Source organism: Mercenaria mercenaria, chromosome 14 (genome assembly GCF_021730395.1).
Source record: "Mercenaria mercenaria strain notata chromosome 14, MADL_Memer_1, whole genome shotgun sequence".
In the NCBI taxonomy this organism is placed as follows: Eukaryota; Metazoa; Mollusca; class Bivalvia; order Venerida; family Veneridae; genus Mercenaria; species Mercenaria mercenaria.
The window spans coordinates 7472683-7533653 of NC_069374.1; the positions used below are offsets into that span (position 1 = coordinate 7472683).

At 34.2% G+C, this 60971-nt stretch overlaps 1 protein-coding gene and 1 long non-coding RNA gene across 4 annotated transcripts; both read right to left on the reverse strand.

The window, feature by feature from the left end:
* Positions 1 to 8067: 8067 nt before the first annotated feature.
* Positions 8068 to 15980, reverse strand: LOC128548348 (uncharacterized). Its single transcript, XR_008366960.1, has 4 exons — positions 15326 to 15980; positions 11290 to 11383; positions 10291 to 10382; positions 8068 to 9563 (listed from the first exon to the last, which is right to left on the reverse strand). It is a non-coding gene; the product is annotated as an uncharacterized LOC128548348 (long non-coding RNA).
* Positions 15981 to 19710: 3730 nt separating this feature from the next.
* LOC123526293 (uncharacterized) lies at positions 19711 to 34057 on the reverse strand. Of its 3 annotated transcripts, XM_045305386.2 has the most exons (3): positions 33619 to 34057; positions 26753 to 27647; positions 19711 to 20261 (listed from the first exon to the last, which is right to left on the reverse strand). In XM_045305386.2, the coding sequence occupies exons 2-3, from the start codon at positions 27628 to 27630 to the stop codon at positions 20231 to 20233; spliced, it is 909 nt and encodes a 302-aa protein (XP_045161321.2). In that variant the 5' UTR covers positions 27631 to 27647; positions 33619 to 34057; the 3' UTR covers positions 19711 to 20230. The 3 variants fall into 3 exon arrangements, with proteins under 3 accessions (XP_045161321.2, XP_045161320.2, XP_045161319.2); XM_045305385.2 differs by lacking the exon at positions 19711 to 20261 and having other exon boundaries at positions 26639 to 27647; positions 33793 to 34056; XM_045305384.2 differs by lacking the exon at positions 19711 to 20261 and having other exon boundaries at positions 26639 to 27647; positions 33619 to 34056.
* Positions 34058 to 60971: the final 26914 nt, after the last annotated feature.

Below are 60971 nucleotides of genomic sequence, written 5' to 3' on the forward strand. Positions count from 1 at the left end.
TATACTGTGGTGAACTAACGTATGGGCTATACTGTGGTGAACTAACGTATGGGCTATACTGTGATGAACTAACGTATGGGCTATACTGTGATGAACTAACGTATGGGCTATACTGTGGTGAACTAAAATGATTAGGTATTTGTGCTTGTTTTTACGAGATTTGACCATAATCAAAGAGATTCGCACACATAAAGATTTGAGATATTCTTTGGAATTAATTAAGATGTCAAACATTTCAATATCATATCTTATCCCAACAAAGGTAGTAACATTGCTGTTTCTATAATTTTACTCGTAGGTTGCCATTTAAACATAAAATGATTTTCGTTTAGTATGCGGAGTCCAAGCTTTACTCTATATCATCCGGATAAATGACGCTACGTCTGATTAACCTTTGTCCATGTGCAGAATCATTTTAAATGGAATCCATGCAAAAGATTATTTGATATTTCAAATGACGCTACAAATTCTATTTTAAGAGGGACACATTTATTTTTGAATATAATTTTTCTTTTGTACACAGCGTACATTTGTTTATTATTTGATGGATATCCTGAAAGCACTATATAAAATTATCATTATTGAACAGTTTCTATTAAATTTCTTACAAAATATAAACTAGGTAATTTTCACAGTTGATTCACGTCTTATTAAATACGTGAAATTGTATCACCAACTTTTATCGACACGGATTACCTTGACTTAATTCTTGCCAAAAATGAGATACATACGGTATGGCAGAAATTTTAATGACATTTCCTTTTATCAAAATAGCTGTATGGTGAAGAATATAATTATGTTTAATGAAGTATTATTGACATTAGAACTTGTCACTGGCGAATTTGTAAATTTTAGTATGAAAGAAGCGCAGACTTTCTTATTAAACAGCATGAACATTTTAACACATAGCTTATACAGGTATAGAATAGGATTCGTCAGGAAGCGGAGATTGTATTGGGATAAATGTAATTAGCCTATAAACTTCATTAGAAGACGAAAAGAAACATAGAAAATAACTTTAAACGGTAAAATGATGTCGCTGGACTGGCATTTGCCGATGACAAATAAAAAATGTCAATATCAAAGATCACAGAGACGGGAACAAAATGTTATTTGTGCATGCTGTTAAGATACTCACTAAGTCTTTCTTTGTCAAGGCCAATGTTTCCTTCAGCCAAATATGTTTCTTAAAGTCTACATTATACCTTCTGCCATGAGACATTAGATGATGTTTCACAACCCAGGAAGACAGTTTGGTTGATCGCTCAGGGGAATAAACTTTTGTTATCCAATCATCCGCCCACCAGTTGTCAAGATATGGAGGGTAATAAAAATCGAAAATTTCTAAATGAGAACGATGAACCATATCGTGTGTTAATATTCCAGTGTTTCCTTCATGACACGTTGGTCCAACAATACCTATATTTGGAGAAGTGTAGTTTTGCAGAATTGATATCCCTTCCATGTCCATTTCTGAGTTTCCATGGAACTGTCATCGTTTATGCGAACAAAGTAATCCATGCCATCTTCATAAGCTTCTCGTGCTATTGCATTAACTGTTTTTGTAAATGTTCTACCACGGGTCACAACAGTTTTAACTTTATCAAACATTGTTTCCAATTGATATTTAACAGTTTCTAAATAATCACCTTTATCTATTTCAACATACATAATATATGTATATTGCTCTTCCAATTTTCTACAAGCGGATTTTTAATCTTACGGGTTGACGACGGAACTAAAATGCCAATTTTTATTTCTCTTTTAAGTATTTTTTCAGTACTATTGTATACATTATTCTTACTGGCATTAAAGGATTTGAATAAAGAATATTTGTGTAATTTGCCGGTGGCGTTTGTTGATAAAAGTCAATCCTCTCCTTTCATAGATGAAATACTTAAATCTGTTAATTTTTCAATCGTCTTTGCAAATTCTGGCAATATGTATTTGATGTGCGACATAGAATAGTGATAAGAACGTGTAAATTATTACTATCCAGATTCCTTTAGTTTTCAAAGCCTGAATGAAAGAACACATTGTTTTGTCTTCACACACTGGAATAGAAAGAAAAGAAACATTTAACTATTTCTAAAAACGAGCTTACGACTTCAATACAAGAAATGTGAAAGTTAATCTATTTACGATTGAATATCTGTGTTACTTAAAAGATGTTTTCATTATAATTGCTTTTGTAAATATAATAACTGTTATTACTATTATTATTCATTCTTATACAGCAATAAATCATATCTTAAGTATTTAGTTTTAGCAATTACTGCTGTATATCCGTGCCTACATTTGATTTATGACGAAGAGACAGAAACTAAAATTCCTGTTGGGAATAACACGGAAACAACCCACGTGTGTACCGACAACCTTATCGCATACATTTTTTTCTTGTGTCAAAAAAAAATAATAAAATTAAAACCTATTTTTTCTGTTGGCTACGAGTGTATTAGATAATTTAATTGAGTTACACGACAAAATACACATACTTTTTTCATGTGCATAATGGTCGGATTAAACATATTCATAAAATTTAAATAAATTATTGACATATTCAATAGAAAAGAAAATTAAGTTTCAAAAAGGATACTGTTATTTGTCTACATAGAGCTATCTGCCCATTTTTCTTTTCCTTATTATACTTAAATATAATAATAAACATGATATTGTAAAGAGAAACATCACATTGTATTATACATCTATTAATTTATTATACAATACCCTACCCATAACTATTTTCCACGCGTTTACAAAAAGAACATAAATTCATGTAAAAATTGATCATTACCTGATCTGTTAATTACGAAAGCCCGGTGTTTATACGTAAAGTTTAAAATGTGTTACCTGTCAAAATTATATTTATACTTCAGAAACTATATGTCCAAATAGTCCTTGTTCACGTCCATCAATTCATGTAGAATTACATCGCACTTCACAACCTTACTTTATGATAAATTCTTTTTGTTATAGACCAAAAAACTGTAAAGTTTAGAGTCTAATAAAATATTCTTCTTCTTTATCGTCTTCTTTAAAAGAGATCAACTGAATTTAAACATCATAAAACCCTATGTTTTAACAACAACTTCTTGAATTACGTATGCATTTAAATATAGGTGTTAAATTCATGAATATTTTCAATTGACTATTCAGTATGGTTTTACATTTTGTAAAACCCAGCTGAGACCGACAAGTATTTTGTGAACAAAGGGTCTGTAAATAGATAGAATTGTCAACAAAATTATATTTTTACATATCCAACTCTGAAGACACCTTTTCATTATTGACAAAGGCTTTTTAGTCGAGTACCTTTTGTTTGGAACACATGCTTTTATGGTAAGCGGTGCATTAAAATGCCGCGCATCGTACCGCGCATATTCAAAATTGTGCGGCGTACAGTAGCATTTCAGCGTGGCGCAATAATACAAAACTCCTTAATTACACAGTCTTTGATACCAAGTTTTCATTTAAGTTATAACTTGCAACATAGTTTTTGTGATCCCCTACGCATAAGGGTCGCCTGACCAAAAATAAGTGGACCTCTTGCGGCGCAGGGGATGAGCGTTTGTCTCCTCACCAGGAGGTCATTGGTTCAAATCCTGGATTCCACGGTATATTGATCGCTAAATCAACAGCCGTTTTCACTGCTAGCGAAATTGTCAGACAGTATATAAACAAGTTGCAGCATTCAAGTAAAAAAGAACAAGTTTACTGGTGCTAACCTGTCAGCGAAAAGCACTTTTAAAAGTTGTAATTAGGCCTTGAAATTCTAGAAACCAGAGTCAGCTACCACTAATCATACGTTCTAGTGTTTTATATAAAGGACTAGTAAGGGCAATCAGCTTGTAATTACTCGAGTATGTGTTATCTTTCCCGGGTTTTGGTAAGGGATAACTGTAGAGTATGACAATTATAGCTTGCAGGTCAGCTTTTAGATTAATCAGTGTGTTTATTTTATCTTTTATTGTTTATGGTAGACATTTCAAATAATTCTTTGAATTGCTAAGTTTAGGTTACATGTTTAGATCATTTCTATTATTACTAAATCTATATTTATAGTCCTTTTCATTGGTCTAGATGTAGTCACATGATCAATGATAAAAAGTCATATTGACTCGAAGACGGAGTCAAAAACACGTTGTGACGTCATCACGGTTTGACGTCAAAACAATGTGACGTCGTACATAATTTACCACGAAAAATGACCAAAGGCTGCATATATTTGTATTTGAAGTTTATACTTTTGAGTAGGCTGGTTTTAATGAAAAAGAGACAATTGTTGCCTTTAAGTTCGGTGGATATGTGGATTTATCGACCTGATAAAGCGATATCAACCTCGGGCTGCGCCCCGGTCGATATCGTTTTTATCAGGTCAATAAATCCGCATATCGACCTCACCAAAAGGCAATAATTGTATAATATTTAATACTCTACAAATAAACGTAACGGCAAAATGTTTCAGCACTTTTTTTTTTTTTTTGCCTAAATGGCTTTAAATTTGTCTACTGTTACGCTTTGTCAAATTTTGCAAAGTTCTCATGTTCTCATAAGAATTGATTTCATTAATCTTAATTGTTTTTTATTCATGCTGTGAAGAACTTTTTATTACTAGTAATTGCTCAGAAATGTATTTTAATTTGTTTACCTGGTCAGCAACAAAATTCCTGGGAAGGGCTTAATGTAATGTTGTTAGAACTTGTTGCCCAACCCATTTGCTTTTGTATTTTTGTAATTCTATGTGTCTACTTGCATGTATATATGAGCAATAAAATATGGTTAAATAAAATAATAAGCAACAAAATTAAATGACTCTGATTATTCTTAAGCACTAAAGCTTGTTCAATAATCATTTTTTAGCTGTAATATTTGGCAAAGGAGCTTATATAAATACAACGTGAATAAATAGCATTATATCAGGTTATTACGGCTATATAATCATCACTGGAAGTAAAAATTGATTTATAATTTGTTGGGTTTAACGTCGCAACGACACAATTATAGGTCATATGGCGACTTTCCTGCTTTAATGGTGGAGGAAAACACCAGGTGCCCCTCCGTGCATTATTTCATCACGAGCGGGCACCTGGGTAGAACCACCGACATCCCGTAAGCCAGCTAGATGGCTTCCTCACATGAAGAGTTGAAAGGGTGAGGCTCAAACCAACATCGATGAGGGGCAAGTGATTTGAAGTCAGCGACTGTAACCACTCGGACACGGAGGCCCCGTTCACGAGAAGTGCAAACATTCGAAAGATTCTATGATATCATATTTGGAATGCTTGAAAGGATGATTTAATCTATAGGCGTAATTGTTGTATGTACTTGTGTTTTTTATAGACGCGTTAATTTTATAGATGCGAATCGCGTAGTCTTCGACTTTGTTTAGAAGTAGAATCTACATTGTTATGTGATCAGGGTTTGATAGTTACATTTTTTAGAATAAAACAACCCAATAACAACACTGACTGCAAAAGATAGAAAGGAGAGAAATGACGTGAAAAACTTAAACGTGCTTAACATTTGGTCTTGCCTGTGTTTTAAATGTGAGTGAACAATTGTACTGAAAAAGTATATTGTAATTGTATTGCAAACATGTAGGCTAAGGTAAACAACCAACAGGATTTTGCTTGGTTATTGATATTGTTGAATTGTGTCGAATAGAAAGTCCAAATAGGTCTTAGAAATACTATAGTTTTACATGTTCATATCATTGTTGTTGTCTGCCAGTAACTCTAAAAATTTCGTAAATGATTTTATTCACTTTTCTAACTGCTCAGGTTGTAATGTAACAGGTTTTAAAGGTTCGGAATATTGTATATTCTATAAATCATTGTTTATTATGTTACGGAGAAAGATGATAAACTGTAATGTTTGAATCTAAATTCAAAATATTAAAAGCTTGCTGAATTATGAAACCTGTCAAAAACATGTAGCCCAAGGGTTAAACAGGTATACTTAGTTGTTTATACCATTTACTTCCGGGATCAAAGTTAAATATGTTTAAGGAAAAAGACACGACGAATTGCGTAATTTTACATAGCGGCTAGACTGCTTAATTAAATACATATTTTGAAACATAATTATCTAGAGTTAGAGAGAGAGAGAGAGATCGGGTAGAAATGCTAGATTTATAAGGTCACCATCACTTGATAATATCTACGTAAAAATGTTATGTTTAAATATCAAAGACTGTTGCTATGTTAAATAAAACTGGTTAAAAGGTTATGTTTGTTGTATTAAATGACCACGCTACGTTACAACGCGCGTTTCTGGAGCCGCAGACAGGATGAACGTTTGGAACGTTGTCAGGGCACTACGATGAAGTACGCAATACCACTAGAAGATCACGCCGAGAAACAAGGTTAGTAAACTGTCTATTCTTTTTGCCTGTTTAAAAATTAATTTGAAAATGGCAGACAACGTTTCTTTTCAGCAAATTTTTCAAGATTTGGCTGTTCAATTAAAAATGTTTCCACCGCAATAGGAACTCAGAGTGTACAACATATGGTTTCAAAAGTTGATGGTAATTCTAAGTCGTGGGTAAAATCAATAGAAAAATATTCTATTCTAAATGATTTAAGTGATGATAGAAAGAAATTAATTTGCTATCAGACTGCAACAAGGCCAGTGTCAGATTTTATACATAGATTTATGAACGAAAATCAAGATTGTACTTGGGCTGCTTTAAAACATGCTTTATTTACTAGATTTTCGGAGGTACACGACTCACAGCATGCTTTATATCTTTTGCAAAATATAAAACAAAAACCTGATGAAAATGTAAATGTCTATGCTGAAAGATTATTTACTCTGGCAGAAGATGCCTATGAAAATCAAGATCAAGGTCAAAATCATATTGCAAATTTAGCAATTATTCAGAAACAGTTAATAGGTCATTTTATTGACTGGTTAACAGAAAATTTTCTTAAAATGAAGGTTATGCGTGATTCATCGGAAACTTTACAGGCTGCAGTTACGTCAGCAATGAATGAGCAAAATTTAAGAAATCGGTTTAATTTACGATTCGGAAATGCTACTAGCTAGCAAAATTCTTCAGAAACTTGTCAAAAAGCTAAAGACTTAGGTCACATTCAGTCACAAATTCGTTGTCAATATTGCCGTAGGCTAGGTCATAATGTCAAGTAATGTAGGACACGTCAGAAATATGTTCATGCAGTATTATTACGAAAGAAAGCCACTAGACATATGCAGAAATTAAGCCAAAATTAATTTCAAAACAACTATGATTGGAAAACATATATTGATTGCTGGAATTGTGGAAAATTAGGACATTTTATGAGAGAATGTAGGAGTGTTTTGAGACCTAAAAGAAACATATTTAGGCCTTTAAACTAAGATCTTCCTGTCATAAAGAAGTCGATGGTAGGAAAAATGATTTTTCAACTTATTTTATAGCGCTAGCGGGGAATCCAAACCCTTGTACAATTAGAATAGGGAAACAGAAGATTACGGCATTAGTAGACTCTGGAGCAGAAGTCTCATTAATTAATAGGAGAACAAATGAATCATTAAATAGAAAGCCAAAACTATTTAAAAATCATAAAGTTTTATTACAGTTTGTAAATGGTAATTCACTGCATGTAGATGGATACACCAATCTTATTTTTCGAATAGGTGGAGAAAAAATAGAACATAAATTTTATGTGGTCTTAAATATGAATAGAAAAGCAATACTTGGAAGGGACTTTCTCATTCAGAACAAATGCAGAATTTATTTTGATCTTTTATCAATGACAGTTAAAAATAGCTATGTCACATTACAAGAAGATGTACATAATTCTTCAGTAGTTAGATTGCAAAAGATACTGTAATAAAATCTCAGACAATGCATATTTATTCAGGACAATTAAGAAAAGACTCTAAACTAAAGAATTTTAAAACATATGAATTAAAAAGTGTTGAAGATGGTTATCGTAGTACAGAACCTGATTTAATGGTAGCTAATTCAGTCATAAAATTACGAAAACATCGTAGGTTTCCTGTTATGTTAGTAAATGCTACAAATAAAACAATTAAATTAAGAAAAGTTTGTGCTGTTGCAACTGTTGAACAAATTGATGAAAAATGTATAGCCTCTGTTTCTGATGTCAATGAATTATCAAACAATAAGGGTGAAAAGTCAAGTATTAATACAAAAAGAAATAATAGCACCAAAAGAACACTTTCAGTATGTAGAAAAATTAGTTCAAACAAATAGGGACGTTTTTGCGAATAATGACTCAGAATTGTCACAGACGATTACAATGAAAATTCCTACTATAGAACATGAACCGATAAAGCGGCGACCATGTAGAGTACCATTAAATGATAGGAAAATTATAAGTGACGCTATAGATGAAATGCTTAAGGCTAACGTAATAAGACCTTATCAAAATCCCTATGCAAGTCCTGTCGTTCTGGTTAAAAAGAAAAACGACAACAGTACCAGATTTTGTATAGACTTTAGGAGGATCAATTACCTGGTGAGACCCACAGCATACCCTCTACCTCATATCTATGATATGTTGGCTCTTTTAGGTGAATCAAAATACTGAACTACCCTAGACTGTCGCTCAGGATTTTGGCAAATACCGATTGATGAAAAAGATAAAGAAAAAACTGCATTTACCACATTCAGGGGTCTATTCGAATTTAACGTTATGTGCTTCGGATTAGCTAATGTCTCTGGGGTGTTCCAGGAACTAATGTCTAAAGTCTTAGAGGGTCTAGATTTTGCTGTCGCGTACTTGGACGATTGCTTCATCTTTAGTAAAACATCAGAAGAACATAAACGCCACTTAGACATATTTTTCAAAGGTTAAGAGAGCATAAAATCAAACTTAAGTTGAAAAAGTGTCAATTCATGCAGCCTAAAACCAAATACTTAGGTTTTGTCATAGATGAAGATGGCATCAGACCTAATCCTGATAAAGTTAAAGCTATTAGGTAACTTCCGGTTCCAAAAAATGTGCGTGAAGTTCGAAAAATAATCGGGGCATCCTCGTTTTATCGTCGGTTCATCTCCTCATTTTCAGAAATAGCAGAACCTCTTATAAACCTAACAAGGAAAAAGTCTCCATTTATTTGGACAGAAGAATATCAGAAAAGTTTTGAAAAAATTAAAGAACAATTAACAGCTATTCCTTTCTTATCCTACCCAGATCCAAACAAGCCGTATACATTGTACACAGATACCAGCGATAGTCATGTGGCAGCGTGCTTAACTCAAGCCTATAATTCACCAGAATCAGATGAAAATAAAGAAAGACCTATATATTTTCTGTCTCATAAACTAAGTGAAACACAAAAGAAATACAGCACTATTGAGAAGGAGGCGTACGCCATCTTTTATTCTTTGCAACGTTTAGACTTCTTTTTACACAATGCTGAATTTACAATCAAATGCGACCATTCTCCGCTCCAGGTTTTATTGAAAAGTCCAATGCAAAACAAGAAAATTCAGTTATGGGCATTGTCTATTAGTGGTTACATCTGTAAGATAGAGTATCTTCCAGGAAAAGCAAATGTTATTGCTGATTTCTTTTCACGACCACCAGAATCTGAAAATAAACAAACAGAAAGTGAACAAGAAATTGAACCAGATATTAATGACAATTCCTACAAAATTTTTGACAAACATACAGTGAAAAGCATAAATGTTATAAACTCTAACAACTTAAATTCAAAAGAGGTAGCTAACAAAGAATATCAAAAACAAGATTCTTTAGTAGAAACTGTCCCAGAATTTGCAGAGTTAGATATGAGATTAGAACAAGATAAACATCCTGCAATTGTTCAGATGAAAATGCAACTTAAGCATGGTGACCCAAATAAGGCTGAATTCAAGAAGTATTTAGAAGTAGACAATATTCTATACTATATTTCGAGCCCAGATGAAGAACCAGTTATGAGACTATATGTTCCTAGTCATTTGAAATCATTAGTTATAACAGAATATCACAACAATGGTCACCCCGGTACACAACGTATGTTTGCAACTATAAAAACAAAGTACTACTGGCCAAATATGTTTAAAGAACTTCACAGATATGTAACAACCTGTGCTGATTGCCAAGCTAGAAATTTGACAAAAGTTAAAGCGCCCTTCAGAGAAACAAATATTGCACCATTTCCATTTGCTATTGTTTCAAGAGACATATGTGGTCCTTATGAGAAGGAAGACACTTAGTGGCAATCGTTACATTATTTGTTTTGTTGACATGTTCAGTGGTTTTCCAGAAGCTTTCGCAGCTCCTGATAAAAGTACAAATACAGTAATAGACTTACTTTTGATTGAGATATATTCTTGATATGGATGTCCTCTCCAGATAATTCATGACCGAGGGTCAGAATTTACAAGTTCTGCCTTTAGGGAGGTCCTGAAAGAGTTAAATATTGACAATGTATCATGTACAGCAAATACCCTGAAAGTAATGCAAAACAAGAACGAATGCACAGAGTTCTGCATGATATTTTAGCAAAAAGAGTTCAAGGTAATACACGTAAATGGGATTTTCATCTTAATATGTCTTTAGCAGGCATACGTCACAATGTTTCAAAAGTTCAAAGTTCACACCTTTCTATTAGTTTACAATAGAGACAAAATTTCACCTATTGATAATTTGCCTAGAGCTAAATACCATGGCGAAGAGTTTCACAAGATAGTTCTTCAAGAACAACATTCAAGTTTCCTTACTGTTTATAGACATTTAAAACGCTCAAAACGAAAACATAAGACACAAGTAGACAAAAAAGCAAAAGACATAAAGTTTGAAATAAATGATCCTGTCTATTATAAGAACTATCAAAGAAAAAACAATCTTGAAGATCGCTGGAAATCACATTACAGAAATCTTGAACAAAAAGGTCCAGTTACATATCTTATTAAAAACCAGCTTGACAACTCTGTTGTTCAAGTACATGCAGATCAGATAAGGCTTGCTGACATTTCTGAATGGCCCGAACGTAAAGCTGTTAAAGGTTATCTAAGACGAAGGGTCAATTATGCAATACCTCCTGATGATTCTAGCTCAAGCAGTAATAATGAATCTGACGCTTCTGATACTGAAATATCAAACAAAATCAGAAAAGTTAAAATGCCTAAAAGCACATATAGGGTCTGTCAAGAACGTGAAAATTCTTCCTCGGAAGATAACATTCCTTTAGCTCAGCTAAGAAAACATTTAAGAGAACAGAGTAGGGAACAAAATGACTCAGAATCTGAACAAAAAGCAAGCAATACTGGCGAAAGTTCAGCTAGTATAGGTAACAATACAGAACAATTACCTTGATAATGAATCCCGTATGGAATCAGGTGCTTCGCATTCTGATCAGTCCATAGAGACGGATGACATGGATACACAGTCTTTGTCAAACGAGTCTGAAAATAATCAAAATAATATGGTTATTGAAAATGTAACAAGAGACACAAAGACACCTAATCTTTTTATGAAACATAATACTAATGACAAACAAAAATATCTGCAAATGATATTAAGTCACATGGCTGAGAGTGAAAAAGCAAAAATATGATGTTAAGTCAAATGGCTGAGAATGAAAAAAACAAAAATGACATAATGCAAGGTCTGCTTAAGACATTATTTTAGACCTTAACTGTTAGACAATTGTTTCAGGGCTTAAACAATCTTAGAGAATACTTTGCTAATTTATAGCATAACATGATACACAAAAGATTGGTAAGAAAAGTAGCGCTATATGATGACGTTGATAAAACCAAGGTGTATATTCATATACACTGTATTGTTTTTGTAAATATCTCAATTAAAGTTATTGTTCATACATTTATTATTATAATTGTTCGGTGTTGGTTAAGTTCCTAATGCACAAAGTTATATTTTCTGCATTGTAAAAGGCTAGTAGAAAATACAAGATACAACCACAAAGTAACGTTTTTTTCTTTAATTCTGTTTAGAACAGAATACCTATGCTGTTATTCACATTTGTAATTATTGTTATTAGAATATTTTAATGTCAAATCATTTAGTGTTCTGAGACCTGTGAGAAAAATTATATCACGAGGTTCACTGGTTTAAGCATACTTTAGTATTGTAAGACGCACGAAAACAGTCATAGTGTGAGGTTAACATTAAAGCATAAAAATTGTATATTTTGTGTTTTGTTTCTCCAATTTAATGTCATCTGCAGTCTGTAGAGTATTAAAACCGGTATCACGATAAGTTTCTCCACTCACCTGTTTACAGAAACCGGTGTCATGATAGATTTTTCAACACACGTAGAAACCGGTGTCATGATAGGTTTATACACGCACCTGTTACAAAAACCGGTGTCATGGTAAATATCTCCTAGCACCTGTTTAAACGTATTTCTGAAGAGTTTTACTTTAGATTAAGAAAAAAGAAATAGTTATATTCAACCCCTTTGAAGTTTCTATACGATATTTATGTTTTTATTAAAGCACGTACGCTTTGCCAGTAACTAATGACTTTGAATTTTTATTCACGTAATTTTTCTTAATAGTAAAATGCAGATACGACTAAATTTAGAGGCATAATAACAAAATAATAATATATCACAGAATGAGCCGAATAAGTAAGGCTTACAATACGTAATTACTTTTATTGCATATATGACTTTGTTGATTTAGATTTAGTGTTCTCTGACCTTTTTTGTGAGAACAAGCATATTATTTTACTAGCCATTATAGTTAAAGCACATTTACCGCAATACATTTCCACAAAATGAATGAATTGCTGTAATCGTATTAATTCTATTTTTTTCTATCAAATCTACATGTTTTAAAGTTCATATCCTTAAAGTATTCATTTTAAAGTTATATTGTTCTGTCTTTATATTGATAACATGGTAACAAATGCTGCGAAATAAAAAGAAAAATAAGGCAACCAGTACAAAGGAATTTTGTTTAACTATGTATCAAATTCGCTTGCTCGAATGATTTTGGCGAAATAATTCACAAAATATAAGTCTGTTTAAAAACGCAAATTAAATCACGGGTACTAAACAGTGCCTGCGGCACTGCCTGTGCCGACGAGGATTGAAGGCACTTCGCTTCCTGTACCGCAGGTACTTCGTCAATGTTTACAAAACGAGCGAGATCGGTGAGTGATTTTTGTCATTTTTATCATTTTGTAACTGCATGAAGCATTTTTTCAAAAATCGGGGAATGTAGCGGGGTGTAAATGTATCTTATCTACATATCCTTGCTTAAATTTGTGGCAAGAGATCAAATTCATAGAAACGTAAGGACAAATAAGTTTAGAATGAAACCTGATTTTTTCACATCAGTGACTGTTTAGACTCATTTCTTTTCGCTGACCAAAACGATGCCGTCTCTGCCGTCGTAAATCATATTTATAAATGACATGTGATCTGCTAAAACATAAAATGTGTCCAGAAAATTCCGAATTTGAACGTTATGCCAATTTTGAAAAAGTGCCGCAGGCATTTCGACGATGCCGCAGCCCCTTCGAGGTGCCGCAGGCACTTCTAAAAGTTTTATAAATTTGGCCCATAACTTACCAAATCTCAAATAACTCGCATTCGTACGATTATATTTTATATTCACAAATATAAAAAAAGTATAGCAATCGGTTTATCTTCGCTGGTAATCTTAAACTCTAGTACGCGATTGTTCCGGTCAGTTAATTTCCCAAACATTATGCTTTTTGAAAATTGCCTTCTCTGTCCGTCCTATGCTGCCCGATATGTTATTCTTTTTTTCAAGTTTTGTTTGCAGGAAACGAATAGGTTTTTACGTACATGTAAAAATTCTCCAGTTTGATCGTTTATGAGCTATACTTATATAAGTTCTCCATTTTTCTGAAAACATATATATATATACATGTACGTAAAAACCTATTCGTTTCCTGCAAACAAAACTTGAAACAAAGAATAACATATCGGGCAGCATAGGACGGACAGAGAAGGCAATTTTCAAAAAGCATAAAGTTGGGAAATTAACTGACCGGATATATATATATATATATATATATATATATATATATATATATATATATATATATATATATTTGTAGATATACTTAACATTTCCAGGAAACGTTAGGCTATTAAAATAACTACAGAAAATTTCAACATCAATATAGTTTCGGATTTTATACCGAAATAACTGTCTAGCTAGTAAGTGTTAGCTGTCCACAATGGACTCTTACACAAATGGTATCGAGATTATAATGTGAATCATCGCAATAATATTTACAGGAAAATTCTGACTATTGAGACTCTTATTAGAAAACTTCGCTTTATCACGGTAATTTCTTAAGTATCGCGACAGCTACCTGCCTATCTCATGGCAGAGGTTATAATGCAGTAATTCGGTCAAAAATGTGCTTCCGTGGTGTAGTCTAAAGAAGTCTCTAGTAAACGGATCCTAATTTTTCCATTTTTCGCGCAATTGCGCGTAAATCGGGAGCCAAATGAGCATTATTTCACTCGTGGAATGAATTTCAAATAAAATAGGACACTTTTCATGCTAATACTCGCATGTTTTCGAGTTGTTTTACGTGAAAACAAAGTAGGGTTTTTATTCTGCTGACCGCTTTCTGAAATGCGGCAATATGAGGGTACCTGACTTCAGTTGACTTGCATTTCACTGCATACTATTAAACATCCCTTTTTCTTTTCGTTTACTTGAAGGAAATGTACGGGTATCTTGTGGAAAATAGGTCTACGACGGAGTGAAAATCTAGAAACTGTAACAAAATTGTTCTGAAGTAGCTGAATTTTATCTGAAATTTTTTATTGGTATATAGCCTATACCATCATAATGGATTGATATTTAAAGCGTTACAAAGGTTTGGTCCCTTTATTTTACAACTATAAAGTCAATTTACTACAGTATCATGGGTGCATTTAGTTTCTGCCCTTCTGTTTCTCTGTCAGTCTTCCATTTGTCTAGTTTCGGCCAAATTTATGTCCCGATACTTTTTGAAAGTGCCTGCGGCACCTCGAAGGGGCTGCGGCATCGTCGAAATGCCTGCGGCACTTTTCCAAAATTGGCATAACGTTCAAATTCGGAATTTTCTGGACACATTTTATGTTTTAGCAGATCACATGTCATTTATAAATATAATTTACGACGGCAGAGACGACATCGTAAATGATAAAAATGACAAAAATCACTCACCGATCTCGCTCGTTTTGTAAACATTGACGAAGTACCTGCGGTACAGGAAGCGAAGTGCCTTCAATCCTCGTCGGCACAGGCAGTGCCACAGGCACTGTTTAGTACCCGTGTAAATGTTAACGTATGTTTTAATTTAAAACATCTTATTTAAGTTAAAAGATAAATATATAATGTACTTACCTTATAATAACTTGAATACGTGTAATCATTCTTTTTGTCCATTGTTATGTCCTTTTATTATATCTGAGCGCTCGTATTACGGTGGAATTTTAATTAAATTCTAAAACAAAAACACGTCTGCACACAATACAAGCAAAAGTATAATGGCCAGTTAGCTTACAGTTTCTGCCACGAATGCAAAACGGGACTGACAAATTCACGGTTGAACACACAATATTGACCAATGAAAGACGCCCTTACAGAACGAGCCCTTAAGGACTTATTATCAGCCAACTATATCAGCAACTTCCTGGTGGAACGTCAAAGTGATAAAGATAAAATTATGAAAATCAACGAAAAATAACCTCGAGCTATAATAATATATCAATCTTTCTCTCCATCTACAATTAAAGAAACTTTGTTAAGACAGAATTTATGAACAATGTTAAATGAAAAAAGAAATAATCTGAAATTCTGTTTATAAAACAACAAAGAAACAAGACAAATAAGAAACATTTTAGCAACAGATATATTTACACGATGTCAGATTCTCGTCAGTGTATTATACCTTTAATTAACCATGCAGTTCTTATTGAAAATATCCGACGCAGTTTGCAATTCAAATGATTATGAAGACTTTATTTCGCCCAGCTGATATGAAGACTATATTTTGCCCTAGCAGAAGACTACTCTAGCTGAAAACTGTAAAGAATTAACATATTAAAACTAACTGTACGTATTCTAGACAATTTTAGTGATTAGCAAAGTCAGGATCCCACGGCCTGCTCTACTACCCCGCAACGAGATGTGTGCATATAGAATTCAACAACAACAGAGAATTATTATGGAACTATGGGACGCCGATGTGAACAACGCGAAACAGCAGACTTGGTACCACTTGCGGACAATTGATGTTTGTACACTGCAGAGAATTGGCTGATGTTGGAGGCAGATTTGTTTGAAACTTAACCACTTATGTTTATATGTATGGCAATCTCTGATAGGTGCATCAGAAAGACGGAATTTCCACAAAATTAATGAAAAACCAAACGAACAGACGCTTATCTGACAAACGTGATACTGTACACGCTGTAATAATATATATAGATTATATCTTTATTCTGACAGATGTGACTTTCGCAAATGAATAACTGTTTAATTTCAATGTATAATGTTGTAATATTGTAAAGCTGCAGACGAATGTTAAAAAAAGATATATAATGTACTTTATTTGTATGAAAAATTATCACGTTCAAGGAAATTCCTCCATTATATTTGTATCATGCTTGCACTAACTATTCTGATGCCTAAATACTGAGAAAATTGTATCTATCTGTAATGTTATGTACTTTAAATTATCTTTAATATGTTTGTGTAAAATTACCCAACTGTTTAAATTGTGCAGTTAAAAAGCTAATTCTGTTTACTAAATTTTACCTGGCGAACCCTCGGCGACATTTCTAAACAATCAATATTAAGGATTTTTTATAGCTTAGATTTACTATTAATCTTTTTTTATTATATTTTGTGGAAGAAATGAAGGGATTTGTAATGTAACAGGTTTGAAAGGTTCGGAATATTGTATATTCTATAAATCATTGTTTAATATGTTACGGAGAAAGATGATAAACTGTTAAGTTTGAATTTAAATTCAAAATATTGAACGCTTGCTGAATTATCAAACCTGTCACAAAACATGTAGCCCAAGGGTTAAACAGGTATACTTAGTTGTTTATACCATTTACTTCCGGGATCAAAGTTAAATATGTTTAAGGAAAAAGGCACGACGAACTGCGTAATTTTACATAGCGACTAGACTGCTTAATTAAATATATATGTTGAAACATAATTATCTAGAGTTAGAGAGAGAGAGAGAGAGAGAGATCGGGTAGAAATGCTAGATTTATAAGGTCACCATCACTTGATAATATCTACGTAAAAATGTTATGTTTAAATATTAAAGACTGTTGCTATGTTAAATAAAACTGGTTAAAAGGTTATGTTTGTTGTATTAAATGAACACGCTACGTTACAATGTGTTGCGAAGTTCTCTACAGTTATTGACATTAATTGTCTTATAATTGTGTTTGACTGAACTTTCATTTATTGCTTAGAAATGCTGATTACTTTTGCAAACCTGATCAGCATATTGTTGTTCTTTTACAACTTTAAAAAAAATGAATCAAAGTCGATTTTTTTTTGTTAGATTTAACCTTAATTTGATTTGGTTTGTTATGTTCAGTACTAGAATCGTTTACAAAAATATCAAAGTTTTACTACTTCTTGATCTGTTGTCTGCGGTAATATATATATATTATGTTTTTATGCTGCCCAGAAGGAATGCATATACGTCGCCGTTTAGTTGTCGTTTAGTCCATCCTTCCGTCCGTCTGTCTTTCTCGCTATCTTTTGTCAGGAGTATTCCAAAGTAAGCCTCACTCCAAAGAAGATATGCGCATGTTATCTTCATGTTCTGGTCGGTTATATTTTAATTGAGTGTTTTTGTGCTATGATTTTTAGTATTCATTAGCAGTATTTCTTGTCTTTAGTATTCTTTATCAGCCACTGACTGGAATTCAGCGAAACTTCATCAGAAGCTTCACCCTTAAAGGGTATAACGAATTTTTCCTCTTCTATCCGGTCCGATGACTTATTTATCTCGTTTTAGCCCTGTGATTATTCAACATTAGTTAACTATAACGCCATTCTTGTCCGGATTATTTCTCAGCAACCTTTGGCTTTGGAAATCAGTGAAAATCTATAAGAAGCTTCACTCTCAAAAATCCGTATTTCGATCAGATGTTTTTTTCACAGTCATAGCCCTTTGATTATTCAGCAAAACTTCATACGAAGCTTTACTCCCAACCTGACGATAAACGGTAAAACAGTGATTGCACGCAGATCATCGTCCGGTGAATAAATCATTGTTTTTACTTTATCTGCTTGTCAAATGGATTTTTGTAGCGAAATGTCTATAAATTCTAAAAAACAATAATATAAATTTTCCTCAAGCTATCTGCTTCGTGTTTTAAAAGCAATGATTCGAAAAAGACTAGCTTAAATAGGTCTATACAAGAATCAGAAGAATAATCAAAGATATTTGAAATACCAAGAACTACAATGTTTAAAAACTAACTTGTGTAAACAGTAAACCCTTAGCTTACAGCAAAATGCCTTACTAAAATAATTACCAGAATGCCACGACCCAGGCTTCTATTACCAATAAAGACACAAAATGCCCTTATCTGTTCTTTATAGGAATATCAGTCTAAAGTCCTGGTGCAACAAGTATAATGAGCCACAAAAGACGCTTAAAATGCCACCAGAGTACTACGACCCGGGACTCCAATGCCTTTTAATATATCTAGCTAAAGAATGCCTTTCTTTTGCTTTGAAATTGTCTACTTGGCAATGTATCTTGACTAGTGCAACAAATAATTAAATAAATAGTTGTTGTCGATGTGTCTTCAACTGCAAACTGAGAGTCATCTAAAGTGAAGCCAAGTCCTTTGACTTGCTTCTTGATCTGCGCATGCGCAAACATACATAACAAGTGGAAGTTCTTGTAGGAAATGCGCAGTGCTATTGAACATAACTATGTAAAACGTCTACTGATTGGATAAAAATACTTACATTCATTTATAATGAACGCCGTCCTGACTTTGACTGTTTATGCATGTACGTATATATGGAAACAATAAGCTTTTATTGATACCTATTAAAATAAAGCTTTCAACAACGAAAGTGCATCATAAACAGAAGAATTATAAATATTTTACTGAAATATGAATGCAATCAATGCTTTAATTTACCCCCAAATACGTACGGTAAGTGATTGAACAGCATAATAAAGAGGAAAGAACTAGTATATTTTGTCACAATGTATTGGACAGATAGGTTGTTTATAAAGATGTTGTTTGTTTACTAAACATTCTTTGGTTTAGTAATATACTGCTAAACCATAAACATTTATGTAAGAGACTGGGGATTTTTAGTCATGTCAAATAAACGTAACAATACATTCAGTCTCACATCCTAAAACGTGATCCTCTATTATTTACACGGTTCAGAAATTTTGTATTGACCATATATTTCTTTGACAGTCTTTATTTCAATTCATTTGACTAGTTGACGCAACAAAAGTCTCTTTCAAAATACGAACTTCTTCTTTTTATACACAAAGCTTGGTTTTCAATGTAACGTGAGAATTTCGTTTCTTTTTGTCCTATGTTTACACGATAGTTCTTTAATTATTCATGGCATTTGTGTGAAGGAAGTTTGAAATAACCAAATGCTTTTATCGCATTTAATTTGTTCAAACTTGAATTACGTAAATTTTACGCTATTATTGAATACCAGTTTTAGTATATAATACGATAGACAACGGGTAACCTTATCTATTCGATATATGCCCGAGTTAAAGAACATTTTTCCATCCTACTGTGACAGTACGGTCGAACCGGGGACAGAAACTAAAGGAACAATTTAACACTCATTACAAAATTTACAAGTTTATTTACAAAAATGATTATTTACAGTGAATGAAAATGAACAAAACCTAAAGAGAAAAAAAAAAACTAAAAAAACACTGAGCTCAATATTTGATGTTTTTTACAAGATGTTCAGTTCTCAGAATTACAGCTGATTGTCATCGTGACGGTTAAACAGATGTTTCACTTTTACTTTGACTTAGAGTAGCACTAAAATTATGTAAGTAACTGTCCCATTAAATCGCGAAGGACGTTGACCCCATTCTGGCTCCCCATGTCTGGTGTTTGTATCCCTGAGCTGTCTCAGTCGATTACAAAGGTCAGCGGCTTGGCGGTTAAGGCACAACCATGTGACGTAGAATCTCTAATCTGGGAATTCACATCCAGGCGAGTAAAGTAAAGTGAACCACGGGTATAAGACTTCCGGGTTGTGACATCAACAGGAAAATGACGTCTGATGGAAGAAGCTAAAATATATAACATATGGTCAGTACCTTAGCAAATACAATTAAAGGCATAAAACTGCTCCTTTGGGTACACCATACCTCCGTAGGCTCCCATAAATAATACGTGCTACTTATACAAAATATACGTGCTACTAAGTTCTTACGTCACGTGAATACAATACGTCATTTTTTACTTCCATTATTTCTCAAATTAATTACTTACTAGTCTAAATTTAAAGTATGATAAAGATATGAGAAAATTATGATGAAAAATTATAGATAAGAAGATGAAAAACTATTATTTACAACCATATATTAACAAAAATGTAATGGAAATTAAACGTAACACAATAGCTGATATGGACGTATTATCGACTACCATACAACAACACGGCCATTTTAAGGATATGCAATATACTGGCACACGAAAATTTTAAATTGCAATTACATATTAAATATGCGGTATTATACATTACAATACAATGCAGTACCGGCGTTCCATAATTTACAACGAAAAAGACATATACGATTTATGACAAAAAGTACTTGCTAATTATCAAGTTACATAATTTCCAATATAATTTTACAACTTATACAAACGAAACATTTTAGATTCCTCTTTCGAAATAGATAATTTACAAAAGTTTAATAAATTAGCCTGACCTACCGAAATTAGCTAATCTCTTGCCGAAAAGTAAACGTTTTACAAAATTCTGTAGAATGAACAAAAATTTACTAAATAAAATCGTAGTTCAAAAAGCATACAAAAATCTAACAAATAAATTTCTTACCTCGATCGAGCAAAATGTAATTTCTACATAATATGTAAGAGTTTCATAGTGTCACCAAGACTGAAAAATGTGTTGTGCACTAAGCATATCTAGTCCAATCAATTTGTATCGTTATGTCCCGTCAAATTTGGATTTTGCACGGAAATCAGGACATAGCCGTGAGCTCGGACTGTTTTGGCGAAAATGTCAATTGGACAATTTAAGGTGGTATCACGTTTTGAATTTCCGGTGAATGATAAAAAAACAAAGAATATTCAGTTCTTTCCAAAAAAACGTTATGTTATGATTCAACCAAATAGTTTCCTTTGTCTACCAGAAAGGAACAATTCTTGTATGTTAATATTGAAGTTTGGTACCTTTATAACAGACAATAAACTAAATCAATAGAAATTCATACGTGACTTCGGTGAGCTCAACAAAGCAATTTCAAGCATAAATATTAATGTGGAATGTAAATAAAGTTACACACTACAATATCCTACCAAGATACTTACAAAAACAATGCATTTGCAGAATGAAGAGATAAAAGTAATTTTGACAGCTCGTTAAAACTAATGACAAATTTTGACAGGTGTATGCTGACTCATGACCTAATTTGTTTTTTTCCTGTTATTTCTAACTTTCAGTTTGATGCAATACCTGCATTGATACTACAGATACGTTGAGGCCCATATGTCAGTTTGTGACACCTACTTAGACGGTAGGCTGGTTCTGAAACTATAAGAAAGCCAACACAAAATTACATTAACATGTTGAATTAAAAATAATTTACAGTTGAATGATGATTATTTGGTATTTCAAGGATATTGTTTCCAAGTACTCAAGTAGTAAAAACATTAACTTCTATTAGAAATTCTGTTTTTCTACCAATCGATCTAAATGACAATATAATTGTGGTATTACCGTTGATTGTTCTCGAACGTTGAAGCCATTTAAACTTTACCAAGTGGGGTGATTATTATGTCTGATTTAATTATGCTCCCGCCATAAAATGGGAAGGGGAGGCATATAGTGTTACCCCTGTCCGTGTGTATTTTTGTTTGTTTGCTTGTTTGTTTGTGCTTTTGTTTGTTTGTGTGTTCGGAAAGGGTGGTGTTCGTGTCCGGGCCATAACTTTGACATGCACGGTCCGATTTCAGAATAATTTCAAAAAAGTGATAAGCATAGATAGACAATGTGTCATGCGTAAAAACATTTTACTAACTCAAAGGTCAAGGTAACAGTCCTTGGCTGATCTTAGCCAATTTTCACTACATATATGCTGATAATGTGTGTTCGTGTCCGTTCCATATCATTGACGTGCATCGTTCTATTTCAAAATAATATGACACAAATAATAAGCACGGACAGACAACAGGTCAGTAGCAACAACCAGGGCTGGTATTCATAAATCTTCTAAGGGAAAATTTTCCCTAAAGGACTAACTAGTGGAAAAGTTCCAAAGCATATCGTCGAGATAGTTGGAATTTCTAACAATATTGTCATATACAGTCTGGCATAGTTATGAAGCTTATCAATAAATATTATCAAATTTACACTTTTCTTTTTTGCTAAGTTGTTTAGGAAATTTTACAAAGTTAAGGATTTTCCTAAGTTTTCTTCTTAGGAGCTTTATGAATAGGGGCCATGGTCCATAGGTTTAAGGTCAAGGTCAAACTTAGAGGCCAAAGATCACATACAAGAGTGACTTTGTCCTGGGCGTGTCTTCTTCGTGCATGGAGGGATTTTGATGTAACTTTGTTCAATTGTACACCATCATGAGACAGAATGTCATGCGCAAGAACCAGGTCCCTAGATTAGAATTACTTCCCTTTGCTGTTACTTTAAATAGTTTATATTGTAACGTTTTTATTACTGTTCTTAGGGAAAAGTCAAGATCAATTTTCTGTACAACATGCATGTTACATCCAATTTTGAGATGTATTTTGACATATCTCTACGTGGTAAGGATATTTGTGCGTTGTGTGGACTTTAATTTTTTTTAAGATCAACTTCTCTTAGTTGTTACTATAACTTACTTATATTGTAATTGTTTTATAATTGACTGTAAGGAAAACCCCACAAGGCTGCTTTTCTGTGGTACAACATAGAAGTTTCTTTCAAATTGTAGGTGTATTTTAAGGTATCTTTACCTGGTAAGGAGTTTTTTGTGGACTTAGAATTACAATTAATATAATTATTACTACACAACAACAGAATTAAAATTCCATTTGCAAATACAGGTGCTAGTGTATATTTGCTATGACGGGCGTATATTGTGATATTCTGGCACTCTTGTTGTAAATAAATAGGGCCAAGGGTCCGTTTTGTAGTTTGTGGGCAGTACCATTCCTGTGACCTTTCTCATGTTGCGGGGGCATCAGTGTCTGTGACACATTTCTAGTACATATATATAAACTACTAAGTACGCATATGAATATGAGTGGATATATATACACACAGGTATTGACCTGCTAAAGTCAAGAATATCTTCCCCTTCGAAACTTTTCTACGTTCTATGATTTGATACAGCTATGTTATTAGGACTAGCAGAAATACTTTAAATGTAGAAAATGTACCGGAACCGTAAAGTCATGCATGTGAAGACAATACATTTAGTCGTCGTATAATGTTTTAATGCAAAAATAGCGACAATACACGTTTTGTTTAGTGTATTAATGTCTGCAGAAGCCCTTGGGGTATATTTGTGACCTCGACCTTCGGTATCGTTCACAAACATTTCTGCGGGCTTCTGCAGATGTAATACATACAAACACGTGTATTATCCTTTCATTTGCACGTTGCAGTTGTCGCTATGCGAAGTGTGGAACCATGTAAAATAATCAAAAATTATTTTGATGTGTTTAAATTGTTATGTAAGGTCAGAAAGTACATTAGCATTGACATATGATTACTAGACACGCCAGTCCACATCTTTCAAGTTGATATATATTGTTGATGCACGTTGCGCTAGTTTGTCATGTCAATACGTCAGAAAATGCACCAGCTAATTTAGAGTATGGTTATATATTGTTTTAGATATTTCGTATATTCAGAAAGAGTCTAGGACAGTCCAAGTGTGGACCGGAAGTCCGAGCAGAGACCTAGGAAATGGGTCTCGTAGATATTAAAATATTGAGAGACAATGTAGAAGATTATGTTAGGTTTTAGATATGAAGCTTGTTAAACTAAGACACAAGAAATTAGAAAATGATTTACTAATGTTATGTACAAAATATTCTACTGTGTAAATAAACATAAAAGTGGTTCAGAATGTGTTGTTGTTATGGATCGACCACATTACAACCATTTCAGAAGATTTCATTTGGGATTACTGTTTTACATGCCTTGTACATATTAATGTTTATGTGTATATGAATACTGTTTAGTATAAGCACATTTATTCTCAATAATTAACATGTTTGTGTTCACATACATACGTTAGTGCTCTTCTCTTGAATACCCTTAAGTTGTGGTCAATCAAATTTTAGCAGCATTTTATGACACTTTTAAGTTTTCATTAATTGTGTTAGAGATTCATTAAAGAAACAAGAAAGAACCGTTACATAGACTTAGATTCCTATTGGAAATGTGCATCCATTATCATTTTATGAAATCTTTCAATTACTGTAATATAAAAGTATTAAATATGGGCCATTTCTTTTGATTTCAATATAATTTATAGTTTTGCATTTGATAAACATTTAGATATTTCAATAACTTGAAACAAAAGGCAAGATTTACACAAGCGCAACTTCAGATTAATTATTGCAAACGTGCAGAATCACTTCAAATGGAATACATGCATGGATTATTTGATATTTCAAATGACGCTACAAACTCTATTATAAGAGAGACACATTTAATTTTGAACATATTTTTTCTTGTGTACATAGTGGACATTTTTTATTATTTGATGGAGATCTTGAAAGCTTTATATGAAATCATTATTATTATTATTGAATAGTTGCTATTAAAATTTCTTACACAAATATAAACTAGGCAATTTTCGTTCGTAAAAATAACAGTTGAGGCACATCTTACCAAATACGTGAAATTGCAGATCACAAACTTTATCGATACAGACTGCCTTGAGTTAATTCTTGCCAAAATTGCCATACATACGGTATGGCAGAAATTTAAATGGCATTTGCTTTATCAAAATAGCTATATACTAACGAACATATGTTCAAGAAAGTATTATTGGCATCAAAAGTTATTGCGACGTGCGTATTCGTAAAAATTTATCATTATTCAACTTTACAATATTACACACTGTATTAGATCAATTGCAAACATCATATGAAACAGACAGAGCTAATACAAAACATAACTGAGCCAATATGAGAAAAACAGGGCCAATACGAGAAAAACAGGGCCAATATGGAATTCAAGCATTTTGATGGGTTCAAAAGAGATGGCCAATACGGAGAAGCCACTTCCGTTAGATTTTTAAATGACGCCATTTTGTTTTACATCAGAGTTATAGATTACATTTTTTTTCACATTTTGACAAAAAAAAATAATCCATCATGTTCATTTAATAACCAAGTATGACTGAGCGGGATGCACGTCTTCAGAGATTACAACGGTACTTTCGCTTATTCGGTATTGTGTAAAATGCAAGTGTTTCCTGTCAGAAATTCTGGCAGTTGTCAAGGAAAATAATAAGAAACTATGGAAACTCAGACTAATTAAAAGGATGAGACTTATCTTTAACAGACATTTTGATAGTGTGGACTATATGTGCAATTATAAATAGCGATTCAAGTGCTGGAAAGTGGATAAATAAATTGGCGAACACGAGTGTCAGTTGTGAACTGCAAACAATTTCGGATAAGAATTAAACGAGGCATGGAACTATATAATATGTGCTTGGTTGGTGGTATTATCTTGATCAGCACATATGTGTATAATTTTGTGTCTCGTTGCTTGCAGCCTAAAAGGAAATGACTTTTTAAGCAGTTTTTATCACAGTTCAAATGATAAGATACTCGCTAAAGAAAATAAATAGGAATTCCAAAAAATAAGGTAAGTTCTAGTTACTCTTGATTTTGTCGCATTAAAAATATCTCTCAAAATCATTCTCAAGTACCTACATACAACTCATTCTGTTTTACTGGCGAAAATGATCATGATTTCTAAAATACCTCTAAACAACTTGTCAAGATTTTTCACCTGAACGTGCATAGCTGTCATAAGGTAACTCACAGTGTTCTTATACTGTTGCCGCCAACAGTTGAAAGTTGAATAATAATATTATCATTAATCAAGCAATTTCATATTGGCCTAGTTATTTGTCCTCGGGCAGTCGTATTAGCCCTCGGTCTACGGCCTCGGGCCAATACGACAACCCTTGGACAAATAACAAGGCCAATATGAAATTGCTTGATTAATAACATTATAGTATGAAAGAAGCGCCGTCTGACTTATTAAACAGCATGCACATTTTAGCAAATAGCTTATAAACGTGTAGAAGCGGAGATTGTATGGGAATAATGTATTTAACCTATAAGCTTCATTACAAGTCGAAACAAAAGACATAGAAAATAATTTAAAACTGTAAAAAACGTCGCTGGACTGGTATTTGCCGATGACAAATGAAAAAGGCCAATATCAAAGATCACACAGACGACAACAGATTTTTATTTGTGCATTTTGCTAAGATATTCACTGAGTCTTTCATGGTCTAAGGTCAGTGTTATATTCAGCCGAATATGCTTCTTAAAGTCTACATTATACCTTGTGCCATGCGACATTAGATGATGTTTCACAACCCAGGAAGACAGTTTGGTTGATCGCTCAGGGGAATAAACTTTTGTTATCCAATCATCAGTCCACCAATTGTCAAAATATGGAGGGTAATAAAAATCGAAAATTTCTAAATGAGAACGATGAACCATATCATGTGTTAATATTCCAGTGTTTCCTTCATGACATGTTGGTCCAACAACACCTATATTTGGGGGATTGTAGTTTTGCAGAATTGATATCCCTTCCGATGTCCATTTCTGAGTTTCCATGGAACTGTCATCGTTTATGCGAACAAAGTAATCCATGCCATCTTCATAAGCTTCTCGTGCCATTGCATTAACTGTTTTTGTAAATGTTCTACCACGGGTCACAACAGTTTTAACTTTATCAAACATTGTTTCCAATTGATATTTAACAGTTTCTAAATAATCACCTTTTTCTATTCCAACATACATAATATAGGTATATTCCTCTTCCATAGTTTTATATAGGGAAGGCAAGCAAATAGTTGTTAAACTCAGATTTTCTACCAGCGGATTTTTAATCTTACGGGTTGACGACGGGACTAAAATGCCAATTTTTATTGCTCTTTTAAGTATTTTTTCAGTACTATTGTATACATTATTCATACTGGCATTAAAGGATTTAAAAAAAGAATAATTGTGAAATTGGCCGGTGGCGTTTGTTGATAAAAGTGAATCTTTTCCTTTCATAGATGAAATATTTAAATTTGCTAATTTTTCAAATGTCTTTGAAATGCTGGGAAAATGTATTTGGTGAGCGACATAGAATGGTGATAAGAACAACGTGCAAATTATTGCTATCCAGATTCCTTTGGTTTTCAAAGTCTTTATGAAAGAACACATTGTTTTTTCTTCTCACACTGGAATAGAGAAAAAAAGAAACATTTAACTATCTCTAAAGACGAGCTTACGACTTCAATACAAGAAATCTAAAAGTTAATCTATTTAAGATTGAATATCTGTGTCTTTGTACAAAACGAGACACTTTCGTGTTTATATATGATTTATATATTTCAATAGGTATAATGTTATAGCTCATATTGTCATGTACTGCATGAACTGAGAATTGAATAAACTTAAACTTGAAACTTAAACATATTCTTAATATGATATTTTAAAGTGAAACTTGACATGGTTTGATACACCTATTCATTTATTTCACAAAACCCTGTTCATTACTATTTTTCACACGTTTACAAAATTCTATTACAAACTGTATTACCAGAACAGAACAGAACATACTTTATTTCTCACAAAAACTATTACAGTTTCTATTGACAAGCAATAACATTTTAATATTCATTTGATAACGAAATTGTGACATTAAGAATACAGATGTGTCCAAATGAATGGATGGAAAATATTTTCGGATCAACATACATAATTAACAACGGTTTGATGTGTGTCGATATCTGTATAATAACATATATATACAGTCTAAAGCTGATATTTCTTCTAGTATCACCTTCATTATACAACATGTTTAATATCTACTCTTGGACAAGAACGAATATTATACATATATAAATATCTGCCCAAAACTCACGATATGTCTTATGATCTGGCATATTACACAATTCACTCTAGTGTTTTGTAAACAGTAGCCTTATGGCGTAAAAACAATATACTTCATTATAATAAAAAATGTTTCTCACTGCAAGATAGCAGTCTACTATACACATTCAAATACTGGAATAGTCTAATACATGTACAATGATGCTTTAGAATAGACGTTATATTTACAAATAACACAAACATAATTACCGGTGTACATAGAATAACTCATATTACAATCTAAGTCTACGTATTTCAAGTGCTTCCTGGATAAATTTAGCTTACATATATAGTTCTGTTTTATTTTTGGTTGATAACAGTTGGGTGAACTTAAACATACTTGGTCTAGATCTATAACAACGTTTGATATATTTACGCCTCATTTGTTCATACGGAAAAACATTTAAATATGAAATGAAATTCATCTTCTATATCGTTGCTATTACATATTTGACAAAACCTTAAATTTCTGTCTATTCTGTCTCGACCATATCGGCTAGTCCGTATTCTTAGACTATGAGCAGACACACGAAGTTCTGTAAGTACAATGCGCAGATTGCGAGACACAATATTATTTAAATATGGTTCCAGTTCAGAATCTAATGATTCTTTAACACTTTTATACAGAGTCAATACTTCCATACTATTAACATTATTTCGCCATTCTTGGGTAAATTCGTCGATCAGACGTTGTTTAAATATAGAAATAAATGCTGAATCTACATTCCTCATCAGATGCCTATTATTTATAATGTCATTCCATTTATACAAAAACCCGTGTTTTGACAAAAGATCTTTAACATGAGTAAACCAATTTACTTTACCCACGGCGGAATCATTAAGCTCGGAGTTCACAATGGTTTAAATTATACTATTATTTTACAATGCGCACATACCTATTAATATATAAAGGGTACCGTCCCAACAATGTTTTGCAAAATTTAATATGTAAAGTTTCCAACTGTTTGGTCTTGAAAAGTCCCCATATTTCACAGCCGTAGCTAACTGTGGAACCCACAAATGAATCAAATAGTTGCAATGCTAATTTTGGTAATGTTTCATGTTTCTTTAAATTGGCCATTAGCGTGTTCATAGCTTAAAGGCCTTTTCCGTACATAGTCTTGGTGTTTAATGTAAAATTCCCTGTATAATTCAGAGTAACCCCTGAATAATTAATATCATTTATAGTCTCAATAATACAAGAGTTGTGTCCATAGTACCAAGATTCACCTCTATGCATGCCTCCACGTTTTCTAAACACAACACATTTGGTTTTTTTCTACATTTACTTCAAGGCCCCAAGTATTACAATAGTCATAAAGTGTGTCTAGAGATGACTGCAAATCAATAGGTGTTTCAGCTAAGATTACCATAAGACATAGTTCATTTAAAGAGAGCCCAACATCTATTCTCTTTTGCAAATTTAATTCTAAATCTTCAACAAACAAAGAAAACATAATCTGGGAAATTATCTCCCCTTGACGTACTGCCAATTTCAGAATAGCTCGCCGTTTCAGTGTTTGCTTCATACACTTGTAGTCACTGACTGATATCGATTTTCTTACCGTGAGTGGCTAATTTTGTAACCGTTATTTACATTAACTCCGCCCAAGTCGCGAGTCAAGTTATGTGGGTTTTTCCCATCAATTTGTCTGAACAACACATAAATTGTCAGTCATACAATGTATTTATGGTTTTTAAAACTTGATGATATTACAGTTTAAGCCGTATCTCAGAATCAGTTTCAAATCAAACATTTTTTACAATCTGTGACTGATTACAATTACGTAAAACTGTCCCGATTAGTGTCGCATTATCTAAAAGTACTTGATTTTTCTGTCACCGATGATAACAATCATTAATCCATTATAGCCTCACTACAAAATGCAAATTAAGTCAGCGCATAAAGTTTATACATGTAAAATTACACATGTGTTTTTACCACTTGGTCAGAGATCTAAGTTCACAATAGTAAATCATAGCCCGACTGGCATCACTTTTCATGTCAAAAAAGTAAAATATTTAATTTAAACATAAACTCCCTGTTTAAATACGTTATTCAAGCTATAAAGGCAATAAACAAGTCTGTGAGTTTGAGATTCTACCAAATATTGGCTTGAATTAACTGAAATATAGCCGTGGTACGTGGGAAGAACCTCTGCAAGAAACGTCCAAATTTCTCAGATAAAGAGATATGATCGGTAGCAAGGCTCGAACCCATGCCCTCCCCACCCACCCAATTGACCAAATCAGAGATTACAGTGATTTCAAGTTAGCGACTAACCATTTGACTACGGGGATAGTCACATGATGGATGGATACTACAATTCCTAGTTTAGAAATCACACGGGCACATTATTGCAATAAAGCAGAAGTCAGCATTGACTTAGGGCGACGAGTTAGACTAACAGCTTATTTTTACATCTATTTTTACCGTTTTACTGAAATGTTCATGACATCACATACTACATGGTTTCTTTATGCAGTAATAATTTGACGGATTTCTATGAAAAATGTATAATTTTTGATATGGAAGACTTTTCCAACGAAATTTCAATCGATGACAATCCTTTGTTTTAATATTTTACACATCACGCGTATATATACAGAACTTGAGTGTCTCAAAAGTGGACTCGTTTGAGAGAAAATATCGGTAAAAGTATTTTATCTTTAATTTCATTTAAAATTGTGATAGTAGAATTTGAATTGTAAAAGGCGATCTTGCATAGACTTTATTCAACGTTAAATTGCCTGTCACAAATACTAGAATTTAACGACCGTACCATTTGACAATATTCAGTTAATCAGTCACATGTGCTTTTGAAAGTTTAAAATCATAACTATAGTTTTCCTATCATATCTTGTCCAACTTCGACAATTCTGGGCGTCGAACTTTGAAAAATCGAAATACATGTAGCATTTAGACACCAGACCCAGATAGGCGCATAATTATACTACAGTCGAGACTGTTTTAAGAGACCGACTTTGGGAAGCAGCGAAAAAGGTCACATATGACAGGGAGTCTCTTAAAACAGTCTCACTTAACAGGATGATGCTGGTTTCATATATTTTTCCAATTAAAGTACATGAACATCGGATACTTATATATTGGCCTCTTTTAAGGTAGGAGCCGAAAATGATTAAATACTATTTCTTTAATTGCATATTGATAAAATATAAATTTCAAATAATTTGCATCATTCGTATGATGTTGATAAAAGAAATTAAAGCTCAAGATCTGGCAAGAAAATAAAGGGGAGCAGTAAAATATAAATGTTCCATTTGAACTATTTACACACTGAGGTTTATGATATTTATATTTTTGTGTACTAATTGTTCATTGACATTTATTTGATTATTGACTGCATCTTTAATCGGTGTTTACTTCGTCGTTTCCTGTTAAATACCGCCATATTTTTGTTTCACCAGGAATAAAGTTAATTTATGCACCGACTCAGAATTCTTCAGCGACTTTATACGCTGGTTTTCCCTAATCGAGCAATTCAAGTGCCTTAACACGCTGTTCTAATGTCAAAACAGTTCTTTTTTATGTTTTTCGTCAGCCATTTTTTTGTAAACAAATAAGTTCTCATCTCAAACAACTTCACGCGAGATAAAGAACGGTAACTCTATCGTGTAAAAACTTGCGGGGGAGCGTCTCAAAGTCGCTGAAAACGGTCTAAATATCGATTCGGGAGCCCGATTTTACAGTCGCTTGTCGCGTAAGGCAGGGGGTTGCTTAATTCAGACTCTTTTAATAGTAAATTGCGTCCGGAGCATAAAATAGGGTCGCATATGACAGGGAGTCGCTAAATTCAGGGGGTCGTTAAGGCAGTCTCGACTGTAGTAGTGACCTCATCACATTGTATTTTACCGACATTCGGATTACATCTCATCATATGTAGCTTTTTACCATGTAGGAAAGGAAATACGTATTAGTTAAAAACATAATTGAGCCGCACCATAAGAAAACCAAAATAGTGCGTTTGCGACCAGCATGAATCCAGATCAACCTGCGCATCGGTGCACTCTGCTCATGATCCTTACTGTTCGCTAATAGTTACTCTAATTACAATTGGCGTTGAAAGCGAACAGCATAGATCATGACCAGACTACAGACTACAGACGCACTATGTCGCGGCTCATATTTTTAGTATAAGTAAATGTTTCCGTTATCATTTAAACAATGAGATTTAATAATGATAGGTTCTTCATGACATTTAATTTGACGGATTGTATATATTTCAATATAAATTAACGGATATCTAAGCTAGTGAAATGTAAATATTTATTACTACGTCGAGATATCAGTCATAAGATTACCTTGGGTCTATATTGCAACCTGTATTTGAAAGTAAACGGTGTCGATTGTAAAGAGGTCAACTGCTACATTATCAAAGTTTATTAATAGTCATTTTTACAAATGATTGAAGTGATCGTTTACAAGAACTAGGAAAACAAATGATGAATTGTTTATGTTGGACTATATAAGGAGAGTTGTCATTCTACATTTTCGATACTTGAACTGTGCTTATCATTATATAATACATTTGGAATGAACATTGAAAATGTTGACACATGATTAGATTGAAAGACACATAGATCTAGTTTTTAACAGACTGAAAACTTTTTACACAAAACTTGGTTTTTTAACGATATAGTGACACTGCTACAAGCATAATTGTAAAGAAATATTGTTAAAGTATAATACACAATACGAGACTGTACCTACTCAATACATCACAGTGTTTGTTGTTACTTCTCCGAATGATTTGGTTTGAAAGAATCGAACTAAGAAATAATAAGTTTTGTTGTATTTCTTTAGAGTACATCAGTGTCAATCCTCAGACAGATCAAACCTTTAATCTAAATAATTTTATATGTATATGCTGCGGACGTGTCATGCACATGTATGTACGCATTATGCAGGATTATCTTGAAATAAATTCCCGCAATATTTTACTTTTGTACCTAACCCTTTACATGTTTTATTTTTGTACATTTTAAACCACTGCGATCACAGGAGCCTGAAATTCTATCTATAATGCTCCAAAATGGCTAAATATAAAAATTACCCCTCCTATATATATAAAAAAAGAACAGGAATGAAACAAAACCGTACCCCGCCCACTTTTTGTAAACAAGAAACTTCGAAAAACAGCAAAGCATCTCTATACGAGCGGTCTTATTTTGAAGAGTACAAAAAAATATACTAGAAACACTGCTTACTGTAAACTGTCTTCCTTTTAACTAACACAAAATAATCATTTTCAATACCTTTTCGTTCATCGCCGAAACCATTGCGTGACGTCACATATACATGTACCTGTTTCACAGCCTCGCAGTTAATTCGATGTATCGGATGATATTCGTAAAGTCTTAAAATGATCATCACTCGATCTGTCTATTTCGAAAGCCCGGTGTTTATACGTAAAGTTTAAAATGTGTTACCTGTCAACATTCAATTTATATTTCAGAAACTATATGTCCAAAGAGTCCTTGTTCACGTCCATCAATTCTTTTAGAATTACATCGCACTTCACAACTGCATTTTATAACATTAATTTTTTGTTATTGACCAGAAACTGTAAAGTTTAGAGTCTAATAAAATATTCTTCTTCTTCTTCTTTAAAAGAGATCAACTGAATTTAAACATCATAAAAAAAAACGTTTTCACCAACTTCCTGAATTAGGTATGAACTAAAATTTGTAGGGTTTGAAATGGTTAAGAAAATATAATACCACGTGCGACATTTTTTTTTTACCCGGTGCATTAAAATGTCACGCATCGTATCGTGCAAAATCTGATAAACTTGGATATTTTATCAACAAAAATAATTAGGTGACATTGCTTATTGCAAAATATGAAATACTTCAAAGTTTCGAAGTACATATATCATTTACCGCAGTAATTCAGAAGTTTGTTTGGAAATTATAGTCTGTCCCACCTAATTTTGGACCTCCGATAATTTATTTGTACTGTATTTAAAATTGTCAAAAATGGCATCGTTAATACTGGAAGGCTAATATCACTTGGCACCTTTTCCTTTATTTTGAAAAAAAAGTAAAATGAAGTTAAAATCAAGATTTTATGTTTCCCCGATAGACTTGCATTGCAAAGTGACGTGACGTCCATTCCAAGATTGCGGCATCCATACAAACGTCATTTGGGGGTCTGCTCACAGTTGGCAACGTCTGATATATTTATTGTTGAATAGAATACATTGAAAATTAAAACAAACTTTGTCAGAAACATGTAGGATTTACTTGTGCGGAAGGCGCTGAATTAACATTTTACTTCAAATTAAGCAGTTATTTCCGTTTCAGGAATTCAGCCTTTTTTCTGAAAATTTGTTTGTAGATCTAGGGGGCCTACCTACTCGTTAGCATTGACGTAAAATAAATACATGTCTCAAGTCATTGTTTCAGCCATATATATCATAATAGAGGTGGGAACAGCATAGATGCACGCAACTCATTTAAATCATTTTCATTATGGGTTACTGTTATTAACAATCGTATCAAAGGTGCGGATGATTACAGTCTGTTGGAAGGTTGAAAGAAAATATAATGTAGATATAAGAAATGAAATGATTTCATTCGATGTTCATGCAAAATGAACGACAGAATAGAATCGGCAAATTGATTCATGGATTTGCCGATCCTATTCTGTCGTTCATTTTGCATGAATACCGAAAAAAATCATTTAATTTCTTAAATACATGTCTGTGTACTGACTGGCGCTTTCTGTAACCTATATGCTGACTATTTTAGTGATCGTTCGATTGACGTAAAACATTATTTCTCAATGCAATCGATTTAAAATGTACATATTACAGTTTGAGTTTAACCCAAGGGACTACGTAAAACAATTTAATAATTGCCTTAATACTTTATAGTTATATAATATCTATTTTATTAATTCTATCCTCGCGTCTTTATTTCTCATGCTCCCCCGTTGCAGACTGGGGCATGTTTAAACATGTCTGTGCTATTGATAGGTACGGTAGATCTGTAGACGAAATAAAAACAAAGACCTTTTGAAGTGGTATTTTGTTCTTCAGCTTGATAAAAGAAGCATGTTCAAGCGCGTTAGTTACTTTCATTTTCGATGGCATGAAAAACACGTGCTTTTTTTTTCTCTCCAAAAAGTACGTCTACGAAACATTTATTTCTATCACAAATGGGGGTAGTACACAGCTTTATTGAAAATTCCACCAAAAACACGTTGAATGCAAAAATTAAACAGTGTTTCCGTTAAAAATGATTTGTAGCAATTCAAAATTTATTCAGTTGAAAATTTCGTAGTTGCAGGAACTTTACCATACTGTCTATAACTAGCTTATGAAATACATCCACCCATTTCATTACCAAAATATACTCCGGTTAAAATGACGGTATCAATTGCCACAACTTGTACCTAATGCAAGATATTCACAGCATATCACTGCGGTCATGTGTATGCCGTGATGTAGTCACATGCCAAATTGATATTCATTGTAAATATCATACGAAATCTCGTGAAACTTCTGAACTTATGTTGACCAAATGCTTTTAACAGCGATACATTCGTTGGTTTTCGTGTTGTAGCTTCTACGCTTTGTTTTACGTCACACCGACACAATTTAGGTTATAATGGCGACTTTCCAGCCTTTGATGGCGAAATAAGACCGTATGTTTTCCATCGGGTATTAATTCATCATGGACGAGAACCTAAGCGGATCTACAGACACTCCGAAAGCCAGCTGGATTGCTTCCCAACATGAAAGAATTTTACACACTTAGGGATGTTTCGAGCCACCGGTATTTAGGGGCAAGTGACTCGAAGTAAGCAGCCTCAACCGCATGGCCGAGAAGCCCTCTTGTTAATATATATATGGTATATGTATATTGTATATACCTTGCATGGGCCGGAGGCCTTGAAGCAAATAAAGAGTTGTCATTGTCATTGTCAATACTTATTAGTTATCTGCTTTACTTGTTTGTTGAGACTTAAGTTTCGAAAAGAGAGGGAAATAATGATAAATAACACCTATATTTTGAACAGCAGAACTACCAGCGTATAAGATAAGAATTTTGTGCTCAACACAAGGAATTCTTTATAGACTGAGGCATTATATGCTTATAATCCAGGGTAAAGAGGAATGCTGGTTGAAGCTCGTGTGAATGATTTACCTCTCATGAACAGACTCGATATTTGTCTTGGTTGCATTCTATTCTTTCAAAGGATTTTTAAAACTTTTCTCAACTATCATAACAGTAGTCTTAAAGTGCCTTGTGGCGGCATTAGAAAGTGTTCCCGTACTTGGATTCAGTGTTGTAATATTTTCTTGTCCTTTGGGATCGTGGAGTTCATTTAGTGTAACTACCACAGAAGTTCCACTAAGCGGTGCAAGGGGGCGTTAGAGGTGTTGCACGTTTCATCAGGCCCAGTCAAACTGAGTTAGCTGTTATTTTGTTTGGTTTGATAGCGTCATTTTGATCGATTTTAATTATTATCTTTTCAAGAAACTATTTTTGTTTTCAGATGAATGTTGTCTTGTGCTTTAAATCAGGGACGTACCTCGATTTTGAACTGTACGCCATATATGAGCAGCATAGCTACAAACCAAGCAGCTAGGAAATTCAAGGCGGATTGGTTTTTTGGGCTTTTCCACTTGAAAATGTTGAAATTTTTGTGCTCTCTTGCTATATTCCATGGTTAATACAATTTGATTGTCACATTTGTACTACATATTACAGAGATAATCATTCAAATTCATAGTTCATCACACTGCTTCATACTTACTGGCAGGGATCGTGACTGCATCTAAAATTGCAACTAGAACGGCCCCGGATATTTTTGAGGAAGATAACCATTTTTTGTATCGACTCCTCCGGAACGTGGGTGCTTAAATATGTTGATCGCTCTGACACAATACATGGTCCGTAATAGAATTCATTAATGATTTTATCTAAGATTTTAAAGTGCTCTATATCTACTTAGCAGATTATTCCTTTTATTACTTCGACACATTTACAAGACAGTCCATGACAAAACTTAAATCAACAGTAACAGTAGATATATAGCTATGTTTCAAAATAGTTGCGTCACTGAAGTACTATGTCATTCTGTATTTTATTCCGCACCTGCCAAGATCCGCGCAAGCATATTGTGTATCGCCAGAGCTGTTATTATCATTATCTATTTGTTTATTAGATATCCTCTATAATGTGAAGATTGCATAGGCAATACTCACACATTAAGGATATACTAGTTTTTTGTTGTTATCGTTTTTGAAATCTTCTTCAAAGTTTAATTTAATGCATGACTTCTGCATTTGACAGGATAAATGTACCTACCCACAAATAGCAAATATTTCATGTTTTCTCACGCAAAACGTAACTTTTTTCTAGTTAAACAACATTTAATATTGGTAAACGCAAATTCAAACTGTATAAATTGCTAAATAGTATTTCAGTATCCAGATTTGGATATAAATGGAGAGATTTAACTGCAACCATTAAAATACCTTCAATGTCACAACAAAAGTGTTATATTAAGCGTAGGTAGGGAGAGCGTTGGTCTACAGATCGCGGGGTCGCAAGTTCGATCCTCGTGCTGGGTGTTTGTTCTCCATGACGATTTGATAAAGACATTTTGTCTGAAATCATTCGTCCTCCACCTCTGATTATTCATATGGGGAAGTTACTTGCGGAGTACAGATTTGTCCTGGTACAGAATCCAGGAACACTGGTTAGGTTAACTGCCCGCCGTTACATGACTAAAATACTGTTGAAAAACGGCGTTAAACCCAAAACAAACAAACAAACAAACCAATATTTAGCGTGACATTTTTCTTGCTGATCATTATGTTCTTCTGCTGCTCTCTTTTTTACCAATAAAACACATGCTACTAGTATTTGAAACTGCAACAGCAGAGTGAGACAGGTGTCCTGCTGTTTATGCAAACAAATTTTCCGACATGCCCAAATTGAGTACATCTAGGTCCAGTGGGCATATATGGTGTTTTGTTGGTATATTTGTAAAAAACGAGCGCTCACTCGTTGCCGTAGAAACTTGGATGCACGCTAGATTTGTAGGGTATAAGTAAACGACAAATTTATGTATATGTATGTACTAGTATAGGAACGTTCTAGTATTGATGATGGAGGAAGATCCAATATTTGAGCCGTGCCATGGGAAAACCAACATAGTGGGTTTGCGACCAGCATGGATCCAGACCAGCCTGCGCATCCGCGCAGTCTGGTCAGGATCCATGCTGTTCGCTTTCAAAGCCTATTGGAATTAGAGAAACTGTTAGCGAACAGCATGGATCCTCACCAGACTGCGCGGATGCGCAGGCTGGTCTGGATCCATGCTGGTCGCAAACCCACTATGTTGGTTTTCTTATGGCGCGGCTCATTTATTTCATCACGGGCGGCAACCTAGGTAGAACCACCGACCTTCTGTAAGCAATCTGGATGGCTTCCTCACATGATATGCACAATAAAATCTCTTTATTTGACAGAGTATCTCAAATTGGGGTTTGTGGCAAAAGGATTCCCCAGATGTGGTGCTATAAATCTAAAACATCCAATTGTTATAAATGTATAATTATTATCAAATATAAATCAATTTTTTGGGTTTACTTGCATATTTTTTATTGCTTTACTTTCATTGTTTAAATTTGCCACTTGAAGATGAAAAATATGAATAAAATTTAATGTGCCGTTCGTAGGTGCTACCACTGGCACTTTCTACGCAGTGTCCAAAGGTGTTCCTTTATCCGTTCGTTTGGTCCTCGTTGTCTGTACACTTACCCACTTTGTTTCTCTATTTTCACGATTATTAAAAAAACACAAATCTGTATAACATTTTAAAAACGAATTTGATAATCTTATTAGGATTATGTTGTTCAAGTGAAGAACTTTAGATAACCACCAAACCTCCATAGGCTTTACATAATATTGCAGTTTTAGTATTTTAAGCATTTTAATTTTCACGGTGCCGAATTTGAATTGTATGCACATGTACGCCCCTGCGTTTTGGCATTGTTTTGCAATGTTATAATCACAACAGATGGAGTCAAACACAAAGCTCCCCACAACCACCCAGCTCACCCCACCCCCATGCTGATGGGTCGCTGAGACTTGACTTGATCAAAAAATATTTTCAAAATTGGTTTACCTACAAAAGAGATCCTCATTCATTTGTAAACAAAATATAACATTTTGTTGAGTCTCAGTTATCTTAAGCGGATGCTAAGTAAACTAAACCTGCGCCAATAACAGGGTGTCACTTATACTTCAAGACAGGTCATAAAAGAAACAATTGTCAACGAGTTAAAAGCAGTGGCCAGTTGGGATAACAAATTATGTAGAGAAGGCTCATAAAGGATCATAAATTGAATGTTTAGAGGTTTACGGTTATGGGGTACTGAAAGAGCGTTATCCTGAAGGATACGAGAATAGGAAAGCACATTGCCTTAATCGGCGAAGATATATTTTAAAAGAGCCAAACTGTACGTGGCACAAAGACGGTTATGACAAATTAAAACCACACGGGTTCTTCATTCATAGCTGTATTGACGGCTACAGCTGCCGCCTGATGTGGCTGGAAGTATCAGCTTTAAACAATCCACATCTCGTTGCAAAGTACTATCCCAATACTCTTAAACAAATGAAATGTTCGCCCAAAGTTTTAATAACTGAATATGGAACTCCAATCTTTCTTCAGAAGTACTGCTAGAGACTCTATGGCTGGACTTAAAAGCTTTCTGTACGGTAAAAGTGTGTCAGATCAACGTATTGAAGCATGGTGGGGTATTTTGGTACGACATGGAATACATTGGTGGATAAATATGATTAAAGATTTGAGGATTCGAACAGATTCAACGTTGAAGCCCCGGTACAACAAGAATGCCTGAAATTCTGTTTTATGGACTTTCTCTAAACAAAGCTTGACAGAATTGCACAACAATGGAACAAACACTTAATTAGATCACAGGAACGTTACAGCGAGCATGCCCACGGAAAACCCGATGTATATTACACCAGAGATTTTCGATAGGTTTAATTATGGCACTCCTATAGATTTATTAGATGTGCAAGCATGCCTTGACATATATAGCATTCCGAAACGAGAAAACCGTGCCTGAATATTTGGAGCTGGCATATCTTTTCAAACCTGACATTCGGGAACCAACTGACCCTCTTTATGTTCTTCAGTCGTATATAGAACTGAGTTTCTTATATATTGAAAACTATGAACTGTTACAAATGAATTATTTGGGGCGAGATATCTAAGGGAAATTAAAACATGTTTTGTTCTATTCTATTTTGTATCTCATATTATGGATAACTTAAAGACAGACTTGGTGAGCTCATAGCTTATTTCAGTCACATTGTCACAAACTGACATACGGGCATCATTGTATCTGTAGTTTAAATGCAGGTATTGCATCATCTTTTTGTAAATTTTTGAGTTATTGAGGTAAATGTCTTGATTTTTCGCATAAAATACCTCTCATGCTTTTCTGTATTTCATAACTTAAATTTCCATGTAAATTTTATTAAATTCGGTTCAGTAATAAGAAAGTGGATATTTCATAAACTTCAGTAATTTATGTTCTATCCCCAAAACCGCTATAACGGGCCTTTAATTGTCAAATTTCAATCCGCGCCAAAGTAGTCAGATTTCCCGGCTATATCGTGTTTCCCTTGGAAATGCAAATAGTCAGAGTACACGCATATATCGTGAGTCCCATGATATTTAGTATTTGGTGGGACATTACCCTGCAAATAGTCTGGACTAGATATGCCTAGGGCACACCACTTTCGACATTAGACGAATTTACGTCACATTGATTTTTCTTGGTAGAAATTTATGCTCGATCAAGCTTCTTCCACCAGACGACATTTACCTGGTGATGATGTCACAACCCGGAAGTACAATACCCGAGGTTCGCTTGTCTTCACTCGACTGGATGTGATTTTCCCAGCACAGGGCTTTCGTCCCATGGTTGTGCCGTAAACCGCAAGGACGATTATTTTTGTGATCCACTGAAGTCAGCTCAGGGATGCAATCACCTACCATCATAGGGAGCCAAAACGGAGTCAACGTAGTCACGGTTTAGAGGGACTTTACTTGAAGATATGTTGTATTTTTGTGCTACTCTAAGTTCAAAGTTAACGGAATCTGTGTTATGGAAATGTCAGTGTAAGGACTTTATACTTGTTAAATAGAGATACTGAGCTCATTTTTTTCTTCTTTCTTACAATAAGTTTTTTTTTTTCTCACTTTCCGTTTATTCGCTGTAAATAATCATTTTTTTTGTAAATAAATTTGTAAATATTTTTATGGGTGTTGATTTGATCTGGTAGTTATTGTCCCCGGTACGTCCATCCTGTCCCAAATGGTGTCAGAAGTGGGATGGTCGACCAGACACAGTAGCTATTCGAACATTATTAACACTCATTAAACTGCAGCAATGATTTGTAAAGATTCCTCTTGTTTTGTTTTTACAGCAATATCTATTAAAATAATAAGACAAAAATAATGAAAGTTGTTGGTTGCTATATGGTAGATAAGGGCTATCATTCAGTACCATTTTAAAGTTCAAAGCCTTTGTAGAAGTACTTGACATTTTTGCCAATTATTGGCCGTGGCAAATTAAAATTGGCGGCAATTTTATGCCCTTTTTCGACTTAGAAATTTTTGGTTAAGGTTTTGTAAGTAAGCTGGTATCTCAGTACCTACTAATGGGAATAGATTGAAACTTCACACACTTATTCACTGGCATGATTTGACATGCAGTGCATAGGTTGCATAACTCTATTTTGCATTCTTTCAAAATTATGCCCCTTTTTCGTCTTGGCAGTTTTTGGTTAAGTTTTTGTATGTAAGCTGGTATCTCAGTAACCACTAAAGGGAATGGATTGAAACATCACACGCTTGTTCACTGTCATGATCTGACATGCAATGCACAGGTTACATACATAACTCTACTTTGCATTTTTACAAAATTATGCTCCTTTTACGACTTAGAAATTTTTGGTTAAGGTTTTGTATGTAAGCTAGTATCTCAGTACCTACTAATGGGAACGGATTGAAACTTTTCACAATTGTCCATTGTCATGAACTGATATGCATTTTACAGTTTCCATAACCCTGTTTTGCAATTTTACAAAATTATTCCTCTTTTACAACTTTTATTTTCATTCAACTGACAAAGGCTGTTGAATAGTCGAGCGTTGCTATCCTCTGACAGCTCTTGTTATTAATATGGTAACTTTCCAATATTTGTTGGTGGAACAATATCTGTTTGGGCATTATTTCAGGGATGAATGAAGCCATAAGTAGAACTGCAGACCTTTCAGAAGTCAGATGGAAGGCTTTTTCTCCACCCCAAGGAAGGTTTAGATACAAACTGAAGATACTACTGTCATTGTGTTGCTTTTGCCACAGATGTGTTTTCGACAGCAGTACAAAGTCCAGAATTCTGGGATAAAATGAAAAGAAGAAGAGATTTATCACATGAAACTTTGTACATAGACAAAAGACAAGTGTCAGAACATGCACATTATTCTGTCCGTGTTAGTTTGTCTAGGTGTATTGTCTATTCATCAGTCATAAATGGTGGATTCTGCTCGAATTAAAACGTACAAGAGATATTTTATGAAACCTGGAAAATAAATACAAACAGAAGGTAATATGGAGAATATGCACAATATATATTGCACATTATTTTGTCTGTTTTTCTCTGTCATTTCGTCCATCTGTCTGTTCATCTGATAGGCGAAGGAGATAAATCCAGCATACTTGTATATGTGATTTTTTATAGACTGTTTTGCTTCGGTTTTCTTTCAATATAAAAAGAGGTTAGTGTGATAAAAGCCTCTTCCGGTAGGAGACATACTGGTTGGAATAGTCTTGCTTAAGCTTATCTTAACGAGCAGTTGTTCCACATATGACACAAGGTCCATAACCATTGCACCAATATTGCATGATACATGTACGTTTTCGGTTCAGCATTCGTAGCATTATGTGAGCTATTCTACTTACCTGGGAGGCAGCATCGACGTCGCAGTCATCTCCGCTATATATCTCAGAAACCAAAGGACATATTAGATCGAAAGTCATACAAGGTTTCTGAAATTAACAAGTTGGAGAATTCGTGATTAAATATAACGTGGATTCTTGCACCCTCACCACTGTGGGTACAAAACCTCCTGGGAGCTGGCTTCCGGAATGTCGGAGATTTTACCCAGGTGCACGCACGTGAGTAGGTATATTATGAGGGGGGCAATGTCCACATGTGGATTTTTCCCTTTGCACGTGACTATGTGGATTTTGCCCTTTACACGTGTCTATGTGGATTTTGCCCTTTGCACGTGACTATGTAGAGTTTGCCCTTTGCACGTGACTATGCGGATTTTGCCCTTTACACGTGATCACGCGCGCGCGTGCACACGTGCCTATGTGGTTTTTGCCCTTTACACGCATCAATGTGGTTTTTGCCCTTTACACATGTCAATGCGGTGATTACCCTTTACACGTTTCATATCACGTGATATCTTTAAAACGCCTCTATAAAACGAGATGTTGGTTCCTTCAACGGTTCATATTGTGGTGTGTTAACGTGCACACGTGCCAAAGTGGTGCTTGTCCGCCTGAGAATTTTTCAAAACGCATACGAAGATGTTACCGCAGTACGTATTCATTAGTGTCTGTTGTGTGATAGATGTACTTTACATTGTACGGTTCGATGGTTTATTTTACTACGCAAGTATGTAAATGTCGCCGTATTAATGAATTTTATGGGTTTAAATGTACTTTCACGAATTATAAAAAAAAATAATGTCCAGTATTTCTGTCCATCATGTTCACTTTTCAACAGCAATATCATATTTAGTTAAAGTACGCATTTTGGAAGCGAGAATTATTTTAAACTCTAATATTTTCGTTGAAATAAAAATAAACGTGTGTGTTTTTAATAGCCTTTGATATTACTGTATAATGAGCGTGGTTATTGTATAATCGCTCATGATTTAAGCAAATAGTCCAGGTGCGTGAGACAGCTTTCATTCACACAGCTGAGGTTAGGTAATTAAATGTACATCAGGTACAGCTGCATAAGCGACGTGTGTTTCAACTTTGATTGATTTTTTTTATCCGAGGTTATTTTACAAAAAAAAAAAAATGCATTTTTTAGGTACATGTAGACTGTAACAAAAGCCTTTAGATGTCTTTGATGCTTTGCATCAGGTCCGTTTTCTATAACGTAATGGATAGGTTTGTTATTTATCAAAGTGATTGATACTCAATTATAATGGCTTTTATTGACGAAAACATGTGTGTAACGACATTTGGTTTGTGCAAGAAAGGCTGGCCCTTTGTTTAAATGCGTCCATTATTGTTCAGATCCGACAATCTGCTTTTTAGCAGACTGCGTTTTCCCGCGGCTTCAGATGTTGCGCCGCTCGACTGTTTGGTTATAAAATCTCCCCAGTTCGATAGCACAAATTACAACACATTTTGACGCGAGTTAAGACTTGAGCAATGGTAGGACTTGTGGGTTTGAATCCCTTATAAATACCGCATCTTACAGAAGCAAGTTAAAACACGATTTTGGTTCTAAATTAGTTGTTTGGAAATTAGTCTGTGAGTAAGAAATATAATGTCGGGTATGGATAGGTTTATTAATAAATTTTTGGATATGTCTTCTAATCTCTCGGAATGGAATCAGGCGTCAAGAAGTGGTTTCATAAGGTTTTGACAAGATAATAATGACAGTTTGAAAAATGAATTATTTAACGTGAAACGAGATATGTACGTACTTGAACAGCAAAACGGGGAAGTTATGAAACTGAAACTCGAAAATGAACAATTAAAACAGCAAGCTGAAAACTGCAAAAAAGTGCAGAAAGAGTGTGACGAACTGAAGGCAATGGTTTCCTCTCTAGAAGCCGAGGTTTCTCGAGTAAGACGAGGCAATGAACAGAAGGAGCGCGTATATGATGAGCTGGTAGATATGAATACGAGGCTGAACGATCGGTTGAATGAACAGGTCAAACTTAGTGCTACTCTAAGAGGACGACTTCTAAATGTCAGAAAAGAAAACAACTCGTTATCTTCCCAGGTTCTAATCGGGAAAAACATGCCGCCAAATCGCGGTAAAAAGGTAGCTAGTAAACGGAGCGCTCAAGTAGGGAATGAATGGGAATCGAAGAGACTCAGTTCCACTGCTACTTTTACGGCTGCTTCAGTAACCGCCACTGCTACCAGTTCAACAGCAAGCAGCTCGACAGCAAGCAGCTCGACACCTCCACAACAGTCGCCTTATTTAACAGTGTGCACTGACAACTAGGATGACGTTTCAGATCTCGAGATTACTGGAGTGGAATATGCATAAGATGAAGGTATTTTGACAAGTCATAATTTCTTTTGTTTAGGTTCGAATCCGCAAACTGGTTATCATGCTAGGCTTTTTAAAACTCTAACCATATATCATTAAGTAGGTTAATTTCTTCAGTTATTTGCAGCAAATTATTTTTCATTATAAATCTGGGAAAAATATTAAATTTCAACATTGAACAAAGTCGATCTTACAGGCATATAATATTTTATTTGTATTATTTTATAAGATAAAAATCAGATACAAAGTTCGTCATACGCTCTTGTAAAAATAGAAATGCAAATAAGGATTGTAGTAAAAAGGAGGTGTGTCAGGTTGTATTTGTCATCCATACTTGAGAATTTTATAGACTGCGTAAATAATCTGCACTTCTTAAGGTTGGAACTGAAAGAATGTCGTAAAAACCAGAATGTCGTATATAAAATCATTACAACTAAATAACTATAAACGCTTAGCAAATTTGAAAAAAATAACCGTTTCAGCGTCAACAAAGTTTAACTTTTTCCAGTGGTGTAACTCATAGTAAATATATTTCCTTATATGAAAAGAAATTTGATCTATTTATCGTTGGTAGAGTTAAAGATAATAAATAACGAATACGAGTCATTCTTATCACGTTCAAAACCCGTATTTTGTAATATGTCATTCATGTCAGAAGGTCTTGATGTCTGTTGAATTCTAAATTTTGCGTCATGTTGATTTTGAAATCTAGCATAAAGAGCAAATATTAAATATTTTTTATTCATTCCAAGGAATATACTGTGCAGAGACTTATACACTCTATGGCATTGATAGTTTTTAAATTTCAGATACTCAAGTCAGCTGGAAAGAAATCTTAGTAACTTTCCTTATTGGATAACAAAGACAGGGCAAATCTGCGGTGAGATATACTAATAGTTTAGTTAGCATTTCTGATCTTCTTTGCCAGATCGTAGCGGAGCACTCAAAAATCACATTTATCTATCACTATATCGCACTTATTGGTCAGACTTGCGCTAAATGTTGTTGGACACATGGACTACATTGTACCATTCAGGAGGTGAGAGGAGTAAAGAGGAGTGGCAAAAGAGTACGGAGGAGTTGAAAATGAGTATAGAGGAGTAAAAACATGTAGATGAGGAGTTCGGAGGAAAAACAGTTGCGTTAAGTGCCATACACTGCAAATGAGCCCTCTGTGTTAAAAACAAAACAAAAACATGTAGCCTTATTGGGTGACGGCAATTATACATCTTATCCGCAAATGTCATCTCCCGCATACCCTGAGACGCGTCTGATGTGCTGCTCCGACATAAAAACTGTAATTAACACGCTGTTCCATCTAAATAAGTTTATGGTCTAACTGTCACTGATCACTGAGGATATGAAAGGATAATTATGAAAGTATTGAGAGAAATGGAGTACGAATGAATTACATTCGAGTTAACGGCTTGGCATTTCATGTAAGAGAGGTTCGGTTACAATATACTTATATTTCGCATTCAGTTACGCATGACATCCGCATTTAACATCTTCAGTCTATTTGGAGTTGCGTTATTTAATGATATTCTATAAACAAAAACAATAAACGTAGCATTTAAAGATAAATACTTGGACAATTTTTTTCTTTAAGGTCAGTGCGTGATTGCATATCAAGTAGAAAACACTTAAAGTTTAAAAAATAAAATGGATATTTTTGATAAACCGGAAAATTTAAAGCGGAGAGGAGAGTATAAACGGAGAGTATCTCTATCAAGTAATGCACCGAGTGCCGAACTGTATCTAAGGATGGTCCTTCCGGCAGAGCAGACGGCAGCCATAATTAAGCGTATGCTTACACGTCAGCTGAAACCTAATCCGACAGCCATCGATCTGGATTCCGAGCGAATAAAAGACACCAATGAGAAAAGAAAGCGCAAAATTTCCAGAGTAAAGTTAGACGGTAGTATCAACAAGAGTTGTAATAAACCAAAGCAGGGAACGCTTTCTACAGGAAAAAGGGCAAAGAAGCAGAATATGATAGAACCTGAAAACATCACTACTGTTGGTCAGGTATTTAACTGATTGCCTACCTGACTCCTCCTCACTTAGCGTTTGAACGTTAAAGGCAATGTTTGAGTGCGATATTTGCTTCAAAGCTTTTGGAAGACGGGATAATATGTTACGACATAAAAAGTCAGTGCATTCGGACGTCGACTTGGATGACGACTCAATGTCGGACACTGAAAAAGATATATTTGGACCTATAAACGAAACTGAATCCGATTTCAGAGATTACAATATGTCCGTAACCTCTGAAGACTCTCTACATATTGATCCTTGGCAAGAGATTTTGGAAGAAACATTCAAGAAAAATGAATCGCATTATGAAGCGGAAGTTAACGAACAAATGGAAGAAGATGCAGAAATCAGTGAAAGCGAAGCGAGGGAAAATGTCTACGAGGATATGAAGTCCACCTACAGAAAAGCCATGATGAATATTTTTGGTAGAAAACTGGTCTGGTTCGACGCTATGAAGAAAGATCCTATCTATAAAGCGATAAAGAAAACAGTTAATCGTCTCATTTCAACAGAACACTACGAACCGGAGGAGGCTTTGAAATACGCCATTCTGAAGCGAAGATATCTTTTTGATAAAGTGCTTGACAGGTTTGACATTTCCGGCGTTGACGGAGACGAAGACGAAGATACTGAAAGCACAGACGATACTAACTGAGAGTGTTACAATATGACTGTTGGATATTTAGTGAACTATCATAAAGGAGCAAAGGTTGTTCTTTTCAACTCAAAATCAAATTTTTCATGAAGCAAAAAGGGGAGGACGAGGTTATATTTCGTTGTGTAAAATGTGGCTACTTTTTCTTTGCCTGGAGAAACCTTTTACATCATTTACGAGTATGGCATACGGCGGATTATTGCCTCAACACATGTGTATGTTGTGCTCATACGTTTCAGGAACGTAGGACGTTTTTAAACCATTTAAAGCACAATCTAGGAACAGAACTAAGACACTAAAGAAGGCATCACAATCATTAAAAGCAAATCTGAAGGATTTTTTTTAAAGTTGTCGAAAGGGCTAGTTGATTGGACTTTCAAGTTCTGCCACTTTAGCGACAATCGCGGATTAACAAATGCACAAAATTACACATCTGACATGGAACGGTCGCGAGTATTTCATGAATTAAACTTTCTGAGAGCCTTGAGTAACGGTGTGCCTGGTACGAGGCGGCAGTTAATACAGTCAATAACTTTAAGCAAATACAAGCTGTTTCTGAAATCTTTAAAAGACTAAGCGAACGTTTTATCGCTGAATTGCCGCGAGACGTTCAGGAGGACTACGTTCGAGACTGAAAGACAGCTCATCAGAAGTCGAATCAACCGTCGAAGAAAAAAGGATTTGTTATTGCGATACCATTTGCTGTTACCTATAGCACTTAAAATAACGTGTGTTTACCAAGTAATTGCCGGTGAAGTAAGTGACGCAATCAGAAGAGGAGAAGACTAATAACTGAATGAACTCTAACTGCAAAACTAGACGCTATAGCTAGTAGTGTGATTTTGTTTTTGCATTTCTTTAAGAACATATTTTATCAAAGTCTTTGAAGCTACAGAGTTTAACACAGGAAAAAAAAAATAATGTTATGAATGACGCTATGGATCATATTGTAAGACCTTATAGTGTAAAGAATCTATTCTCAGAAAGTGTAAATCAACTGCTGATTTTTAAGAACAGATTTTACCAAAATCTTTAAAACTTCAAATTTTTACACATATAAAGTGTGTTCTAAATTACGCTATGGATCATATTGTATTGTAAGACCTCATTGTCTCAATGTGTAAAAAAACTATTGTCAACAAGTATAGATCGACTGCCTATACTTAAACGAATTTAATTATTTCTTTAGACAAATTCGTTTATTTGTTGCAAACATACGTCTATTTCTTTACAAAATATATGCTTTCACAGAACAAGAATTGTAAATGTTTTTGGTTAGTAGATATATAAATAAATGTATATAAAGCATCCAACTATCTTGCCTTTTCGTTCTCTCGGTTATACAAATTATTCTTCTCAGTGTTAACATTAACCTAACTTACCTACATTAAATGAATAAAGACTAACGATATATAAAAAATTATAATCGCTAATGATACCAATACATCAAGATGTTAGACTTATAGAGATGTAAAAACCAGATGTAAAGTACAAATGCAGTAAGCAAATAAAATGCAAATGTATACCAAATTATGGAGCGAAAATAGCGCAAAAATCTAACCACACAACAGAGCGTTCATTTCTTGACAGATTCCTTTTTCACCTACCCATTTATTAAAACATTAAATGTCCTACTTTACCCCCAAATTATGATAAATATCGAAGACGGTTTTTGTTCGTGATGTTTTAAACCGCCTTTACATATTTTTGTAACTTTACACTTGTTAAGAGTACATAATGTTTTACATGACATACCCTGTTTGATTTAACACAGCTATTAAGGTGTTTCTTAATAGATGCTTCTAGAAGCAATTTTTTTTTCTAAAAAGGCCACGGCATGATTTAAACCAAATACTGAGTTTTCAAATGTTAATACCATTTTTCAAAAATAGGATACTTGTTTCTATCTTTTATCGTTTCAAATCTGTCAAGCTTAACTTTGTTTTGTTTATTTTGTTGACACTGAAGCGGTTATATCGCTACATTGTCTGTGTTTATCAGTATCTAGTTCTTACATTAAACTATCAATAACTTTATACACAGCATTTCTAACTTAAAAATGCAACATAGCATATAATAATCTCAGCTGATGTGCAACTTAACACCTTATAATTAGCGTTCAGACTCGTAACTTATAAAAAGTCCTAGGTCGTAAATAGAAATAATTCCTTAAACACGCACTGCGAGGCATAACCCCTCACCTATCTAACTTAAAGCATGATAACATCTTTTAGTATAAAAAGACTGGTACATTCTCTTCGATTTCTAATCCATTTCCATTCAATGCACATATGTAGTTTATTTACCGTTTTCTATCTTTTATGATAAAGTTTCAAATCTGTTTAAAGACAAAAAAACAACATTGTCCTTGTTTTTTAGATAACGCGATATTATGTAAGCTTAAAGACGCACCACAAAATAACTGTATTCTTTGCATTTCCATGATGGTAATTAAACATGCTTTGCATGCAGAAAATGAAAAGTAACAGGTATCTAGTTACAAAATATAAGGTCAAGACAATGCGATTAATGTCTAAATATGTTACTGAAATAATGTAGTATGCACTGAGTACATGATTTATCCGCACTCTGTTTCTGCAGTGTAAGGTAGATTTTATTCTATGTTTTTTAAAACTAAATTGTGAAAAGAATAGCTGAATAAGTTTTCAGCTGAAATTGTGAAAACACGGCCTAAATTGTCCTCCTGTCATCTTATAGAATAGCATTATCAGAATGATTTGCACTATTAAGTTCATGTGGGAGGAAAATGTAGGTCGCTCTGATTGAGTCGTTAAGCATTCGGGCGTTCTTTTTATCACTTTTGCGGTTTGAATATTTTTTACATTGTAAAAGATCCAAGCATGATATCTTCAGGAGTAAAAAAGGTTGAAACTACGGTGTTCCGTTGGGGCCATCGCAGTTTCGCGTTGTCGTCCTAAGGGCGAAATCGCGAAACGACGATATTTTGACGCGAAAACGCGATACTTTGACACGAAAACACGATGCTATAACGCGAAAACACGAAACAGAAATATCGCGTTTTCGCGCTGTTAATATCGTGTTTTCGCGTTTTCGCTTTCGATCTGCCATCGTCTTTTCGTGTTTTCGCCTTCGTGGTAAGTAGGGCGAAAACGCGAAAACACGATATTGGTAGCGCGAAAACGCGATATTTTTGGCATCGTGTTTTCGCGACCTTGTATCGTGTTTTCGCCCTCTCAACTTCAAAGGCGAAACCGCGAAAACACGATGTTTTAATATCGTAATTTCGCCTTCCGGTTGGACTTGCGCAAACGCTTGCAAGACTTTTCGAGTGGACGTGAATTCGACCCCGATACATTTCAACCCCAACTTACGATGTTCCTTGGACATTTCAACCCCTCCTTGGACATTTCAACCCCAATCTATGATAAGCATGGCAGGGCAAAAGATGTCATTTTTTTAAAGCGGTTTACCTATTCATCCATTTTTCGACACGCATTCTGTGATATGCATGGAGGCTAAAAGATGTAGCAGTGTATTTATCAGTCCATTTTATAGTTAATAGAAATAGATGATAACATGTAATAAAATGATGAAATCGGGATTGAGTTGATATTTTCTTTTTTAAGGTGATATAGGTTTTGATTTTTTTTAAATATTAAGATAACTGTTATTCATTTTTATCCGTGTATATGCCTGCTTGCCTGTCTACCTTTTCATCAGTCAAATAAGTTAGAACTTGCTATGACTTTATAAATGTTTTTTACTTGAAATCTGTTTTATAATTAGAAGGCAGCCTGAAGGATATAACTTACGTACCAGTTTACAAGTAATTTATTTAAAGCAGGGAAATGTCTCTTAATGTATTCCTCTTTTTGGTTAGTAAACATATATTAATACTGTGTGAATCCAGGCGATGCTTAAGTTCAAAAACACGCACGAAGTGTATAAAACGGCAATGTTTAGCCGCATCTGCACTTAGAAAATAACAACATATTAATAGAATAACAGTTTCAGTTTCAGTTTATTGGCAATCAGCAATACATTTGCCTTCGGCCATTTACAAATATAAAAAACTTATGGCAAAGACAATCATACACGAGAAAGTGAGCATATATACAGAAGGCAAAGAACAAAACAGAATAATTGTATTCGATCAGAAGACAAGTAGATTTTCAAGAGTATTCTTTCTTACAGTTATTGCTTCTTTAATATATTTTGCAAGACTATATATAGATCTTTTACTACTGGATGACATTAGTGTATTAAACTTTAAATTTAACAAATTATCAACTTTAAGATGTCATCGTCAAAATCTCAAGTTATATCCCGCAAAAAGCAACAACAAAAAAAAACATTTGGATTCGCGAGAAACACAATGGCACACTATTACAGTGTTGTGAATTAAAGTCATACCGCTTATCAACTAGCTACAGGGTCATAAAAAGATAGAAACTGGTAAAGTTCTGCATGCCGGGGGTCAGATAAAGTCTCCATACGGCGCTATATATAGTCAGAAAAATGTTGCATTCAGATTTAGAACAACATAAAAATATTGAATATTTTGCTATATGCGAAATAAAACATTTTATTTTTTATTTTACATTTTCACACTACCGGTAGAAATAGAATGACCACCAAAATCGCACAAATACTTTATTTGCAAAAAAAAAAAATGTCAATAGCATGTCGGCTTGAGTTTCGTGATCAGTTCAGTTGAGAATAAGCCCAGTGTCATAAAATGCTCTCTCTATATCTTATCCATATATTGTGTGTCGTTTTGTCTGTCATTTTGTCTGTCAGTCAGTCTGTCTGTCTATATAATGTATGTTTGTATGCCATTTACTACAGATGGAATCTGCCATAGTTCGTCCTTGAAATGAAAAACAAATCCTGTGACAACTAGCGGGAGTTAAAAGAAGCAATTTCAGATGGGACAGATGTTGTTTAAAATGACTATATACCATAATAAATTTAATCTAATAAAATTATGTCGAGCATTATTTAAAGGTTTGGACAAAAAAAGTTCCATAAGGAAATTGATGAGAAGTTTTAATAAAATCTGCAATATAGAAAGTTTTAATTTTTGCAAATTTTTTTATCTTTTTCACCTACAAGTATTATTGAATATCTTGTGTTTTATTAATTGATCGCGATAATTTTTATTTTAACGGTACTTGGTAAAATCCATAAACAGGTAAAGCAGGTGTTTTATCCTATAAGTGGTATTCATTTTAACTCTAAATACGAGGCGTAAATCCATAACAGATTTGTAGTCAAGTGGATAGTGTGTTGGACCTCTATTGTTTTTATGTTTGTATGGTGTAGGTTCGAGCCCTTCTTTTTTTAAAATGATTTTACTTATTCTATTTTTGTAGGTCTTTTTTATATCGTCTTTTGTATTTAGTTATAGGCATTAAGTTGGTCCTCAGTTTGCAATTTGCAGTTCGCAATTCGAATTGCAAACCGCAAACTGTTTTGCATTTTGCAGTTTGAATTGCAAACCGCAAACTGTTTTGCATTTTGCAGTTCGAATTGCAAACTGTTTAGCAGATTGCGATTCGAATTGAAAACCACAAACTGTTTTGCAGTTTGCGATTCAAATTGCAAAATGCGTTTTTATTTTCCAATTTAAGATTTGTATGAACCGCGTTGCTTTCCGAGAAAGCTGTTATTGTTTTGGGCTTTTTAGGATTGACACTTTGACAATTCAATCTAATTTGTACATTGTAATATGAATTGCAAACTGCAAAACATTTTGCATTTTGCAGTTCGAATCGCAAAATGAATTTTTATTTTGCGATTCACGATACATATGAAGCGCATTTTTTTAGGCTTTGAAATTTAACATTTCACTCTAATTTGCACTTTGTAATTTGAATTGCAAACAGCAAAACATTTCGCATTTTACAGTTCGAATTGCAAAATGCATTTTTATTTTGTGGTTCAGATTTATTAAAATATGTCAATGAGCTTGTCAGAATGAAAACAATCAAGGCATTCTTGTGATTTATCGTCTAATTTACCACGGTTCATCGTTCAGATGCTTCTGTATTTAACCACTCTGGCTAACGCCCTAGTGGTTCAATTCCTACGCATCTGAACTCTGAACAGTTGTAAACTAGACAATAAACAACTCGAAGGCCTTGATTATTTGTTAGATATACAGAGCTTGATGTCCGTCTTTGTTTAACTGTAAATAAAATCGAGTCATGTTAGAATTTGCGATAAACAACAATTGACACGTGGACCGGTAAGAGGACATTATGACGTCAATGATAACGTCAAATTGCCGCATGACGTCCGATACATTACTCATCGGGTAAATGAAGTCCAGCATCATTTTTTTAAAATATGTCAATGGACATGCCAGAACAAAACAATCAAGGCCTTCTTGTGACTTATCGTCTAATTTACTACGGTTCATCGTTCAGATGCTTCAGTATCTTTTATCTGTAGAATGTTGTAAAGACTGGGATTAATTTAATGTGGAAAGACACAAATGTAATATTTTTTTATTACATGTAAGCTTTTCCTGTCGAAACACGAAAGATCATTTTTTCTTTAAATCTTATAGACAAGTAATTTCGACCAATGTCTCCTATACATGTATTTGAAACTTGACAGTAACAGTGATAAGTAACAACAGTACTTGTGCATGGTGCATGTTGGTTTCTTTCAGAAACAATATTTGCATAGTTATGGAATTTTGTTTTCTGTTACTATACTATATACATAGAGTCTGCGTATGCAATATTGTGCCACCTAATCTCCTGAACCCATGCACGTAATTTAATATGACTCAACACAAGTGTTAGTACCAACCCTAGTTGTCCATGGTGCATGTTAAGTTCCTTCAGAAAACCTCTGCACAAGTATGGAACTTATTTTGGATAATACATCATATACATACAGTGCATATGCAATCTTGTGTGCGTGTAATATCCTTTACCCATGCACACAATTTAATGAAACTTAACACAAATGATCAGTAGTAAGCCTATAGTTGTGCTTGGAGCATGTAAGTTTTTATCAAAAATAAAATCTGCACAGTTACATGACTTTGTTTATAGCTCCACTATTCGGAGAATATGGGTGCGTTTTAGCTCCACCATTTGGAGAACAAGAGTGCTATTCTGCTCGCCTTGGCGTTGGCGTGAGCTTTTTTGGATAAAGGTTTTCAGCAACCTTTGTTTTAGCTCGACTTCGAAGAATAGTCTAGCTATTCTACTCACCCCTGGCGTCGGCGTCACACTTTGGTTACAGTTTTGCATGCAAGAACATATGGCTCAGTCAAAAGCATATAGCTTTGAAACTTATTTTCCTCTTAGTCCTGTCAATCCTAAAAATGACCTGGCATTGGATTGTATAGTAAATGTTTAATGGTATTCTCTTAGGGAATATGTTGTTATTGAAGAATCTGAATGATGCCCAGCTGGCATCATTGAGCATTTTGAGAAATTCAAGATGGCATCCAAGATGGCCGCCAAAATCAGAAAAAATATATCAGTGGTGCAAGAAATAACTTACCCATTTCTTTTTGTTGATTGATTGTCAAACACAATCATGTACAAATTTTTACCTATTGATTTAGTCAATCTAAGATGCCATCTAGGACGGCTGGAATTCAAAATGGCGGCTAAAATGGCTGCCACAATTGCCTTTTTTGGCGTATTGTATTATCTTATCAAGTTGGTAACCATATTTGTTGATATAAGTGTTAAAATATGTAATAACTATTTAAATGAAATAACAATTTTAATCATTTGACTATTAAGCTGATCCAAAATGGCTTCCAAGGTGGCCGCCAAACTTGAAAATAAGTTGGTAACAATGCTGAATATTGATCTTATTTCATTGGTCTGTTAGTATATATAAAATCAATCATCAAGAACATTCTAAATACATGTTTTTATTTATATTTGCTTATTTTACAAAGAATATGTTGTACAATATGGCTTATTAAGTAACATTAAATGTAAAATCAAACATCGTGTTTGTATTCATAAAGACATGTTAAAATGCGCATTGAAATGAAAATGCCAGAATAATTATGTGAAGTTCTTTTCACATAACCACCTAACGCAAGCATGGTCCTGTCGAAATATACAAAACATCGTACATGGAAGTCGAGCCTGATTACATCTGCACCATTTTGTTAAACATGGGTTGTCACTCGAGCACCAGCACATTATTATCTTCAGTACTTCGGATGATGTCAAAGCTACAGTGGGTGCTACTGATACAGGAACCAGTGTCTTCATTACCTCTTCCCTACGTTAACCATATTCACATGGGTCTATATTTGGTGTGTATGCATGAAGAGCATGATTCCATGCACAGGCCTGTAAATGTGCATGTTTTATGTTTTAAATAAATGCTTCTTTTGTCGGTGCCAATGAAGCCAGTACTGGCAGGGTTTTGTTGGACTTGCCAACTTTGGTTGCCAATAGAATTTGTCGCGCTACAGACATGCCGTTTGAAGTTGGTTTGCAATAAGAGGCTGATACAAACCTTTTTGATTCAATTATTATAATGTCATTGATGTCAGTTGTTATATCACCCATGGATTTTAAGAGATAACCAACTTGCACCATCTTGATCACCTTTGATTTGTCAATGCCATAGTAGCCTGCCACAGTGTCACACCACAGGCACGGGTCCAGTGTTTATTTTTTTTTTTTTTTTTTTTTTTTTTTTGTTTAATATAAAAAATCCCTTTTTTTCACACAACTAACCTTTTATATGTTAGTCAAATAAAAAAAATCGATGACAAAAATCCGGTCACAGTATCATATACATTGAAAAGGTGAACTAAGCGAGCGTAACGCTACTCGGGAAGCTACTCGGCAAACTTCTAGAACATTTCAAAATCGGAGTTTATACACTTGCAGCCGCTACCTGCATGATTGCACCTTCGAAACATTTAAAGCCTTCCATAAATACTAAACTGACCCCATAAATTGCTTTGAAAAACACAGTACAAGTCTCTACGAACGAAATATTTCAGTTATCCCCGGTGATTTCATTCCGGATAGCGGACGTGTTCCTGGTTTTTATCACTTCGTTTGGCAGCTGAAATTGCCGGGGGGGATATTTGAAATATTTCACTCCTAGGGACTTGTACTGTGTATTTCAAAGCAATTTATGGGGTCACTTTAGTATTTATGGAAGGCTTTAAATGTTTCGAAGGTGCAATCATGCAGGTAGCGGCTGCAAGTGTATAAACTCCGATTTTGTTTTTAGTTACACATTCTGAAATCGGAGAGACATGTGACTGATTTTTACATTATCTTTTTAATGTAATAGATACATAAGTATTCCCTATAAAAATATAATATTTTTAAATCTCTATTATGTGGTGAAATACCTATACGTAATAGTTATTGTTCTAGGAATAGTGCATTGTGTTTATAGACCTGTGAGAGATTTGTGAACCGAGCGAGCGTAGCGAGCGAGGTTTTCAAATCATCTCACAGGTCTATAAACACTATACAGACCTATTCCGAGAATGATAACTGACTTACCTACATGCTTCTTAGTTTTACATATTCTAGATTGGTTTCGGATTTGAAGAACGTTTGTAACGTGTATGTATGATTAAAAACAAATAGTCATAAGAAGGAACAAGACAATATGTGCTGCAATTTTTTTTTGATACTATTAATATAACAAAAGGCACAACTTGCTACGCACCGGTAAATATATTTGTCAGCAACTATGATATGACATTTTGTTTTGCATGAAAAATCCGTGCACATTTGGGAAAAATTCGGAAGATTAAAGTCTCTTTCTGAGATCATCAATGTGTGTCTAGTCAATTAGTCAGAATTTCACGCGAATGGTATTTTATAAGTTTTTTATGCCCCCAAGATGGACATATAAAATCGCACTGTCCGTCCGTGCGTGTGTGCGTCCGGTAAATACCTGTCCGGGATGTAAGTCTTACATCCATAAAGGGATTTTGAAATTACTTGGCATAAATATTTACCGTAAGGAGACAACGTGTCATGCGGAAGACCCAGACCACTAGCTCTAAAGTCAAAGTCACGCTTAGAGGCCAAAGATTAACATGATCTGTATGAACTCTGCCATCCATGAAGGGATTTTGAAACAACTTGGCATAAATGTTTATCATAATGAGACGACTTGTCATGCTTAAGATCAAGGTCACACTTATAAGTCAAAGGTAAACAGGGTATGTTTCGTGTCCGGTTCATAACTCTTCCATTCATTAAGAGAGTTTGAAATTACTTGGCATAAATGTTCCTCATATTAAGAAAACGTGTCATGAGTATGACCCAGACCGCTGGCTCCAAAGGCAAGGTCACAAATATAGGTTAACATGGTTTGTTTCTTGTCCGGTCCGTAACTCTGCCATTGATGAAGGGATTTTGCAAATTACATGGCATCATGGCATAATTGTTCCATATAATGCGCGGGACCCAGACCCCTAGCTCCAAGGTCAAGGTCACACATAGAAGTCAAAGGTGTTTCTTGTCAGATCCATAACTCTGTCATTTATCAAGGGATTTGAAAATAATCTGACACAAATGTTAATCATAGTGAGGAGATATTTCACTGAGGCCTCTTAGGTCACAAAATGATATGTGATTTTTTGCGCATACAACTGTGGCATTCTTGGGCCTACTTCGGGGGCATTTTCACCAACAGTGACAGCTCTTGTTTTTCATAATTATTATAAGAAACTTTAAGTTTATTTAGTTCTTTAATTTGCTACCTAAATATACATTGCCGTATAAATAGGTATGGATATAGATTTATCATTACATTATCACAAGATATGCTATCATAATATACCGTGATCAGGCACACGGCGCGCACACCATCGAGAAGCTATTATAACCTTTGGTCTTCTTGACAATATAAGTAATGAGTATAAAACTACTTAAGAGGTTTGTAGTTCGAGGCCTCTGTTTTAATTGACATGGCTACGATCTGAATAAATATTATATAGTTTAAAGTCGTTCTGGTCCTCCGCATCTGATTCACGTGAAGAAGTTGTCAGATACTTGTGGATGTAAATACTGAATCCAGTATAGAATCCAGGAAACTGACAGTTTTACACGAATAAAAGACTGACAGGTCGACAAAACTTTGTACAATGCAAAATAACTTATGATATTTAAAGGCATAAAATGTCAACTGTTAATTTGATATGTATTAACAACATTCAGCAAATTAAGAACATTTTTCAGAAAATAAGACCAGTTTCCCACTTATTACTACTACCTAAAAACTGCCTTTAAATATGTTTAAAATGTCAAACTTATTTCAGACATGTCTGGAATGTATCACGATCATTAAACTGGGCTATTTACTAAATTTATGTTCCATGTTAATTGTACAAAAATCGTCACAATTTACAATTATAGCAGATTAATGATAAATCTGGAGGAAATTTGTGTTGTTTGTATTTTTTTGCAATTATACACTCAACAAAATTCCTAATCGGTCAGTTTATATTGTATTACTATTTTGTTAATAATGCATGCATTTACAAGAAATTTCAGATACCAACATTTGAATAGATATTGCAGCTAATTATTGATTTATTTTTGGCCGACTCATGGCCAACGTAACCGCATTAGGCGTTTTGACCAATATACCATATTTTGCACGTGCAGTGTATGTGCACCAATATGCACGTGTTAATGAACACTTTTGGCATTAATGACGAAAGTCATCCTAGAAAAACACATATTATCGTGAAATTGACACAAGAGCAACGCGCCCGGGCTGTCGGAATTTTACAACAAAATTCAAAATCGGTCACTTCATTGAATTGTACTTGGGTTAAATTTCGCCAAAAGAGCGCGGATGGTAGATAACCAACGACTGAAGGTTCTTGTAAACGGAAATAAGGTTTAAACTGGAAATTACCATCAAAGTAACAGCACAGGAGCCTGAAATTCTATCCAAAAATCAAAAAAAGTCTGTGTATGAAACAGCTACAAACAAATTATATCAATTTCACCATGATATGTGTTTTTCTAGTAGGACTTTGTCAGTAATGCCAAAAGTGTAAACGAACACGTGCATGTTGGTGCACATGCCCTGCACGTGCAAAATATGCAATATTGGTCAAAACGCCTAATGCGGTTACTTTGGCCATGAGTCGCCAAAAATAAATTAATAATTAGCTGCAGTACCTATTCAAATGTCGGTATGTGAAATTTCGTGTGAATACATGCATTATTAACAAAATAGTAATACAATATAATATAAACTGACCTTTTAGGAATTTTGTTGAGTGTATTATTATCATTACTTTTCTTTGTAAAATTAAATGTCCTGTTTCATGAAGCGTTCTCCTCCCAGACGGACGAGTTTGCCTGTATTAACTTTCAGACAAATATCAAGACCTGTTTAGAATTTAATATTTCAACTTTTACAGTATACAATATATAAGTCATGTTTAGATCAATTTTCAAGATACATGTATTCAAAACTGGTCGGAAATTTCTCACTTAAAACGTACTTTTTTTTAACAAGTGTTACTATATTTACGGAGTCAGTCACGCGTTCACCTTAAATAA

Coding starts and splice junctions, on each gene's coding strand:
- LOC123526293 (XM_045305385.2), bottom strand. CDS start 27,630: ATGTGTTCTTTCATAAAGACTTTGAAAACCAAAGGAATCTGGATAGCA.